We start from the raw sequence: 68,223 nt of genomic DNA on the forward strand, positions 1-68,223 counted from the left end.
AAGATCACAATGAGATATTACCTCATACCTGTTAGAACGGTTTTCATCAGAGATAAAAGTAACAAGTATTGATGGGGAAATGACAAAAAGGGAACTCCTGTGTACTATTGGTGGGAATGTAAATAAAATGTAAATAGTGGCTGCACGCCACTATGGAAGGCAGTATGGAGGTTCCTCAAAAATTTAAAAATACAACTACCATATGATCCAGCAATTCCACTTCTGAGTATTTACCTGAAGAAAATAAAACTAACTCAAAAAGATAAATACACTCCCATGTTCATTGCAGCATTACAACAGCCAAGACATGGAAGCAACTTACATGTCCATTGATGGATGAGTAGATACAGAAAATGTGATATATATACACACACACACATATACTATATATATATAATAGACTATTATTTAGCAATAAAAAAGAAAATCTTACCATCTGCAACAACATGGATGGACATTATGCAACATGAGGGCACTATGCTAAGTGAAGTCAGTTAGAGAAAGACAAACATCGTATTATCTCACTTATATGTGGACTCTAAAAAGCAAAAACAAAAATTCCTAACCTCACAGCTGCAGAGGACAGATTGGTGGTTGCTAGAGTTGGGGGTTGGGGAGTGAGAAAAATGGGTAAATGGGGTCACATGTACAAACTTCCAGTTCTAGAAAAGCCATGAGGATATAACGTACAACATGGCAACTATAGTTAACAATACTGTGCTATTTGCAAGCTGCTAAGAGAGTAGATCTTAAAAGTCCTTATCAGTTTTTTTAAACTATCTATGATGATGCAAGTTAACTAAACGTATTGCAGTGATCGTTTCACAATAAATCCAAATTTTGAATCATTACGTTGTACACCTGAAACTAATATGTCGTATGTCAACTACAACTCAGGAAAAAGACACCTCAATTCACACTGGCTGAAACGTTCCTTAAGCCCATGCTCCTAGGGGCCCCAGAAGTTCTCTCCAGGCCCAGGATGCACACGCAGTGGTATAAACTACAGAATGGGCCAGAGAACTGACGGTCCCTGGCTAGAATGAATCTCTCCACACTGTATTTCTGCTGGCTGGTGCCACTGCCTTGAATAACAATGACCTTCTAAATGTCAGATCTCTGTCTTGAGGACCAATGAGTTCCAACGTGCCTCAGCAGGCACCCCAGGTTCCGGACCCTCAGCTTCCTGCTGCCCATAGCTAGCTGTAAGCCCTGGCCAGTCTTCAGCCTCTCTGGCTCCCAAGTCCTGTCTTGAGTCTGGCAGCCACCGAGGCCCCTGTGTCTACCCCAGCTCTCAGGGCTCTCTGGCTCTCTTGGGCCACTTTCTGCTAGCCTGAATCATCTGCTGCCTCTACCCCAAAGTAAGGGGCAGCTTTTGAGAGGCGAACACACCATTTACACCTCTGGATTTCATAGGTGAAGCAAGGTAAACAGGAAATATCAAACCTGGGCTGGCCACGGTTGCCGGCTGAGTGCGAGTCTGCCATTTGCCCACTAGGTAGCGTCTACTGAGCTTGAGGCGAGGAGGAGAGCTTTTCTGTTAAACAGCACAAAGGAAGTGTTCTTTTGCTTTTCTTTTTTTCCACCACCACCATCGCCACCTCCAACCTAAAAATAACATTAACACAAGGCACCTTTCTACGTCTGCCTTCCGGGAGGACTCAGCTTCTCTGACTGCCCGGACTAGATTAACCCAAGAAGGCTGTTCTTTTATTAAGCCTGAAACGACTGCCCAATCAGTTTCGTTCTCTATTAGGTTATAATTGGAGCCAGCTGAGCACCCGTAACCCTCACTCCCTCCCATTCCTTCCTTTCACCTTATTTTCTCCAAGGCTCAGGACTAAGTTTAGCCACAGATGTTACTTTTTAAATCTCTTCTCTCCCTCCAACCTTTCTTCCCCCACCCACCCCTCCCCCTTCTTTCTTGTCCCTTCTCTCCAGATATTTTGTTGTTTTCCTTCCAGGAAAGGGCAGGGCAGCTCGCCTACTCTCAGGAGAAAATACGATTCTTGGTACTTATTCTGCCATTATTGTAAATTAGTGGTGAACATTTTTGACAATCTTAACTCTGGGGTAAAACACGAACCCGCTTTATTTATCTTCCAATCTCTAGCCCCACAAACTGAAACTTTCTCACTATGTAGGGGGTCCTTGGCAATAGTTTAGATTCTGTTACTTCCTTGTCATTCTTGATTATTAAGACAATCCAGCTTTTCAAAGCTGTCCTCTCCCACTTTGGTGGCCTACCTGGAGGCTCACCGATCTGAGTGGGAGGGACAGAGCAGAGAACCGCTGGTTCCTCTTCCTTTTGGCCTCTCCTCGGGTTCCATCCCTGGGTCTGGAAGATCTCCTGGAGGAGGAAATGGCAACCCACTCCAGTATTCTTGCCTGGGAACTCCCATGGACAGAGAACCCTGGCGGGTTACAGTCCATAGCGTCTCAAGAGTCAGACACGACTGAGTGACCAAACAGCAGCAGCAGTGTGGAGGAGCTTGCATCTCCTCTGGAAGGCCTCTTCCCTGTCAACCTCCAGGCTCCTACTGCTCCGGGGTGTTGGGTCTCAGCTCACAACCCTGCATCCCTTCCTCTCTGGAAAGGTGGTGGGCTTGGATGAACATAGTCTAAGCTTTCACATGGGGCCTCTGTTCCCTCTGTTGTGCCAAGGCCAAGATTGCTTAGACTTCTCACATGTTACTTTGCTGGTAGAGTTCTTGTTGACTAGAGCTTCATCACCTCACCTGTCAGCCTGTCCCGGGTCAAAAGGCCATCCTTGTAGCCAGGAGTGTACACTGATTGGCCACACTTAACTCAGAAGACCAGCTCTGGAATCAGAGGGTGGGCTTATTTCTCCAATTACCTGGGGCAAGAATGAAGAAAGGATATTCTCTCAAAGCAAAATTGGAATGTTATGATCAGAAGAAGCAAGATTAGATGTCCGACAGGTAAAAACACAGATGTCCACTATGGACACTGAGGGAATCAGAAGGAGTTTTGAAGTGGTTTTATTGGAATAGTAAAGCAAACTTTGTATTATAAGAAATTCTAACCTTCAACCAAAAATAAAGTGAAATTCCCTTTGTTAAATTGCTTTGCGTCATTTGGTCAGATTAAAGGATTCTAAGATTCTTGCAGGTAAATTTGATGCATGTATCTAGTTTCTTTTATCTGTGAGACAACAGAATCCCCATCATGCCTAGAAGAAGGGTCCCTTGATGTGACGGGAACATTTCCTGTTTAACAAAGTCTGCCTTATCTAAGAGTTACCTTTTTCAGCTTCAAGGCAGCAAATAGCTTAAATAACTATGCTTTCAAACCAGCCTCACAAATGATGTCCAGGAACCAAAGTTAGAGAGTCTATTCTCAGAGAGGGGTTATTAATAAGCTTCAATAAACAAAAGTTCAAACACATGCAGATCAAGGAGAAAGAAAATGCCACAAATGGAAGGTCTGGGATGTGAAAGGAATCATGCCTAGGGGGCTGGTAAACACGCAGGTGTATCTAAGCAAACATCGATTGAATACAACTATTAATAATGTATAAATTATAAAGTTAAAAAAGAGATCTAAAATACTGGATAACAATGGTATATGTATCAGGAAGAGGATGATCAGAGCAAAAGTATCTAAGGTTCTTTTGTAATTTATGAGAAGGGTAAAATTATTAACTTTTGAAGTGACATGCATGCCAATATCTTTAGGGTAGACATAGGGAGTATAATTTATGAGCAGTTATACTCTCATAAGTTAAAACTGAAAAATAACAGAAACAAAAAACAAACCTCAATCCAAATCTTTTACAAAAAAAGAGAAAAAAGAACAGAAAAGGTGAAACAAATGGATAGCACAAAATAAGGTGGTAGAATTAAATCTAAATATTCACTAATCACAATCAATAAAATCTTTCAGTTAAAAGACAAAGCTGCTCAGATGGAAAAGGTGTTGAAACCTAGCTGTTTATATGAGACACATCTAAAACATAAGGACACAGAAATTTTATAGTTCAAAGAAGAGAAAATATATATTAGGCAAAGACTAAAGAGTGCGGTGTATCTGTATTAATATCAGACAAATAGATGAAAAGGAAAAAAAAAAAGTGTGTCACTGCATAATAATAAAAGTTTTAGACCACCAGAAAAATATGCCAATTAGAAATTTGTTTATATCCAATAACAGAGCATAAGTGAAACTACAAGGAAAAATAGACAAATACAATATATTTAGAATTGGATGATAACATTATTGTGTGCCAAAGCTTATAGTATATAGATGAGAGAGGATGCTTGTGGGAAAATATATATCCTTAGATGCTTCCATTAGAAAAGAACAAAAGCACAGAATTTGAGAAGTTAGAAAAACAAACAGCAGATAAACCTTAAAAAAGTAGAAGAAAGGAAGTAATAAACACAGAAGCAGAAATTAATGATGTAAAAAGCAGTTAAATGATTGAGAGTATTGACCAAAACAAATATTTTTCTGAACAGCTTAATGAAACTGACAAACTTCTGCTAAGATTAATCAATTAAAAACAAAGAAGATACAAATTACTCCTCTGGGGAAAAATGGAGACTATAAGTATAGATGCAACATATTTTTTAAAAAGGAAAATATCGTGGACAACTTTATAATAACTTGAAAACTTCAAAATATGTATAAATTCCTGAAAAAAATGCAACTTGCAAAAATAGACACAAGAAGATATGGAAAACTTTAGTATTTTATGAATAATAACACAAACTGAATATTCATTTATTATAGAAACTCTTAGCAAACTAGGAATAAAAGGAAACTTCTTTAACCCAATAAAGTGTATCTTAAACTTCTTTAACCCAATAAACAAAGCTATCATTATCCATAGATGGTATATTTCTGTATTTGGAAAACACTGAAGAACCAAAATTATGTTTCAATAAAGAAACATAAAACTTCATGGTGTCTGCTGAAAACATTCCCTCCGACATCTGGAATAAGGCAAGATGCCTGCTACCAACCCTTCATTTCCTCATTGTACTAGATATTCTGGCAGTGTAGTATACCAAAGGAAAGGGGGGAAAGGTATGAGGGTCAAAAGGATCAAAAGTATAAGGATCAAAAAGGAATAAACAGTCAGGAAGAGGAAGATAATATTATATATTAACATGTGTGTACGGAATCTAGAAAGATGGGTACTGATGAGCTTATTTCTGCAGGGCAACAATGGAGACATGAACAGAGAGAACAGACTGGGGACACAGTGGGGGAAGGACAGAGTGGGAGCAATTGAGAGAATAGCGCAAAAACATGTACATTGCCATATGTAAAAGAGATGGCAAGTGGGAATTTGCTGTGTGACAGAGGAAGCTCAACCCAGTGTTCTGTGACAATCTAGAGGGGTGGGATGGAGTGGGAGATGGGAGGGAGATTCAGGAGGAAGGGGACATGTGGAGACCCGTCGCTGATTCATGTTGATGTATGGCAGAGGCCAACACAATATTGTAAAGCAATTATCCTCCAATAAAAAAAAAAGAGAGAAGGAATAAAAGGAATAAACAAAGCTCTCATTATCCATAGACGGTATATTTCTGTATTTGGAAAACACTGAAGAACCAAAATTAATTGAGTTTTAGAAAGTTTTCTGGAGGCAAAATCATTACTGAGGAGTTACATTTCTATACATCAGCAACAATGAGTTAGAAAATGTAGTTTTAAAAAGATGCCATTAAAATAACTATAATATAAAGCACATAGGAATAAATCTATCAAAAGCTGTGCATGTCCATTATGAAACTTTACTGAAAGACATTAAAGCTGACCTAGTTAAATGGAGATATAAACTTTGTTTAAGGTTATTATATTCAATATTGAAAATATGTTAATATTCTTAAAATTGATTCACAGATTCAATGAAACTCCAATGAAAATCCCAACAAGACATTTTGGTGGAACTTGATGAATTAATTCTAAATTTATATGGAAGAGAAAAGGGCTAATAATAGCTCTTTCACTCTTGAGGAAGAGCTAAATACAAAAATCAATTCTAGGTGGATTGAAGACTTAAATGTGAAAGGTATAAAGCCATAAAACTTAGAAGTCAATATATACATGAGAATATCTTTATGACTTTGGTATAGGGAAGAATTTCTTAAAGAAGACAGACAAAAAAACAAAAACTGTAAAGAAATATGTTGCTAAATCCAACTACATTAAATGCATGTTTTCAAAAAAAGACCATTAGTTAAGTGAAAAGTCAAGCCCCAAATTAGGAGAAGATATTTATTAAACATACAATCAAAAGGAATTAGTGACTGGAATATATAGAAAGCTTCTAAAGACTATATGAGAAAGGCCAACATTTAAATTTAAAATTGGACAAAGAGTGTGATTTAGGCATTTCAAAGAAGAGAGAACACAAATGGTTCATAAAATGTGAAAAGATACCAACCTCATTGGTAATTAGGGAAGGACAAATTAAAACCACAAGGAGATACAATTTCATACCCACTAGACTGGGCGAAAAATGTAGGCAAGTGATGGTGAGGTATGGACAATGCGCGCTGCTGGTGCAAGTGCAACTTGGTTTGCCCACTCTGCTTTATTCAGTTAAGTTCAACAAGTATTCTATGATCCAGCAATTTCACCTCTAAGCATTAAGCCTTAGAAAAGATTTTGCACATGAACACCAGGAAACAAGTGCAAAGAATGCTCCTTGTGGAAAATAGTATGGCGGTTCCTCAAAAAACTAAAAGTAGAGTTGCCATATGATCCTTCGATCTTACTCTTGGGCTATATCCAGAGAAAACTATGATTCAAAAAGATACATGCTCCGCAATGTTCACAGCAGCCCTATTCACAATAGCCAAGACACAGAAACAACCTAAACATCCATCAACAGAGGAATGGATAAGCAAAATATATCAAAGTCTATATATAAACAAAGGATATACAATAAACAGAGTATATATATTTATATATATATATACACACCATATTTTGTTTATATATAAATATATCTATATATACACACACACAATAGAATACTACTCACCCATAAAAAGAATGAAAAAATACCATTTGCTAACATGGATGGACCTAGAGATAATCATGCGAAGTGAAGTAAGTCAGAAAGAGAAAGACAAATACATAAAATACCACTTATATGTGGAACCTTAAATATGACACAGATGAACTTATGTATAAAACAGAAACAGTCTCACAGACACAGAGAACAGATTTGTGTTGCCAAGGGGAAGGAGATTGAGGGGAGTGTGGAGTGGGAGGTTGGGGTTGACAGATACAAACTATTAGATATAGAATGGATAAATGACAAGGTCCTACTGTGTAGCATAGGGAACTATATTCAATATCCTGTGATAAGCCATAATGACAAAGAATATGCATATATGCATATATATATATATATATATGTATATACACATATATGTGTATCACTTTGCTGTACAGTAGAAATTAATACAACATTGTAAATCAACTATTCATCAATAATTTTTTTTTAAAACTGAAGAAAAACCAAAAACAAGACTACCCATAGCAACATTGTCCCTAAAGGCAAAAACTGGGGGAAAAATCATATACTACCCTCCTAGAAGAAATAAACCAACTTAAATATATTCATACCAGTGAAACAGCATTACAACCATAAAAATGAATGGATTATCACATCATCAAAAGTGAATCTCAAAAACATGAGGCTGCCACACAAGGCTGTGCTTGCAGGCTGTGGAGTAGGCTCAGTAGGTGCTAGAATCTATTATGTGCGCCACATGCCAAGCTGAACACAGTCGCACAGGGAAGTCTATCCCTGAAGGAAGGAGTGCCTTTAGGCTCTGTATGGGTGAGCACTGGCCCTACAAAATCATAATGTTGAACAGATGGATAAGTCATAAGTGTATATATTCTGTAATATTTCATTTATATATAGTGCAAAGACAAGTAAAACTAAACAATAATGATTTATATATATATATATTAAAACTATATAGAAAAACAAGAGAGTGATTAACACAGAGTTCAGAATAATGAATCTAGTTCTTGGGGAAAGGAGAGCATCTAGTTATGGAAGAGTTCATTATGGAGTTGAAGAGCTCTTAAGGTTCTGATGAAGTTCTGTTTCCTGGGCTGAGCAGGGAATACTCAAGTATTTTGTGATAGTCATTCTTTATCCTGTATGTGTATATTTTAAAAGCTCTCCTTATGTAACCCACATAATTGATTTTAAATAAAAGAGATTCCACCGAAGAGTACTATCTAGAGACGGGGTACCAATATAAGGTCTGGACAGGGTGGATGGCCAAGGACCCAGGGCTGAGAGGCTGAGTCCTAAGTGGTTACAGGAGGAGAGACTTTGATGCCTCATGTGCGATGAGGTGGAAGGACTCCAGTGGGATCTTTCAAAAGTGCCCCATAAAAAAGCAAATTAAAACCAAAGCAAGATACCACTATTAGTGTAAAAACAATACAAAACATAATGTCAGTACAAAAACCTGTACACAAATACTCATAGTGAAAGTGAAAGTGAAGTCGCTCAGTCGTGTCCGACTCTTTGCAACCCCATGGACTGTAGCCTGCCAGGCTCTTCCATCCATGGAATTTTCCAGGCAAGAGTACTAGAGTGGGTTGCCATTTCCTTCTCCAGGGGATCTTCCCAACCCAAGAATTGAACCCGGGTCTCCCGCATTGCAGGCAGATGCTTTACCATCTGAGCCAAACCGCAAAGCCTAGTATTATTTATAATAGTCAAAAAGTGGAAACAACCCTAATGTCTGTTAACTGATGAAGAGATAAAAAAAAAAAGTAGTGTATCTGTGTGATAGGATATTATTCAGCAATAAAAGGAAAGAAGTAATGATGAATGCTATATCATGGATAAACCTTGAAAACACCTGAAGTCACATTTGGTCACAAAAGACTACACATACTGTGTGATTTCACTTATATGTGATGTCTAGAATAGACAAAAAGCCAGGTAGTGGAGTCCAGTGGCTGGAGAGGATACGTATATAGGAATGAGGAATGTCTGCTGATGGGTATGAGGTTTCTTTGTGGGATGATTAAAATGTTCTAAATTTGACTGGAGTGATGGCTTTAGAGCTGTGTGAATAGTTTACAAGCCAGGGAATTATATACTTTGAAATGAGTGAATTACATGGCATATGAATTATATTTCAATAAAGCTGTAGCAACAACAAAAGAATGGTTAAAATTTTAAAAAATCAACACCACCAGATGTCAGCAAAATATAGAGCAACTAGAAAATTTCTACAATGCTAGTGAGAATACAAAATGGTACAGCCACTTTGGAACTAGTTACCTCATAAACATACTCTTGCCATAGGATTAAGCAATCCTACACCTATTTACCCAAGTTAAATGATAACCTATGTTCACACAAAAATCTGTACCCTACTGTTTATAGTGGCTTTATTTTAATTGCCCCAGGCTGCAAACAACCCAAATTTCCTTATATGAGAGAACAGATAAACTGTACATTCATACAAATGGAATACTACGCAGTACTAAAAGGAATGAACAAATGATACCGACAACAACATGGATGAATTCCAAATGCATGACGTTAAGAGAAAGAAGCCAGACCCAAAGGTTACATATTATATGATTCTATTTACAAAATGGGAGAAACAAAATTCTGCTGCTGCTGCTGCTGCTAAGTCACTTCAGTCGTGTCCGACTCTGTGAGACCCCATAGATGGCAGCCCACCAGGCTCCTCCGTCCCTGGGGTTCTCCAGGCAAGAACACTGGAGTGGGTTGCCATTTCCTTCTCCAATGCATGAAAATGAAGTGAAAGTGAAGTCACTCAGTCATGTCCGACTCTTAGCGACGCCATGGACTGCAGCCTACCAGGCTCCTCCGTCCATGGGATTTTCCAGGCAAGAGTGCTGGAGTGGGGTGCCATGGCCGTCTCTGAAACAAAACTCTAGACACAGACAAATCAGAGGTTGCCAAGAATTAGGGGTTGGAGAAGGTGCTGCTCACAAAAGGATGTGGGACAATGTATGGGTGTGATGGAACTGTTCTAGGTATTGTGATAGTTACATTATTGAATGGGTTTGTCAAAATTCATATTACACTATAAAGAGTGAATCTTACAGTATCTTAATTATATCTTAATTTAAACATTTCTTCTCAAAATATTGTCCCATGAGAAAAAAAATGTCATAGACCAGGGGCCTGGAGGCCAACTGACAATTTAACAATTATCTAAAATTGTGCCTTTGTTACTCTGACCCCTTCTCTCCCTAGATCTGACTGTAGATGGGAAAATACAGTAGCTGAAAAGAGTAAAAAAAGAAGTTGACTGTATCTTGACCATCAGCCTTGCCACCCTGGACACACAACGTACCCACCACCCCCAGTGGATTGCAGCCTGAAACAGTACCAGCAGGATCAAGGGAGGAACTCTATACTGGATACCAATTTGAGGTCCTGCTTATTACACAGAGTTGGACATTCAGTTTCTAAAATGAGGCTGTTCTGTGCCTGAGAGGCCAGGAAAGCTATGTGATTAGCCTGAACTCAAATAGAGGCATGGAAACAATCAACCCCTCCTTCAGAGGGGATCTGAAGGAACAGTTAGAGGAAAAAAGTGACTTTAAGATCACTTTCCTATGGAGTCTAGTTTGTTTAATACAATGGTTACTTGTGCAATTGATATGCTATTAAAAATGACATTTAATCCCTACAAGTGCCAGATAGGGAACTCCTTGTATTCCAAATGAATGAGATGGTATTATCATGGCTTAACAGAATATTCATAGAGAATGGTCTCTATTTCATAATGACCCAGCACCAAAATATATTTCTTGAGGAAGTGAACTGGGCCCACTGTACAAGCATAAGCAGCTGGAAGGCACAATTCTGTGCTCTTAGAGGTATTCAGATACTGTAGATACCAAGTGGTGGAAGATGCCCATGAGAAGCAAAATTTTTCAGCCATGCACACTTCTGCAATCCTAGTTCTAGAACAGTGCCTGTAACAGAAAAATAAAAATTTGAATGAATGAATGGAACTCCAAGATACAGATAGGAAAATGAAAAATAGGAATTTTTCTTTTTCCGAGTGTTAACCACAAATTTTATTTAATTAGAATCCCAATGATTTTTAGATAAGGGGCTTGGGAATTTAAGACTGTGGATTGAGTCCCAACCTAATTAAGGTATTGACCATCACCTGAAGTCAGCTGGTGAGCATTAATGGGCTATGGTGATCCCAGCAACCATAACTGGAAACCTCTCTTTTCTGCATGAAACACATACTGAAAGAAAAATTTGTTCAAATTCTCCACAGAGAATATTTTTATTTATTTATAGTCTTCTTGCATACTCTAAAATGCACAGTGTGAATTTCCTTTCTTCAAAAACAGTTGTGAGCCTGGTCAGATTGAGATCTTCAGAGTCTTCGGAAACATTGCCTTAGGTTTGCGCTAAGGGAGTCACAGAGATTGGTCATGAACTACTACAAAATTACAGAAGACCTAGTTATTATCCAACAGTTACTAGAAAAGCATAGAGAACACCCAACATACAGCCAGACAGAGTAATAGAAGAGCAGATGCTATGTAAGTCTCGGGATTTCCATATATAGGATGTTATGTACAGTATCAGAATTCTTTTATAGATGGTAAAGTTATGCTTAAATCATTATTTTAAGGGCACTCTAATATAATACAAGTCTTACTAATTTCAGTCTTTTCTCTTTGGCTCACAAGTGCACGAAAATACCATAAACAATTTTCAGAACTTACTGCATTAATATATAAATAAGATACATTACAAATGAGAAGAAAATACAAGACACCTCTTTAACATGGTAAATCTCTGAATATAAATAAGCAAATATTTCATTTACCTACAAACAGTCATTGAGATCATTACATATATTCTTCCCCTCCCCCTCCTAAGGACAAACAACAGAAATATGCACAACCTACACAAATTAAACTCGAAATATACAGCAATAGCACACCTGGAACAACGACTCTGCTACTGTTTCCCCCTAACAGGATCCTAACGGGGAGGGCGGGACGCTTGTCACCCAGTGGCTCTTTTTCTCATCCATCATGACTTCAGATGGGAGAAATACTGACGGTGAGGTCGCCCGCCAACAGCATTTTCCTTGGTCCCCAACACACAGCATTTTGAAAAAAACATCTTTTCTGGGGCGGCTGGGCAAGCTGGTTTGCGGCATGTTTGGCCCCTCAGTTACTGAGGAAGAAGGTAAAATGGATTCTCTTGGAGCGGGAGACATGCTGTGATCTATTACCACACTCACTAGACAGACGTGTATTTATAGAGAGAGGTATATATAACTGTACATATATACTGTGTTCCTAATGTGCAACTTTTGAAAAAGAACATTATTTCCGGCTAACTCTAATAAGCTTAAGGAAGGTTTTAACAGTATTCTTCAAGATATTCTGTTTTCCCTCAATGAAATGGCCTATGTGTTTCAGCAACGTATAGAGGTTTGTTCTAGAGTGCGGAGGGGAAAGGGAAGTCCCAGAAACTGATGTACTGTGGGTGGCAGTTACAGATCCTGGCCCAGCCTCTCTATCTCCTCAATGAGGAAGTCAATATCAGATTGGGTAGCGGCTGGGTTGGAGATGACCATCCGGAAGAAGTTGGCCTTGTCCCCCTGAGGCTGGTAGCCAACCATGGTTGTGCCAGATTCCATCATCAGGGCTTTGATCTTTGGGGCCACCTTGTAAGGGAAAACACAAGACAAAACTCAAGGTCGATACGAACACCATGCTCTTTTTCATAATACAACCCATTTCTTAGTTGCAAAAAAAGAGCAACCTGCTTTTCATCATGTATTTACACTCACACAAAGGCAAAGAAGTATTTTACACCCAAGTTTCTTCAATGGCTAGTATCTAATGACTAATTTTTAAATTGACATAAACAGTTGATTTATAAAACTGTGATAGTTTCAGGTGGACAGAAAAGTGATTCAGGTATACACACACACACGTTATTTTTCAGACTCTTCTTCATTATAGATTATTACAAGCTATTGAATATAGCTCCCTGTGCTATACAGCAGGATCTTGTGTTTATTTTATATATAGTAGTGTGTATCTGCTAATCCTAAACTCCTCGTTTGTCTTTTCCGCCTACCCTCTTTCCTCTCTGGTAACCATAAGTTTGTTTTTTATGCTTGTGAGTCTGCTTCTATTTTGTAAGTTCATTTATATAATTTTTTAGATTCCACATATAAGTGATATCATGGGATATTTGCCTTTCTCTGTTTGACTTACCTCACTTAGTATGATAATCTCTAGGTTCATCCATGCGGCTGCAAATGGCATTATTTTATTCTTTTCATAGCTAACTTTCATACTGTTCTCCATAGTGGCTGCACCAATTTACATTTCCACAAACAGTATAGGAAGATTCCCTTTTGTTCACACCCTCTCCAGCACTTATTATTTGTAGGTTTTTTGATGATGGCCACTAATGACTATTTAAGTCTACCCAATCATACATTCCTACAGAAAGCATTGTGCAACTGAATTTCAAAAGTCAGACACAGGACAATGATAATAAAGTCAAAAAAAACAAAATTGAAAAATTCACAGGGGCAACAATACAAATTAAGACTTCCATACAGTAATCCAGCACCTGGGATATTGTCTGGCACATGAACTCTGCTCACCAAATATCTGTTGAATGATTAGATGAGTGAAATAGTATATAAGTTAAATACAAACAACTATAAGTAACATATAAACTAGATATAGAAACCAGTAACTAGAATGAATCAGCATTAGAGTTGACTCAAACTTAGTAAAAGATATTTTAATAGACATGGTTTGGTATGGAAGTTTCAAGGAATATGTATATTATTCAACTGCACGGCACATAACCCCTCTGATGACAAACACCAACTTAATGCAGGGATGCATTCCCTAGAAATCCCCACTGCATCTGAACCACAGTGGGGACAATTCAGACCCAAGGAGAAGAATATAACAAGATGTCTCTGTATCACCCCAAACCTTTAGCTTTCATTTCTTTCTGTTCAGACAGACCCCTAGAATGAGGATGTTCTGACCAGCCAGAGAAACTGCAGAGGGTTAGAAGAGACAAGGAGAGATTCCATACCCTGTGTAGCTTTTCCCGTCGTTCGGGGCTATCTGGAACACCCCTGAGGCTTTGTGGAATATACCAGAAACAGACGTTCGTATGCTCAGGCTGTAGCGGTTTTCACAAACAAGCATGCAAAAAACAAAACAGAAAATTAAGAGAACTTGAGAGAAAGCTGTTCTAACTCCCCACCCCATCCCTCAAAAAGGCTTCATGTTACTTCTATACTTGGGAGAACAAAGCCCGGTTTATCCCATCATATCTGGGAAGAGAGCTATTTCCCATAACCAATTTTCTCGATGATTAAAGTTACCCACCTTTGAACACCGAAATATTAAAAAAAAACTACATTTGGATCATTTCAATAAAGGCTATTATCCATCTTGCCATCTTGTAGTGCCTCATATATAGAAGATGCTCAAAGCATTGTTAATTTTTTTGGTCCTGAATGTTTTGACTTTATTCTATCAATACTAAACCTTCTCCTGATTACTCAGGATTATCATAATGAACATTAATACTGGTTCTAAACTGTAAGACAGGGCTTACTGAGATGTACTGGATTGTTTAGTGGTCCTTCCCTAAGGACTCTCATGCTTTTTGAGTCCTTCTGCATTCTTGCTACAGTTTTCCAGTTTCCTTCCTAATTGCTGTCTGCCATCACTGTGCCTACCTTTCATGGGTTGGAGACATCACATTCATCTTAACCTGCTAGTGGAACATTTAAAATAGTGTAAGTGATGAGTGTGAGGCCCCAGAGGTGAAACGCACGAGCACTGTATGATGGATTTGAACAGCTTAGGGTTCTTTCTTGTTCACTTGGCGACTCTCCAGAGTGTTACAAGTAGTTTAGGTGCCTGATAAATAGACTGAGTTGAATGCAGGCAGTGTTTTATTACACTGGATTATGAGTGTAATTCCTTCTATTCAGCACTGGCTCCTATTCCAGCTTTCTTTATTCAGCTGTGAGCTCCAATAGGGGAGAGATGGTACCTGTTTTGGTCACTACTCTACAACCAAGCTCCCAGTCTGGGGCAAGACACACAACAGGCACTCAGCCAACAGCAGAATAACAAGCACCTGACTGCGTGCAGTGTGGATCTGAACTCAGGGCAGAGACCATTTTATCTTGCTCTCCTCATAACGAATCTATGTAAAGTACAACTTCATTTTAGGACCAGTCTTGGGAGACAAGGGTCTGGGATCGGTATACCCATCCCACAAGCTTCTTGGAACTGAAGAACACTTTCTCACGGAGGTACAACACCATGATAAGTTCCAAGAATGATACAGGATTCAGACCTGCCAAGGAAAGCCCTCTGGTCTATGAAGGACTGGCTGAGAACTACACCTTTCTGGAAGAGGCAAAGGGGAAAAGTTGTCCCAATGCTACTGGAAGAAACATTTGTGAACACAGAGGGAAGTAAACGAGAGTGCATAGAATGAAAATTCAGAAGCAGCTTCTGGTAATGTGGGACACTACAGCTTCAGAAGCTTCCCTCTGTAATCTTCCCTCAATAGATATTTGATATAGCTAGTCCAGACAGCTTACCTCACCATCAAAAACCATCTCAAATTCTTCTCTGTTTTTAATCTTGGCATAGAGGTATTCAGCCAGTTCCAAGCATTTGTTGATCTGATTTTCAAAGCCCACTGTACCCTGTTTTTAAAAAAAAAAAAAAGAAAAAAAGAAAGAAAGTCATATTTGTTGGTGAGAATTTGCATTTCCCTGTGATGGCATTGAGAGGGCTTTGCTGTCTCTATCTATCAGAAATATACAGAAGAGTATTCTTGGAGATGGTTAGCAAGAACCATCTCATTGAATGTGTGTGGCTTTCTCACAGCTCTGTATGTGATAACATGTGCCAAATCTCTTTTGAAGGCATTCTAGTCTCTGGGCAGTTATCCTCAACAGGGCTTTTAGATTCTTGCTAGTAATTCACAGCCTGAGCCTGAAGCCCATTTTTGGTTTGCCTTAGGCTGCTGCCACCCAAACTGTCGTCTACGGACATACACTGTAACCAGTCCACGATGAGATGAGTTGAGAAACTGAGATTAAGCAATAAGAAACTTCTATGGCCGTTTGACAGAGTAATTTTACGTCTACTGAATCTCATTTTTAAAATTGATGTTTACATGTGTTCCCCCTCCTGAACCCTCCTCCCTGCTCCCTCACCAGGATCCCACCTTGGTAACCAATTCACTGTGAGCCAAACTTCCGGGAACACATGTATACCTGTGGCGGATTCATTTTGATATATGGCAAAACCAATACAATATTGTAAAGTTAAAAAATAAAATAAAATAAAAATTACTTCATGAAAACATAGACACTAAAAGGTTAAAAACTGATCAACACACCACTCAATAAAATTTTCATAACTTGTTTATAAAAAAAAATAAAATAAAACTGATGTTTATATTTCATATGGCTTTCTATTTCATTTTTCTAGCAATTCATCTTTATTGTATTGATCTATGACAGGTTAAAGAAAAACCCAACTGGTTCTTCAGAGAGTTGGAGAAATAGTACTTTGGAACCTACCTTCCCCAGAAGGAAGTCCCGACCAAACACATCCCCCTCACTCCCAGACAGGCTCCCCTCCACATAACGTCGTATTACCCCTTCGTGGTGACAGGCAGGCAGGCAGAAGGGGAAGCAGTGGTCTTAGGACATGCCCTGAGACGGCAGTAGCTCCAAGTATTGACAGACTGACTGAGCTTGAGTTTCCAGAGCTAGCGTGGCTGATTAGTGACAGCAGCGCGGGGGGTGTTGAGTGGGTCGGCGTCAACAAGGAGAGCAGATGCACAAGGCTTGTGGGTTGCTAATGCACCTGGGCCAAGCCAACACTGGCAAAGCAGCAGTCATCGCGGAGCACGTGCCTGGGCCAGTCTGCCTTCCTCTTGGGAATGAAGCCCACACCAGGATCCCACCTTGGTAACCGAGTCACTGTGAGCCAAACTTCCGGCAGATGGTTCAAGGGGTTATTGTTAGGCAAAACCAAGGCACAAATTACTGAGACAGGCCATGTGGTTATTATATTTCTGAATCACAGGGCTCTTTCTTTTCCTACAATTCATGGCTATTTATATGCTTAAAATACCTGTGATTACTTTGTGGTAGAAATCAAATTCAGACTATTTCTATATCAAGACAAAATGACTTGGTGAGGAAAAACACTAATAATCCATCAAATTCTTCCTACAGAAGAACATTTAACTAGATGTTTGGCTGGAAAACTTTGTTGTTTTGGTATCAGTAGACCTAATCTTGAAACTTACTAAAATTAATTTACAGTAGATAAAGAAAAATGATGGTGGTGATCTAAAGCTGTGAAATCAAAATTGCCTTTACTTGACTACATAAAAATACTTTTGAAACAAATAGTCACATAGTATTCCTTTTCCTCATCCAAAATTTGAGGGAAATTCCAAATGCTTGCTTTTTTTCTTCTAGACATAGAAAAGCAGCCGTAAAGACTGATGAATACAGACACAGCATGCTTCGGTTTAGGATTTCTTAGAATCAAGTATGCATTTTCTAGAAGAGGGTATGAAATAGGTTGTTATTTATATAGAACTTAAAACTGGCATATACATCCCATCATTTGAGACCTCATAAAACAACTCAGGGTTCTGCACAGAAAAATGTAATAATTTTATCTTTATCTCTTTCTCAACATCTGCACTAAATAATTTCAGTATCCCTAAGAACTGCTGTGGAAGCCCTTGGCAAAATTTTTAGTGCTTATAAGAGAAAGTTAAAGAAAATGTCATGCTAATTCAAATTGAGACTGAATGGAAAGAGAGAGAATTTGACATAAGGGATAAAGTTATTTCATTCACCAGCAAAGAAAATACAGTTAACTCAATTATCTAGATATTGATTACACACATAATGAATTATCTGTGATACAGCTTTGCCTCTCTTTTGCCAGCCAGCCTGTGCACATTACACTTCTGCTCTATTTGCTGAAGGCCACTCTTCGTACCTTTGCTTTCCACATCAGCCAGAACTTGAAGATGTCTACGTGGCGGCCGCACTGAATGGCCTTGTCCCCAGTGTCATAGGAGACATCATACTGCTTGTCCGGCTGGAAGAGGTATCCCGCACACATCTGGTTGCATCCTTGGAGGATACCCTGCCATGAAAATCAACACATGGAAATCTGTATTCTCAGGACAGAAGCGTGGATGGCTTGGAAACAAGGCATGCTGGACTTGGGGTCACATACGACCTTTCTTCTAATATCTCATGAGGACTTGCACTTGTCCTGATGTCCTTCTCTAAAACCACCATTGGAAGAACCTTTGCCCCTTCTCCTCTGTCACTCTATTTGGAAAACTATCTTTTGTCTCAGATGCCAACCATGAGGGCCCACCCTATTGTCCCTCTAAGGGGCATTTGGAAATGTGTGTGACTGTTTCGGGTTATTTCACAGACTGGGAAGTGCTATGGCATTCAGTTGGCAGGAGTTGGGGATATAAACTTCCTATAGAGGGTGGGACGGTCTCATGTGTAGAAGAATCTTCCTTCCCAAAGTGCCCCCTAAAAGGTGTTCCAGTCCATTCCCAGATCATCTATGAAGTTAACAGGCACTCTACTTAGGAGTGGAGTAAGGAGCATCTGCATTTGTGGCTGCCACAGGACAGAGACAGGCTTTGTGAATGCTTCAGTGTGCAAAAGTTTTCCTGAAGGAACAAAACTCTCCAGGGCAGGGTTCCATTATTAGATTCTTAAAGAAGAGAACAGGCTACTAACTCACAGCTTTTTGGTCAATGTTCCTTGTTGCCCTGAGTTGACATTTGTAGTTGTGGTTCTGAGTAATTTGTTTCAGCTCTTGGGGCCACAGACTCACGCTCAGAACCTGAAGTATGTCCCCACCACCTCTTTTCATCCTAAGGTGAGAGGCAGCAGCTCAGCCAATCACTCTCACTTTTGAGAGAAGGAATGTGGGATGAAATAATGTCCTTGTGGTTTCCTCCACTGGCAGGGCCTTGAGCACTGAACAAGGAAGAAGGAATAGTGCAGAGCAAGAGCCAAGGGAAGGTGCTGGGTTAGCTGAAGCCTAACAGACACAGGAGGGAAACAATAGCTGTGGCAGGCCTAGCCAGGCTGTCAGCCTTGTGAGTTCCTCAACAGGTACTGTAAGAAGACCTCCAAGCGTTCCCCTTCTCATGCCTTCTAAAAGGTGTGCAGGCCACTAGCTCATCTCTAGGGGAAGGACAGACCTTTTCTTTTACAAGAATGGCAGAGCACTGCAGCAGCACACCCATCATCTTGTGAGGGTTCCAGGTGACAGAGTTGGCCCTGAAAGAAGCATATGACACTCTGAGGAGAAGGTGCAGGGGTCAACAAGCGGCAACTGTCCGCTTGAGGAAACCATCACCCCCCACAACTCAAGTCAATGCACATTTTCAATGCCCAGTCCCTAAACTGACCTCATACTGGAGTGCATAGCCTTTCCCTTCTCTAAGGGATCTTCCCAACCCAGGGATCAAACCCAGGTCTTCTGCATTGCAGGCAGATTCTTTACCAGCTGAGCCACAAGGGAAGCCCCCTAAACTGATCAATAAGTGGTAAATAAATACTTTGTGGGCAGACTCAGAGTACTAAGTAGCAGACTGCCTCTTCTAAAAAACTGCTATTAATACTAGCTAACATTTATGAAGAGCATTTATTATGTTTCCTAGTATACCAAGAGCATTACAGGCATTTTAACAGTGTGGTGTCATGGTTATGAACTCAAGCTTTGAAGCCAGATTACCCAGGTCTGAAACCTGGCTCTGACATTTGCTGGTTTGGGGAAGTTACACAACTCCTTTGTGCCTCAGTTTTCCTGACTGTAAAGTGGGGAGAATAACATCTACCACAACGAATTGAATAAAGTTAGTAAAATGAGTTAGTAGATACAGTGCTAATAACCATGCCTGAAATACTTAATTCTTACAACAACCCTATCATATAACGACTACTGCCACCTCTATTTTAGATGCAGAGAGTGAGGCACAAGAGGGTTCAATATATCACCCAAAGTCACACAGCTGGGAAGTGTTGGAGTCAAGATTCAAATTCAGGGAGTCTAACTGTCAGTCTACTGTTCATAACCTCTCTACTAGACTGCCTGCCTCTAGGCAACAGATTCAGGTTCTTTCTGCCTTCCTTTTCTTATAAATCGGACTGGTGATGCTGACCTACTTGCTTATAAGGTAGTATGAAGGCTGACACACAAAAGCAAGGATCAGCTGGACAATTCTGGACTTGGACTACTTAGTAGCATTGTTTAAATGCTAAATAAACATAATCTTGCCTGTTTAGTCTGCAGTGGTAGTTTAACAAGCATGGTCTCCTAGCAACCGCATCCCTCCGTCAGACACAATTAAATGGTTAAGGAGCGCACTAGCTAGGACATTATAGAAACAAACAAGTGTAATGTATGACGATTAAAACTTGGGTAACTCCTTCCCAATGGCCTAGCCCACAGCTGGGCTCTGTGCTTTAGTACCTGTGAAGAATGTTTTCCCCAGACATAGCAATTGGCTTGGAATTACACTGCCTCTGCTCTCCCTGGAGCTAAATTCCTGCTGAGAATTTTTAACCTCTTCATCTTGCTTAGGTCCAATAGAGGGAAAACAATTTAGTGTGTACTTGACTATGGAGTCGATACTGTTGTTCAAAGAGAGGAAAGGCTTGAAGTACCTTCCACCACATGAATAAAGAAAATCTTTATGAAAGAGACTTATGAAAAGTTGTAAGTTGACTCAATGTTATCGCATTAAAAAGCATCAGCATCAAGCCATATTTTACAAGGTAGTGAATTTAATCCAGTTTCTCACAGTTATCATGCACTGAACCATTAAACAATTATACACAGATCTCACAAAATATCTGACATTTTTTTTGAATGTCCTAAGGGACTGACGTAAATCATTCTTCGGTGCTACAAGTGGAAAGTAGTAACATATGATGTAGATTCAGTTTCTTTCAGAAGACATACGTGCTTTAAAATGTTAGAAAAGGAAAAGTCTAGTGCAAAATGTTTCAAGTTTTCGCTTGACTCACAGATGGAAATTGCCTGAGAAATTTAAAGTACAGTTGGACCGGCCCATCTACATATAAGATCTTGTCCTCCAAGTTAAGGCTCATATAACTATGCTTCAGCAAGTTACGCTTCATCCACTCACTCAGATATTGGCCCCTCCAAGCTGAAAGGCAGGGGGTGAGGCACAGGAGAGGTAAGAACACTTGGCCCCCTGGAGCGCCTCCCTGACGTCTGCTGCCGGTCCGCCTCTCCACCCTCATCTGCTCTTGCTGCTCTCTCATTGCTCCAGCCACAGTGGCCTCGATGATGGTCCTTCCTCCAGCTTGCCATGAACATCCTTCTTCAGGGCCTTTGTATTTGCCCTTCCCACCACCTGGAACATTCTTCCTGTATTGTCTTTCTATCTCCATTTATCCCAGAATCTGCTGAAACGCTACCACCCTAGAAGGGCCTCTGACTATCCTGTATAAAATACCACACCTTGGCAGATGAAATATCTCCTTGTTTATGTCCAGTCCACTGGACAGTAAGATTCAGGAGGGGAAACCTTTTCATTGACACCACCTTCCATATATTGCCTTATTTTTTTTTAATGTGCCAGGTACACATTTTTAGAAGAGTGCCTGGTGGTTGGGCTGAAGACAGGTACCTGGTTCATGACAGGTGCTCGGTAAATAGTTGCTGAACGAATCATTGAATCTATGTGAGTTCATTTCAGATCAATATTTAGGAGTTAGGTCAAAATCATATTTGGCTTAGAACACCCACTGAATGTGAATGGTAAACAAGAAAATAAGTAAGTAAGGCATGCTGAGTGTCCTGCCCTATCCTCAGTTTAGTGGGAAATGTAAGCTTAGTGAGAAAGAAGAATGAACTAAATCAGCACCTCTTCATGTGCCCTCAACGAACTCTCATTTAGCCTCCAAATGCCCACCATGGTAAGTCTCTCTTCTCTCCTGCTCAGGCACCTTGCAATCAGTCTGCTGTTGAGCTTATCACAGGGTGTGGTAACTCTTTGTTTGTCTTTCTCTTTTACTAAACTGTGAGCTCACTGAGGCGAAAACTCATTTGACTAGGAAATCCATCATCTTTGATTCCCCAGTGCCTGGCATACAGTAAGTGCTCAATCAGTGCCTGCTGAACAAAAGTGAGCTTCAATAGAATAAGATGTTGGGAATCAGGGCAGACACATCAGTGGACCCAGCACACCATGTGCTGCATGGCCTGGATGGAGGAGGCCCTGTGCTCAGCCCTTACCTCTCGATGCCACTGAGCTTATGGCGGTGCTTCTGGGACATGAGCAGCCCGCCACCCCAGGCAGCCTGTGAGGACAGAGAAAAGAGAGGGAAAGGGACCCTGAGCAACACTGATGAGTCTGAGCCCGGTCACACCACACCTCTAGCAAAACATGATGAGAATGTAAATGGTGAAAAACATGAGCTCCTCTGACAAACAGAACCCACACAGACTGTTCCACCAAGGGCAATTGTACTTATTCATCATTTATCACATCTTCTTCAAAAGTTCCTCCAGATTAATGTCAGGGTCGCCATGCAAGTAATACAGATAAATGGGGCTGAGCCTGTGGAGCTGAGATCCAAGGCCTAAAGTGCTCTAGAAAGCCAGGGACACTTGAGATGACCCCCTGGGGGGCTCTGGGAGCAGGAACACACAGGACTAGAGGTTGCCATCTGAGTCTACCCAGAGTAGAACTCTAAGGGCTTCTGAAAACCTTGGAAGGCAGCAGCCCTGGTGGGCTTGGATTTTCCGCAACTGCTCCTTCAAGAGCAGGACATTTTTGCGGGTTCCCTGATGCATGTTGATCAAATAGCCTGGGACACCATGTGACATAAGAACAGACTTTGTAATCACTTGTCCAATATCAGGGCAGATAATCCCATTGTCCACTTGTAAGAAGTTAAACCCATGAGAGAATGGAGAGAGAGAGAGAAAAAAAAAACACAGTCACACATGTGAAAATCTACCTCTTATGCTCCTAGGAAATGGAACAAAATCTCTTAATTGATACCACCTTCCATATACAGCCTTATTTTTCCTACATGTACCAGATATGCCTGTCTTTTCTTTTCGTTCCTTCCTTTCTTTTTAAGAAAAGTGTCATAGATGGTTGGACTGAAGGCAGACAGCTGAGTGTCCATATTCAGATTCATGGCCAATTTCTACACATTGTATCTTACATTTTTTTCCCCTTTGAAATCAGTTGTATTTTACTCTACAGCCATTTGTTCAGAAGCTTTCTAGGAAAGTGATAGAGTTGAACTTGTAGGTTGAACCATAGAAGACAGAAATTGGCCAGGAAGGACTGAATAAGCCCAGGGCACAGACAGGCCTGGGTGTACGCCTGTCATGAACAGCCTGCTGGGGACAAAAGAAATGTGGTGGGGAGAGAGGCTATGGGAGAAGCTGGAGGAAAATCATAAAGCAGAGCTGCTTCCACCCCTCGAAGGGCCCAGGCCACTCTGAGTTACAGCACTTACATCGACATGCAGCCAAAGGTTGTATTTCTCACATATATCTGCAATCTCCTGTATTGGATCAAAAGCGCCATAAACAGTGGTGCCAGCAGTTGCATTGACGTAGAGAGGGACGTAACCCTATAAGAAGGACAGGCTGATTAGTCTTTCTAACCTCCCTCCTTTCCACACAACGAACTGCAGTAGCATTCATTTCCAACAGAGATCAGCTAAGCTGGTGTGTATCTGATACTATATGTGGGACTACTCTCCGTTGGTGCATTCACTCATTCCTTCATTTATTCAACCAATATTTTTAGTGACATTCATGTGCCAGGCCCTGCTGAGGATGCTGGGAACACAGCAGTGAGCACAAAAGACAAAGACTTCTGTCTTCGTGGAGTCTGCACTTTAATGGTGAGTGACTGACAATCAACAAATTTAAATAAGAAAAATAAATAGTATGTTTAAGAGTGACAAGTTCTATGGCAAACAATAAAGCAAGAAAAAGTCACAATAAATGTCTGGAGTGATGGCGGGTATCTGAATGCCATCTGGACAATACTACATTTTAGAACCTGTGCTGTTCTAAGTGTATTGATGTAATAACAGTATGGAAGCATTGTTTGGTTATTGAAAACAGATCTATGCACTATTTCCTGAAGGACAGATACAGTAAAATTTTGGTGTGAACAAGAAATAAATGAGAAAGCAGAGTAATAGAGCTCAGACAGGCTTGGGAAAGTCTGTGAATCCTAGGAGATCCTCCTCTCCCTTTGCTCAGTCCTCGCGACATTTCTATTTCCTCTGCTGCTGCTGCTGCTGCTGCTAAGTCGCTTCAGTCGTGTCCGACTCTGTGTGACCCCATAGATGGCAGCCCACCAGGCTCCCCCGTCCCTGGGATTCTCCAGGCAAGAACACTGGAGTGGATTGCCATTTCCTTCTCTAGTGCATGAAAGTGAAAAGTGAAAGTGAAGTCGCTCAGTCGTGTCCGACTCTTCACGACCCCATGGACTGGAGCCTGCCAGGCTCCTCCATCCATGGGATTTTCCAGACAAGAGTACTGGAGTGGGGTGCCATCACCTTCTCCGAATGCCTCTGCTGAGACCCAGGCAAACAACCACAGTTAGAGAAAGAGGTACAAGAATGTAACCAAAACAACTAAGAGTTGGTAAATGGCCTGACAGCTGCCTGGCAGTGCCTTATGATATATCTGTTCTGTGTGATTTTTCTGTTTAATAGAACTTATCGAGGCTGAATTCACCAATTACCATGGGCCATCTGCCAGAGCATGGAAGCAATTTGCTAAATAGAATCCTAACCTTAAATAATATTTGTTAAAATGAGATTACACCTAACAAATAGCATGTAAAAAAACCTCAATTAGGCTGTATCTTTGTGAGACTTGGATAATGGATTTATTGAAGTACATCAAACTAATCATTTGCACAATGAATATAGAACCAGTGGATTAATGACTGAATTTCTCATTTTTCAAAATTAAAAAATTGATACTTTGTAGACACAGCTTTAAAGCCAAGTCATCACACAAGCTAAAAATAAGCAAACATCTGAGAAAAGAATTTTAGAAACACAATAAAATTATCTCATATCATCAAAGACTTTTATTGTCGGAGGCAGAAAGATTATTTTAAAAAATCTGTATTCACCAGTATTTAGATACATCATAGAGTACATACCTTTTGCTTGGCTTCAAGAATTTTTGTCTCTAAATCAGCTGGAATTATCTTCCCCCTGTAATTATAATAAAAGGAGAGAAATTAAAATGAAGAATCAATGAGATTGCACATGGAAAAAAACTTCAGCAGCAGCAAAAAGTAATTTAATCGGATATTTTCAACAGACCATTAGCAGCTTGGCACACTGTACTGAGTCAGTTCTTAAGCACAATAAAACAAATTTAACAGATGAGCACATTTAATACATCAAGAAGCTAATATTCACTCTCCCCTGCCTACCTTTCATTGCACTTTATCAAAATCACATTGTCGGTTCCAAAGCCAAGTGCAGCCCCAGCTTTCTTTATGGAATAGTGACTCTGCAACAAACAGAAGCCGGACATTAGATGTTAGAGAGTTCCTTGGAAAACACCACAGTCCATGAGCAAGTGCACCCAACTCACGTGTTCTGAGGTGAAGAGGACAAGCTTGGGCACAGCCGCCATACCCTTGGTCTTAACTTCCGGGAAGTACTTGAAGCGAGCAGCCATGATGCTGTACATGTTGGATATGGCTCCCCCTATCGTCAAGAAGACACAGTAGGAGCTGTTGGGACGCCCTCGTTACTGTTTTTAACAACAAAGGCTGATGTGGTATCTTAAGAGACAAGGGAAGTCAGAAAGGGGAAGGAAAATATCCTGATAGGTTTTGCTGGCTTCCCTATTGCCAGAGCTTCCCTCTGGTCCCTTTGCCTGGAAATACAAATAATCACACTCATTAACAAAGCCATGAAGGCAATTTGGCTGGAGATGATTCATTTACTCTGGTGCCCGTCCCACCTGAAGCCTAGACAGCAATGTAAGAGATGGCAGCAGCAGCGGCTGCAGAGATAGGTGAGTTACAACCTTCCTGCTCCTACATTCTGCTCAGACTATTTACTGGGCAAAGATGAATCTTTTCTCTGAGCCAGAAAGACAGAGAAAGAGAGAGTAACAGAGCCTATGGAAGCAGTGACACTGCCTGGGTACCGTCCTGAAAGAACAGCCCAACTGAGTTATTGAGTCATTTAGGAGAACTCCAAGTGTATTAAAATAAGACCAAACTCATATTTACTTAAGTCAAGATGCAAGGAGAACTGAGCTCATCAGGTATGTCTGGACAACAAACGATGAGCCATGTTTGCATTAGTTACCTATTATTAAATGGCAAATTCTGTGGATGAATTGCCTGGACAATTGCAATTTTTATTTCTCTTCTTTTCCTCATAGTGGCTCAGATGGTAGAGAATCTGCCTGCAATGCAGGAGACCCAGGTTCAGTTCCTGAGTCAGGAAGATTTCCCTGGAGAAGGGAATGGCAATCCACTCCAGTACTCTTGCCTGGAAAATTCCATGGACAGAGGAGCCTGGCAGGCTACAGTCCATGGGGTCGCAAACAGTCGGACACGACTGAGTGACTAAGCACAAGCACAGCATATACAATCACGCTGTCTCTGACACCACTCCAAACTCCCTCCTACTTATAAAATTATCTGTCCTTGTTTTAAAGATTCTTATTGTATCTATACTGAACTACAGATTTAAAGTAAATATACTATTTTGGCCAAAATTGATCAAGCCACTGATAATCTTGATTCCCTAATCCCCAGCTTAATCAAACTGCTGTCATCAGACCAGAGTTGTTTAGCACGGTTTAGACACAGCCTTTGTCAGTTTGTACAGGTTTAGAACAGCCTTTGGTTGGTTAGAACACAAAGAATGTAGTGTTCTTGCTAGCCTTTGCTCTGACAAAGAAGGCAGAACTATTGAAAAATCATATTTTTCAGGTCATTGTTCTCCTACCAACTCACTTTGTGTTTAGTGTTCTCAAAGATCCTAAGGATCCATACTGCAAACCTTGAGGAGAGTCTGGAAAAGAGAACAGAAACCTACCAGGAGAAAATATCCCATCACCATCTTTACTTGACCATCCAACTATCTCTCTCATCTTCTTAAGTGTAATTTGCTCCATGAGGACAAACACTGGTGCAATTTCATATGTAAACCTGGAAAGGTGGTGAAAAAAAAAATGAAAATAAAGAAGTCAAATCACTTATTTGGAGAACACAGATCACTGGTTTAGTTTTGTACTTGGGTTTGAAAAAAAGATGTTCAAAACCACTAAAACAATTCATTTCCTAGTAGGGTATTGAGTCACTAATCACAAAATATCAGAAACCAGCCTGGGTTACTGAGAGTGGTGGTGGAAATACCTGCTCTGTGATTCTTTAGCAACAAAATAGACTTTCATCTGAAAGGAATGTCTTAGGTGTGGTCCACCCAGAGAAATAGAAGGAAATAAAATGACTTTTCTGGGTTCCTTTCACTTCTAAGAGCATAGGATGATGGAAATGCTAATTGAAAAAATATTCTAAGTTCTGTATAAAATCTGTTTGCAACATTTTTTAAAAAGAGACTGCCAATTTCATACTTGTAGAATCTATAAAACCCAGAACCAAAGTTTATCTTTTAAGAACAATGTAAACATCCGAAAGCTAACCATGAAGCTAATTGGAAATATTGACCATATTTTAAAGATCTCAATATAATTATCTACATAGTTTTTTACTGATGATCCCTAAGGACAGTTAGGTTTCTATAACTCTCTGAAGTCAATACCTGTCAAGAATAATTACAAGTGATGATTTCTAATGACCAATTACCAAAACACCAAGAAGAATGTCAACTGGCACACAGCTGACTGAGGGCATCAGATATACTGGTAGGTTAGCTTTGACTTCTTATTTAAAGGTAGAAAGCCATGCTCTTCTCAAAGCAATTCAAACACAAGCACAGTGTAGTGAGTAGTCATTGAAACAAGATCATGGTACCAAGGCACAGGGCTTAAAAGAAATCAAAGAAGGTCAGTCTGTAGAAAATTAAGCCAGAAAAAAAAAAGATATTTACTGTGAGGCTTTTTGTCTTTCTTCTTTTTGCTTGGCCTTCTTAAGCATTGGAGTTTGTGGGCTCGGCTCAGGCCATGCTCCCTGAAGAGAGATTCCTAGATTGACTCAGCCAAATGATAAGGGGATATTTTATCCCTGGTTAGGGTATTCAGGCTGAATGCCAATGCTGAGGACTAATGAGAATTTTTGCTAGCTTAATGATTTAGAAAAGCTGTTTGCAAGAATGAGATAGCAATGGTTGTACAAAGACACAGGTGAAGATACTAAGTTTTAAACATGGAGAAAAATTAAACAATCCAATTAATCACATGGTGGTAAAAGAGGACAAAAAGATCCTGCAGGATTCTCAGGGTATATCTCTTGGAGGAAGAATTCTGTTTTCAAAAAGAATATGTCTGTTTTCCTTGGGAGGACCCTTGAAATTTAGGAGGAAGACCCTTGGAAATCATGTGTTCAGTTACCATCACCTCTGGAGGTCACAATCATGCTTTGGTTCTGCTCTGAGCCCCATCACCGTAGCAACCAACACTCCCTCATGTCTGATGGCCTGATAAAGGAAGAAGAAGAGAAGGATTCCTGATTTAGCCTGTGCTGCTGAGTGTACCAAGGGGCAAACTCATGATGTGGTTCTATCCATTCTTGAACAAATGCGTTATAAACAGTGCCACCAATTGTTGGCAAAAATGTATGCATGGTAAAGAGGTACTGGTGGCCAGCTGTGTGCTGGAGTCTCAGAGTACCAAATGAGAAGGCTCTCTAGGGTAAGGCAAGGAATCAGTGGAATCATATACCATAATATCAGAACCTTGTCAAGGACTGGATGTAAGCTGGACCAGAACCAAGTCAGTGCAGGAACCACAGGGGGAAGGGAGAAAGGATGGTGTGGAAGACCAGAGGGTTGGTCCACTTCATGATTTGAATCAATTTAGGCCCCAGATTTGCATGAACTAGTCTTACCAGGAATATGACCATTACTCTCAGGATCAGGAGGAAGAATCTAGAGAGTTCGATCATGAGACCATCTGATCTCATCAACCTCAGGTTCCTTATTTATGCCAGGTTCCTTTTTTATTCCAAAAGCCTTAGTTCTGTTCAATAACTAGTTAATGAATGAATGACTATTCTCTGCCAAGTGGCTTTTTATATACTGAGGAGACAAAGTTGTCACAAGACACCATTCCCAGTCTTGAGGAAGAAGTTTACTAGGATGAATCCAGCATCTTGGCCTTAGCTTCATCCTATTTGACAGCCCTTGCCTGGGTCTGAAGGACTAGTTTAACCCCACAGCTAACACCGAAACTTACTCTGATTCATGATCTTAGTCCTGACATCCCCTCCTGGAAGCTGGTAGCTTGCCCCATGGTTGTCGATCCTCAGCCAGGCCTGTCACATGGGCTGACATGGCGTCCCCATTCTTGACACTCCCTCTGAACTTGCTTTCTCATCCGGGCCATGTTTACAACTGGGAGTTTGCTTGCACCCAAAGCCTCAGAGAAGACTGTGAAGTTCAGCCTAGAGCAGTGGTTCTTAACTGAGATCATGGATACTCTTAGGACTTCCAGGAAAGCTACAGTCCCTCTCTCCAGGAAGGCAACGAGGATACACACATCACTGTGTATACACTTGGAAGAGACTCTGCTCTTGCAGCCAGGACTCCAGGTTTGGTAACCCTTTCCGTAAATGACAGATGAAAGTGGATAAAGTCAAGAGATCAAAGGTCAAATATGGATTCAGAAGAAGCTGGTTAGGTGCCAAAGTCATAGTACAGGATGATATTTCAGAATCAGGGGATAAGAAGCTAAACCTGCCAAAAGCTCTAGGTTGAAGCATAAGAACACAGGACACAGGATTCAAAGTAAGGATTTAAAAACAGTATGATTTTGACATTCAGGAGTGACACTAAAGGAGAGTTTCTATATTCTGAGTAGGGGAGTGAGTCAGCCTGTTTTAGTAGTTCAACTCACCTTCCCAGTGGGTTTAACTCTGAACCAAGGCAAACTGATTGTTAAGCTGATTTTCTCTGGTGGCAGAATCTGCCAGTTGCTAACCAATATAAAAATTTCCCTTACTTCATTCAATTTTATCTGGGGTTGCAATTCATTCAGATCAAAGACTATTTTCTATCTTCTCTAGGTGTGACCATGGGATTAAGTTCTGGCTAAAGAGATGCTATGAGAAATGTCATATGGAGCTTCTGAGAAGGTTCTTGGAAGGAAAGAGTGTGTTTCCCTTTTGCCCTTCCTCCCTCTTTTCTTTCTTTCCTTCCTTTGTCCTTCCTTCCTCTGCCTGCACTCCTTTATGAGATCTAGAGCATATAAGTGATGGCTAGAACTCCACTAGCTAGCTTGCACCATGAAGGTGCGGATACTGAAGATGAGAGCCACATGCCTCCGTATGGATCAGAAAGGCACAAGGACGCTGCATCTTGGTGACTGCTAAGACAGGAACTATTTTAATGAGAGGAAGAAATAATTTTCTATGTTGACTCACTAACTTGACACTCCTCTTAGATTTTATCCTCCTTTTGGATAGAGTGGTTACCTTAAAAGTGGTTACACACCTGAGGGGGAGCTTAGTGAGCTCCTCTGATGTCCAGAGATGATGAGAGACAGAAAGAAAAGAGCTGGAAGGTTGAAGGGAGGAGGGGTTGCAGATGTGGAACAGTGACCTGTGGGGTGGCTGCCTTTCCTGGGTGTGTGCATTGTAACTTGTATGCACTGGGCACTTAACCCTGGCATCCTGGTTAGTCTTCAGAACTACTCTGTAAGATGGATATAATTCTTCTTCATTTTTTTTTTCTGAAGAAGAAACTGAGGTTCAGAGAAATTCAGTGAGTTGTTCCAAGATCTCATGTTTAGGGTGTTTTCCAGCCTGAATTCCAAGTCCTTTACATCAGAGCTGCTTTTCTATGACAAACGAGGAACTACTCACTACAGGCTCCTTTGTAACAACCTGCCTACTATTATAAAGTGACGGATAACCCGCACAGAAAATTCCATCTGTGTAATTTTTATGAAAATAAAGTGCTAGAGACTTGAAATCATAACCTCATAACAAAGGGCTGTGATAGATCTTGCCACTGGGATTATGTATTGTCATCAGGTCCTTGAAGGTAGGCTGTTGTTTACACCCGGGCACTGCTCTACCTGCACAGTTGTGACCAGTGGCCATGTTTTGGAAGAAAAGAGCTGTATATGCTGTGGCCAGCTACACACTGGTGATGTTTTCTCTGAATCTTCACTGAGTCCTTTGCTTGGAAGAACATATCTCCAAGCTGAATGCACAGGAAGGTGTGAAAGCATAAACATGAATGTTCCTTCTGTTCTAACCATCAGGTGCCTTATACTTTGTCACCGGGATGGAAACATTGGATGGTTCTTTTAAAGAGACTATACTGAGGAATGTAGTTATCATTCTGTATTTCCAGTGCCACCCAAACTCAATGAATATTGCAGATCAAAAAATGAGTATATCCCTAATTAAATCCTACTCAGTCAGAAAAGACCTTTTTGCCATTCTTTCCTAAACTTATTTTGAACACTGTTCCCAGTTGGAGAAGGTACTGTCACAAGGGAGCCAATTTCTACACAAGCTCCTGACAGTGCTGCCACATTTCATGGTCTTCCAGGGGAACTGGCTTAGAACAATTTCTAGATAATAGTTATTACTTCTTCAGACAATGCCTTGTCTTGAGAACTGACAGAAACGATTTCACAATTGTAAATAACCTTTGCGATCGATCTGTTGGAATCGGATCATATTTTATAAATATCCACTGTTCAGTACAGCTGCAATTACTATGTGCCATTTAGTTGGACTGGCCTTGACCTCAGATGGCTGGGCAATATTTTAGCATTTCATGGCTGAGCTAAGGAAAGAGTAAGGGACTTTGATTTTATGAACACATACCAAAAAAAAAAAAAAGAATTTGTGAGATCGCCTTGGTTAAAGGAAAGCCTTTTAGGAGAATATGTGGTCCTAAATGGTTCAACAGGGTGAATTTCTTTTATTTACCTTGAGATTGAGCTATATATGTATATATTAGGAGATCACAGCCAAGAGGCCTACAGAACACACATTTAAAGACACTGAGAAAATTCGGTGCTTATATATAATTAAGGGTCCTTGGGCCTTAATGTGTATATACCTTTTACTCTATTTTTCTCATTTATTTTCTAAATACTTAAGTTTCTTTTAAAAAGCTAAACTTTCTAATTAAAATAATTCCTTACTGTGAGATGTTCAATTAAGCATTAGCATCTTTTTCAAGTTATAATTAATATATTATGATGTCTATGTTTGCTGATATGTTTTTTTATCTCACAAACCACAAAGATTATAAAGACTGGAAGAGGAGGTTTTGTTGAGGAGATCATACAGGTGATTGTATCTTTGACCCGAATTCCTCCCAGTTCTCCAGAGCCTCAGTGATCCAACACGGACAATCCATGAAGTTAAACTTGATTTACAAGCAGGGAGCAGGAAAACCATTTTGCTTTTCAATCAATTTAATCTTTTATGCCTTTTAGCACTAATGGCCTTGGTTATCACATTTGCTTTTTAAATTTTGTCATTGTTTTAAATGAATAAACAAAGAAGGAATCCTTAATTAATAGAAATTTTTCTGAATGTAGTTAAGTATTTTGAGTCACATCATTAAACAGCTTTGGAACACACACAAATCAATATAAGTTTAAAATGCCCTTTCAGGCTTTGTGGCTGGTAGTAGTTTATTTAAGAAAAATAGAATACCTAGAACTTTAATAACTTACATTCTATCTTGATGTCAAATGAAATTTATCTTTTTAAATAATACCACTCTTTAAGCTAAATTTAATTTTCAAGCCTACTTTACCACAAACTTAAAAAGTAGATAGTTATTTTCCAAATATTTCTAGTGACTAAAATCCATATAACTCTTATAAAGTCACTTAAAAATTGTTGCAATAACCATATTATTTCCCCCTGGATACTTTCATAGAATGTAGTACCATTGTCTGGATATACAGAGAGTGGTAAACATTATCATAAAGTTAAAGAAAAGACAGTACTCAGTAGGTTATGATGACTTTCCATCAACTAGTAATCTGTCCTTGTCTTCAGAGAGGGCATGTGCATGTAAGAATAAACTGTAGGGTGATTACCAGAAGAGTACCCAAATATTACTTGCACACACACCCCTCATACCCACCAGGACTTTAGATCAGTTTCAAATAAATTTACAAGAACTTAGAAGCAAAGGCTTTGGAAGACTTTGGCTTTGCCTACTTAAATAAATATGAAAAAAATTTCACATTCAGAAAAACAATCAATTATTTTGAAAGGAACATATAATTCCTTTCAAAGCAATATACAATTCCTTTCAAATGAATATATAATTCCTTTCAAAGGACTATCACTACATGAATTGTTTTAGAATTTCTGGTTCAGCATAGGCTGATCAAATTGGTTTGTGGCTTTACAGTCCCCTTTAATTTTGAAGAAAATATGACTTAAATGACAAGGAGCAATATCCTTGGGTGGGAAAATGGACCAAGATTGTACCCCAAAACATGACTTCTTTAAACATATCACTAAGAAATGCTAAGTCTTTTAACATGAAGTTTCACACTAAACTTTAAAAGTTAGAGTTATTACTTCTTATGACCATGTTCTTATTAAACTGCATTATTCAATTAAAATATAGTTTATCAACCATCCATCATTAATTCAGAACTGTGATAAACCTAAGATTTTAAGAGAAAAGACGACGAAGGCAAATGTCATAAAAATTTTTATAGAACCATTGGAATTGGACTTTTACCCCAACAAGCCATATTCAGACAACATGGTTGCTTACATGAAAATAATATGTGGGACTTACATATTGGTATTGGCAGTTGATGTCAGCCACTCGCCAGCTAAACCAATGATATCCAATCCTGTGGAGAGCTGGTTGAAAAATCGTGGATGACCTAAAGAGGTGAGTAACAGACAAGTATCAAGGCATACTCAGATTTTTCACTCTGTCTTCAATTCAAAAGTTCCACTCCACTATGCCACAGTGATGGGACCTCCATCCCAATGGCCTAATAGGGCTGCCCAAGAATACTGAAGGAAGGGGAGGTTGACCCACACTTTATCAACATTTAGCACTGAAGATGGCTCTCAAACTCACGTTTCTAAAGCATAATGCTTTTAAATTAAAAACCCAATGTCATAAAAAGAAAAATCTGTCCAGTATCTTATTTGTTGATTTCCAGATGAGCTCTGCTGCTGTGTTTTTTTTTAAAAAAAAATACAAATCTGGATGTGGTGGTCAAATTTTTCTCCATAAATATTTCAATTTTTAATTTAACATCTCAAGCTTTTAATCCCCAAGTCAAGGTATACTCATGGAGAAGAAGAGGCTGCAGGCCTCAGAGGGGGCCTGTGCCTGTGCAGAGCTGATGCCAGCTCTGCGGCTGGTGCCAAGGCATGCCATCACTCTCTGGGCCTCCGTGTCAGTCCAAAATGATGTCAGGCACTGGTGTATTTTGCCCACATATAGTTCGATGACTGTTAAACTACATATGTTGCTGAGGTGACCTGGCATCTGCTCTGTGAAACAGGGGCAGACACAGCCTCATTCATTCACTGACTTGTTGGTAGAATAATTTATATTATTATATAACTTAAAAGCCATTTTCAACCCACCACATGCTTTATCAGGCTTTGTTCTCGCCAACGGCAAACTCAGGATTATTGCCAAATTTTGGCCAATTTGGTGTTCATGGGAAAACTCAACCCCACACGGCAGGTTTGGCTGTCATGAAGGAGCCATTGCAATAGATTACCTAGGGGTGTCTGACAGAGAACTGGTGTTAGAAAGATGTGCTGACTGCTGTGTTTCCAGCGGAAATTGCTTGTGCTTCTGAAATAACTGTCAGAGAGCTAATGTTGGAATGTTCCTGATCTGAGTCCTTCTCTTTGAAAGTCTGCCCTTCCCTCCATGTGACGAGGACTCATTCAGAACATCTGGACTAGGACTTCTTATAGCAGAATATACCAATCTCTGCACTCCAAGAGTCCTTGAAAAATAATACTGATCTTTAGAGAAAATAAAAGAAGCATAAATAGTAAGCTTAGTGTAAGTTCAAGGCCAGATTCCAGACATTCATGTAGATTACTCTAAATAGCTTAAACTAGTTCATTTTGTTCTACTTATGTCAGTGCCAACAAAATCTGTATCTCCTACAACATAACTAATTTTGTTGAAGTCCATTTAAATAAGTGTGTGTGTGTACATATGTATATATTTAATACTCACTTGAAAATAAATATTTCATTTTAATACAGGTTTGAATCATAAATAAATGCAATCACACCAGTTGACAATATATCCAAATCATGTTGCATAGCAAAGACAAAAGATGGACACAGACTAACAAATGCCTTCAGACAAAAGAGAAACAATATCCAGGAACAGATTAGCCATCAGACCAAGGCGAGATATAACTGAACTGACAAACACACTTTTCTTTAAAAATCAAACGCAGACTTTGTAATATAATTGAGTCTTGGCCATTTTGCAGTTATTCAAGGAAGCTACCCTTATAACCAGTGGTGTTGGCAGACTTCAAAAGCTGTTTGGGAATTCTTTGGCAAGCCTCGTTATTTCATTATAACCCTTGTTTTTAACATCCAGTAGTCTTACTCAGCTCTATTACCACACCCTCCCCAGTCATATCTTCAAATGACTAGGAAGAGTGAGCAAGATAATAAAGGGGAGAGAGAGAGAGAACAAGATGCTATCAGTCATGGCCCCGGGGACTTCCCTGTGGTGACAACTATGCCACGGACTGCCAATTCCTGTCCATCTGTTTGCCCAAGAGCTCAGGAAAGCCAGGATGCAGTGGGGAAAGACGGTAGGAAGAAGAAACCACTGCTTGATTCCTAGGCTTAGAAAGAGCCAGACAGAGATCCTCAAAGTCTTTGAACTTGAGGTACTTTGGCCAGGATTACCAAGTAGAGAGAGCTCCTATAACACAGAAAGGAGGAAAGAGGGTATCCTCCAGGGCTCCCCACTGGAGACAGCATTTGGTGCCTCAGAACCTCTAAACTCCACAGGATGGAACAGAATGAGAAGAGTGTCTAAGTGTGTGACCATGGGGCCTGGAAAATAGAAGGTGCGGTGAGTTGAACTGTGTCCCGTAAAAGACACGTTCAAGTGTTAACCCCTGATTCCTGTGACTCCATTTGGAAATAGGGTCTTTGTGGATGTAAACAAGTTAAGATGGGGCCACACTGGATTGGGGAAGCCCCTAATCCAAAGAAGACAGAAATCTGGACACACACATGGAAAATGTCATGTGAAGGTGAAAGCAAAGACTGAGTGATGCATCTACAAGACAAGGAATGCCAGGGAATTCCCACAACAACTGGATGCTGGAAGAGGTAAGGATGGATCCCACTCAAGAGTCTTCAGGGATAGCATGGCCCTGCAGACACCTGGATCTTGAACTTCTAGCCTTCAGAATGTGAACCTTCAGAACTGTGAGAAAACATAAATTTCTGTTGTCTTAAGTTACCCAGTTTGTAGCAGCCATAGGAAACTAGTATAGAAAGAAAAGGAAGTGGGCCCAATACTCCCCAGTTTCAGGGACAGGCAAGCGTAAGATTCATCAGAAATGAGGCAGGGATGAAAACAGAAGAGAGAAAAGAAGTGAGGGATGGACCATTCTGCTCTCTTTAGGTTGTGAAGAACCTAAAATCAACAATGAAACTCTATATAGAACTTGACACAGCACCATGTATCTGTATCCTTTAAGTCTGTTTTTACAACAATAAATAATGATGGGCTTTTACAACAATAAATAATAATAAGGCCAGGGTTGGGCCTTCCCCCAACTGCTGGTGCCTCTGGAGGGTCTGTGGTCAGGGAGTACTTTGCTGCTTCCTTCACCAGGGTCTGTGTTTCTCTTTCAACATGACTTTGACATCCTGACCACTGGCAAAGGTCTGCCGCAGGGCAAAGGTGCTTCTGCAGGTCCACTTGGCCCCCAACATTACCTGTGCGGACCCCATATTTCAGGGTGTCTCTGCAGTCAACCAGGATCTGCTCCAGGGACTCGGGGTGGTCAGAGAGTTCCAAGTTGAAGCCCTCCATGCCTTCCAGCAGCTGGTGGGGGTGGTGGAAGTCCAGCACTTTGGTGGAGCGATCGAACGTCTTCCGGACATAGTTGAGGAGTATGTCCACCACCTCCAACAGGAATTGCACAGTTTGCTCCTCCCCGTTCTTAGCCGGAAGCAGATCTGAGGGGGAAAAGTCAATGAGGGGTTATTACCTGACTCCTATCTGGATTCCCTCAGCTTAGAAATCCCTAATATCCATGGTATCTTTATATAGGCCTAATTTCCTTCCAGGATACATATGTGCATTATCTGTTGTACCATCTTTGCAGAAAAATGTACATAATCGTATACACAGAAGTGTTGCTTATACTCCCTGGGAGTTCACAGACTTTCTGACAGTTAATATGCTCATAAATAGAAAGCTTTGAGAAGCCATGAGCAGCCTACCACTGCTCAATACCACTGTTATTCATTTGGGCACCTGTCAGGCATGTGATGTACAGGGCTTCTGTCTTGCTGCCCTAGAACCAGGTATGTCTCTGTACATCTGGCTCAGACACTGGGCTTTTGGTTTGGTGTTATTATGATGTGCTTGATCTATTGCTGATGGAAGGTGAGGCTTCTGTGGGTAGAGGCTGAGGACTCCCTGAAGACGGTGGTTCTTTATGTCCTTGGACTGAAAACTAGAACTGGAAGATGAAGCTTAGGAGGGTGGGAGAGGGAACTCCTGCCTGTCTCTTGACCTTATCCTTTGCAGCTCGGCCTTTGGGATGCCAGGACATGATTCTGTGTTCCAACTTTTGTTAGGCAGAGTCAGACAGGCAAGGCAGCCACGGAGAAAAGCTGAATTTGTCAGTCACAGCTCAAGAACAGACTGGCTATAATGATGTTCTTTGTCTGTTCTTCAGATTACCCCTCTCATATTTTGTTAGTCTTGTTTACTCTTCCTGTTTGGCCTCCATGGCTTGTGGGGAGCTCATGGAAGGGTGTGGTGATGGGTTTACCTTTGAGCTCATCGAGAAAGACGGAAAGAACCTGCTGAGACTGTTGTAGGGGCAGCAATAGTGACTGAAAGATCTTCAAAAGAAAAACAAGCTTTAGGACAGCAATTTGGTCATGAGGCCCAGTTACACAGCTCTCCACAGGGCGATTTTGTTGTTGTAGTGGCCACTACTCTTGGAGCATAAACGCTATTAAGAGAATCATTGGATTTTCTTATATGTAAGCTTGTTCTGGATTTTCAGATTCTATGAATCTACATTTGTCCCTGCAAGTATCTTTAGAGTTGATTGTTTTACTGATTATCCTCATCCAGCTTTCAAAGGATGGCGACCTGGACAGTATGGAAGGAGGGAGAATATTCTAATCAGATGTTGGGAAAGCAGTTTCATGATGCTTCAGAGGGAATAATAACTTCTTTTGGTAAGATCAGCAAAATTTCAGGAGAAAGTAAAGAAACTCCAATAAGGAGCCTACTGGCTAGCGCTGGGGCTGGGGTGGGGGTGGGGAGTACCTCGGGCGAACAGGTTGGAGAAGTCTGTCTCTGTGCGGCGGAAGCGGCCATCCTTGTCACTGTTTTCACAGGAAAGCAGGTTCTTGGAGGACTGCCTCTCCTTGAAGGCGCTCACAAGCCTGCTCTTCTCTTCCAGGCTGTTGGTCCTCTGCAAGAAGCCTGTAGCACAAGAAGCTGGGTCAGAGGAAGGGCAGCGAACTCCCAGCCTCACAGGATTAGCTGCCGGCCCAGGTTGACTCTTCAAGCAGGATCCTCGCATCCCCTGAGAAGAAGCCACGTGTCTGTGTTTTCAATGTAAGGGCCCTGGCACTGCTCGCCTTCAGGCGGGGAGGGGGCAGTGTCAAGTGTCATCAGTGGTACAGACCCAGTCATGCAAGAGAGAAAAACAGTAAGTGAAGCCCATTCTCCTCTCTGAACATGACAGTGAATGCAGAATTAAGTCAATTGGACAGCTTCCACTCCAGTAACCAGCCCCAGGATGGGGTTTTAAGGGAAGGGATGCAAACAGAGAGGATGCTGCCAGTACTGGGTTTATGGGCTGTGCAGCCAGAGGGAGGAGGAGGTGAGGACCAGCACTGAGCACTGGGGAAGGTGCTTTCCTTGGGTACACCAGGTAAATGCTACCAGGGTTGAATATAAGTTTAATTTTTTGACCCAAACCTGAAGTACAGCTTTCCCTGTTCCCTCCCCTCTTAAATAAAGGTATTGGATAAAGAGACAAGAAAGCCTAAAATTTTATGTCTGGTGACATTTAATTCTATAAATACGTATTGAGCACCTATTGTGGAAAAGGACTTAAGCTAAGCATTTAGGATGGTGGACAAATAAAGATAAATGAGAGAGATCCCCTCTTCTCCAGGAGCTTACAGTTTGGCAGCTGGTGACCAACAATGTAATACATTGAGAAGAACTCCATGGAGACGAACTCTGAGTCCAGGGGGGAGTCAAAGCCCTCCCCTCTGCTCTCACAAGGGGTGGAAATCTCTCCTGCTTGAGGAGAGCAGTGCAAACATTAGCAGCGGCAAACCCAGAAGCAGGCTGAACCGAAAGGGCTGGAGACTCTGCCAGCCAAGAGCACTATTTCCTCCCTCAGTACCTCCACCCATCCCTGCTTCTGTTCCTTCCCTCATCTCCTCCAACTTGGTCTCAATCTTAGTCAGAAATACAACACCCTGAAAAGAGGAAGAAAGTTCTAAGTTTCTTGGTGACCCCAAAGCTGTATTTGTAGATTCCAAGATCCTTGGGGAGTCACAAATGTCACAAGGCAGGCTTGGAGGAAAGTCCCAAGAGGTTGGAAGAGAGGCAAGTTATTCTGGGAAATTCAGCTTTACTTCCCCAGGACTGCAATTCAGTGGTGAGGGGTGGAGGAAGGAGGAATGCAGGGGGAAGGCCGGGGTGATTAGAATCCTCCCACATGCAGGAGCAGGGTCTATTTTTGGAGGGAAGACTAGAAAGGCAGAGGTACCAGGACTTCAACTGTTTCCAGCACTTTTTAAAAGTATCACTAAAGCTCCAAAGGACATCAGAAGGCTGGGGATACCCTATAATAGAGCTCCACACTTAGATATGAAGATGGGGGTTGCATCTTCTCCTTCACCTCTTCTCCTACTTTGAGTTCCTCCTTTGAACCCTTAGAGTCCTAAACCAGAAGCCCTCATTCACTTACCAGAGGGGTGCAGGATCACCTGGCTCCTGGGTAAGACTGCTCCCCTACGCCCAGAACTGGCAGCTGTGGAATCTCTCAGGCTGAAAAGACCATGTCCATGTGCCCTAATGGAGGTGAGGTCCTGCCTTGCTGAACTCCCGCTCTCCAGGTCTCTGACTTCTGGTTGGCTCTGACTCACTCCCTGGAAAAGTCTCTGCCTTGAAACCCCTGAGCATCTCCTTTCCTCTGGGAAAGGACCAAGACCTGCATTTGGGCTTTGGGGATTATCTCACAAGGATTTCTTGACACAGGCATTCCCAGAGGTGTCTTAATAGGAATGGAAGATGACAATTACAACGCAACTTTAAACCTGCATCCCATTTCTGAACCACACTTCCTGGAGTGCACTAGGAACTAGTGTGTTCTATACATCTTGTAATTATCTCATGCATAGCACAACTTATACTACATTATGAAGGTGAAAGTCACTCAGTCGTGTCCGGCTCTTTGCGACCCCATGGATTGTAGCCTGCCAGGCTCCTCTGTCCATGGAATGCTCCAGGCCAGAATACTGAAGTGGGTAGACATTCCCTTCTCCAGGGGATCCTCCCAACTCACGGACTGAACCCAGGTCTCCTGCATTGCAGGCGGATTCTTTACCATCTGAGCCAATACTACATTATAATCCATGATAAAAGCCATTAATTTGCTAATGTAAACATTTAATGGATATGATTTGCAGAATAACACTTCTTTGGGAAGGTATATGTTTTCTAAAGTATTGGGAGCCTCAAAAAAAGGTCAATAGCCCTAGCCTCTTTGGGTTCTGAGAGGTTCTGGAAGGAGCTGTATGCTTCTCCAAGGATGATGAGGTGGTGGACAATGTCCTCAAGGACACTTAGTGCTTTGACAACCTCCCTGGCTAGCAAGTGGTCTTAGAAGCAGAGGCCCCTGAGACTGATGCAGACTGTACTCCCTTTTGCTCTATATCTCAGCTATAAGGACCTGGTTTCCCTGGTGGCTCAGACTGTAGGTAAAGAATCTGCCTGCAATGCAGGAGACCTGGATTTGATCCCTGGGTTGGGAAGATCCCTGGAGAAAGGAATACCCACTCCAGTATTGTGGCCTGGAGAATTCCATGGACTGTATAGTCTACAGGGTTACAAAGAGTCAGACACAACTGAACGATTTTCACTCACTTTAAGCCTGTGAACAACTGGTCACTTAACAGTCTTAGGCGGCAAAGAGGTGCTACAAGCTGATCAAAGCTGACCGCAGCTTCGGCTCTCTTCCACTTGCCTCAGTGGGGCCTCTCTGGGCTCTGCTGCTGGTTCCTCACAGCCGACCCCACACTCAAAGGCCTAATCAGCCCCATGAGTTGGGGGAAGTGTGAGGAATTAGAAAGCACTGGGTTCAAGCTGGTTGTTTCCAAGTGGGGCTTTGAACTGAGCCTGGCATAAGACTTACCTGGCCAAGGGAGCAAGTGAGGCCTGAAGCCCAAGCCCATGCTGTCACCCATCAAGCTATAGCATGGAATTGCATCTCCCTAGAGGAAGGGGTCAGAGAAGGCAATGGCACCCCACTCCAGTACTCCTGCCTGGAAAATCCCATGGATGGAGGAGCCTGGTAGGCTGCGGTCCATGGGGTCGCTAAGAGTCGGACATGACTGAGCGACTTCACTTTCACTTTTCACTTTCATGCATTGGAGAAGGGAATGGCAACCCACTCCAGTGTTCTTGCCTGGAGAATCCCAGGGACGGGGGAGCCTGGTGGGCTGCCGTCTATGGGGTCACACAGAGTCGGACACGACTGAAGTGACTTAGCAGCAGTAAATCAGAGAACGGGGTTCTTTTCCTGACTTTTCTGGGATATGAGTACCCTGCCAGATCTCTCCCCCACCTCAAACACTTTTTTTTTAGTTTCAAGAAACGTAAGCATAGAGAATTCGAAATCTATGTTTAAAAGCTGGTGATTGACACAAAATAAGACACACACGTAAACACACTGCACGGGGCTAAATAAAACAGCTCAGGGGCTGTAACTGGGAGCCAGTTTGGGAGCTCTGCATAAAGAAGTGGTTGAGCCCCAAGGACTCACCAGTAAGTCAGCAGAGCACAGTAACAGAACTCAGGGCTCCCTGTATCTCCTTCTATTTAGGTCACACCATCATACCTATAACCACCCTGCTCTCCACCTCTTGGCAAGTCCTGGGGTTTCTCCTGGCTGACTGCTCTCCCAGGTGATTCTGCCTCCAGAACTAAGGGTCCCACCAGTGAGACCAAGGGCCTTCCTAGCAGCTTTGTTTTTCTGGTTGGGGATGGGGATAGGAGAGTGAAAGAGGCAAGGCACTGAAACGTTTAATAGGGGTTACCCAGGGCAATGGATTTGGAAATGAGAAAATGACCATTAGTCCCCTCAACCATCTTAAGGTGAAAGGTCAAACCAACCTGGATAGTGTCAGGCCAAGAGGGCACCTTACAAGCCCACAAAGGCCTGGGATGAAAGCGGGGTGGGTATCTGTGTGTGGAGGAGGGGACCGGCTGTGGATTCAGGTCAAAACCAAAGACTGCACTTTGCCTCCGGGAGCTAGACTGAAATGGAAAGCCCAAGCTGGCTCAAAGTACGGAAAAACAAATCCTCTCGGTGTTGCCTTTCAGAATCCAACTTATTGTAAAGCCTTCTAGCCTGTGGCCCCCAAAGCTTGCATACTAGCAGAAGCCAGTTTCCCGTGGGCAAACTGCCAGCCCTCTCCTGTTACAGGGGTTGCAACTTTCTTGAAATTAGTGTTGGGGAGGAGGGTAAAAACAGAAGAAACTCCCCGAGGATGCTAGCCCCCAAATTCCGCCAGAGCTCCTCTTCCGAGGAAGTTAATGCAAGCCTCTACTTCCCAGTTCGCGGACCCCAGTTCCGGGACACCTAATCCCGGATCCAGGGATGCTCCTGCCCCTCTACCCTTTCGGGGCACTTCGGGTGTGTCTCCCGAAGCGGCGTTTAGATTTTTTTTTCTCCCAGACTCCGAAGGGCTGTAGTCGGGGCAACAGGGGGCACCGCCCGGGACCGAGGCCAGGAAGCTAGGACCAGGATGGACGAGGGCCGCCCTCCAGGCAAAGCTTGCATCGCGGGGAAAGCAGCTCTCGGCCCCAGCCGCCCGCACCCCGCCCTCGACCGTGGCGGGCGCCCAGGGCCCGCTCAGTTCTGCTTGCCCAGCTGCATGACAATGACGGCTGACGAAGCCAAGCGCCGCGGCCGCCGAAGGGACCTGGCGCGAAACGGGCTATTAAGTCGGGAATGGCGGCGGGGGGAGGGGGTTATTTATAGAACAAAGCTCGGCCGCCGCCTGGTGCCCCCGCGCGGGGACGCGGCCCCAGGACTCGCGTGCAGGGGAGAGGGCCAAAGCCAAGGCTGGGCTTTCCCCGCAGAACGCCTAGGTCCTGGAGTTGAGCAACCCTTCCTCGCCGTAATTGCTGCTCCTAGGATCAAGGGGACGAAGCCCCAGAATCGCAGGGAGGGCGCCGCGCGGTCAGGCAGGGGAAAGTGGGTTTCTCCCAGAAACTGCTAAATAAGTCTTCTTGCTCAGGCCACCAACTGCCGCCGCCCTGGGGCCCCAGGATGCAGGGCCCCAGGAAGATCTGTCCCAGAGGCCACGGGCTCGCCGGCTTGCTCGCGGGGCTGGGTGGGCGCACGCGCCCACGCCTGCGCCGCTGCTATCTCCCGAGCGCAGCAGCTGAGCGACTGCCTTTTAATAAGCCCCTCGTTAATCTTCCCCCGCCTCTCCAGCCCCTGCCCGGGGACGTCCGTATTTTCTGGGCCCGATAAGGCTAGAGATTTTAGACGGTGAAATGTAGCAAGGAAAGCAAGTCCTCATTGTTCAGCCGGAGCCACTCAGCTGTGTCCCTTCGAACAAATCTTTTTTTCCTTAAAAAAAAAAAAAAAAAAAAAAAATCACACCCCATTGGGCGTTTTCATTTCGGATCCTCACGTCTCTGGAGAGCTGTTCTTTCCTCCCCTCCAGCTCCCAGATCTATTGTTCCTTCCTTTCTGACGAATCGTGCCCGACACCCCCTCTTTCCCTCTTGTGGCCCCACGCCCCCTTGGCCCCCTTTCCCTTCCCTCTCCCTTCAAGGGCAAGCTCCGCAAAACCTCTAGCTTGCACTGCCCGCACTTCCTCCAGGCAGGCCACCTAGGGCTGCTGGCAATCCTTTCTTTTGGTCTCCAAGGCCTCAAAGAACGCAATCTGAATCCGTTTTGACATCTCGGGGCAAAAATGTCCAGCCGAGAAGCCCACTTTCAACCCGCAATGGTGGAGGCGGAACAGGTACGACGCGTTAGCCACCGTCTTAGCCGTGTATCTCGTCTTAGGCCTGCTCTCCAGGAAAGCCAGACCTTTTTACTCCACCTTCGCGACACACAGGCCGAGCGCTCCGGTCAGAACTGCCCCAGCGCGGGGCATGAAGAGCGAGCGAGGCTGTAGTGCTGGGGCGCTGTGCTCGTCCCCAGCCAGGGGAGCCCCGACCCCTGGACCCTATCGGAAAAGATCCCTTGGGAACAGGTCAGAAGAGGGCAGATGAAGGTCAAGAGCCGCAGAGGAGCGTCTCCGCCTGGCGTCGGGGCTGTAGACACTTCCGAAAACATTCAGAAGCCAGGATTCCCTTCCGCTTACATCCCACTCTCCCAAACCCGCCAAGCCAGCTCGCCTCGAAGCCCTTTGGGGCCCAGCGGGCCCTTTCACTCACCGCAGATCTTCAGCCCCAGTTTTCTGGTGCATCCATGGGCCACGCCGCACCAGGTGTCATACGCTAGAAAGCAAGAGACGTGCGTTCAGTGAGGCTCGGACAGTCTGGGACCCGGTCGAAGGCAAAGGTGTTCTGGGGAGGGTGGGGGCAAGTCTTTGCCAGTGCGCCTCATTAAATAGCTCTTTCCCCAACGAGCTGAGTCTGACCTTTGGGCTGACAGGGAGACTCGTGCCCTCAGAGAACCCACCACAGTCCCTTTCCGATTCTACTTCAGATAGGGAACAGTGTCTCTGAGAGGCCGCGCGCCCCGCGCTCTGCTGGGCCTCCAAGCGACCCCAGCCATTCAAGTCGGGTGGCCGCCGAGGGGTCGCGGAGTGGGACAGGGCTGGCTCCTCAGTTGGCCAGCACCCACCCGCAGGCCCTGTCCCTTGGTCTCTGCCCGAAGGGCGACCACAGCAGCCAGGAAAGGGAACACAAGAGACATCTGGGACCAACGCGTCTCATAATTTCTTGGCGGGTCTCCAGCCGAGTGGCAGCTTAAAATAAACTGGCATGAAATGGGGTCGCGGAAGAGTTCAGGAATTAATTGGGTGAAAAATAGTATTTGACTAGATGATCGGGCTCGCTTGGCTGCTCTTCAGCAGGACTGGGGAGTCAGTAAGACAATAGTGCGCCTGGGGTCTTCATCCCTGCCCCCTCTTCCTAACCTGCCCCTCATTAACCCTTCCCTCCGGCATCTCTAGAAGTAAAGGGAATCAGACCCTTTTTCTCGAGGTCTAAATCGGGGACTCAGTAGCTGCCGTATTCTCAGACTCCTCAGTGTCTAACCTGCCTTCAGGATTCAACTTCCATCTAGGAGTGCAGGGGTGCCTGAGGAGCCCGCGTGCGACCTGGTGTGGTGGGCCTAGCGAGAAATTCTCAGATTCCTCATAGCAAGGCGTCTCTAGTCCCTCCCATCCCCCACCCCATCCTGGCCGGTGCCTTCAGCCCCGCACGAATGTTGGCTGCGATAAGGAGAGTGACATCCATTAAACCCGAGGCACAACAGAGCCTCAGCGGGGAGAGGAACTAGCCCAACGTCAGAGAGACAGCGTGTCAGAGAGACAGCGTGTCACAGACGGAGTTCCTGCAACAGACAGTAAATCAGTGCGAAAGCTAAACCCCAGTAACAGCACCTTTAAGGTAAAGTGCTATTTCCACCCGGTGCAGTGCTTTCACTGTAAACGTCATCCCATCTAATCCTCATAATCTTATGAAGCAAGAGGAGTGTTAATCTAAGACTCATTTTCACAAATAATAACAGTGAGGCTCAGAGAGGTGAGGAGAGTTTTCCAAGGTCACTCAGCTATGGCTTGGAGTTCAGACCCATTGCACTGCCTTTTAGAGTTGGGGATTACAGTGAAAGAAAGGGAGTGAGATGGGAAGAGGAAGTGAGAGAGCCCCTTTGATGTAGGGAAGACTGAGTGATCTAGGGCAAAGAGGCGGGGTCGCTGCAGTAAGAGGTTGTGTAAAATTGTGTGAATTAAGCAAAGCCACTTCCCAGGAGACCTTGGAGGGGCAGAGAAGCGGAGCCAGCTGGGCAGGCAAGAGTGGGTAGAGAGCCAGGTGAGTGAGTGCAGCCTGGGATGCTCACCGCAGCTGGGCTGTTGGGGCGGGAAACAAGACAGGTGCATCTCAGAACCTGTGTTTCAGGATCTTCCCTCTGCCTTGGCGAATTCCGGGCGCGACCTCCAGGCCACAAATGAATTCAGGTCAGTGCCTCTACTGGGTCTGGACCTAGGTTTGGGCACATGGGCTCCACTGGGGGCTGCCTCTGGGAAGTAGGGGCGTGATGGGGGTGCAGGACTCGAGGGTGGATGAACACTATGGATACCCACCCTTGCCAAGGCAGCAGAAAAGGGGCGGGAAATGTGGAGAGAACTGGAAAAGAAATCCATCTGTGCCTCAGCAACAGACAAAGGCACTCAGGCCTCCGAGCAGCTCTGGTGGCCAGTGTGCAGCTCATGAGCCACCAAGGCTGGCGGCTCTCTTGAGTCCCTCTTTATTGTGTGGGTAATTGTAGCTTCCCTGGGGGTGGGGCATCGGAGCTGCAAAGGGAACTGGAAAGCAGTCTAAAAATTTAAGAGGAGGTCTTCTGCCAAGAAGCCAAGGGCAGCACCTATGGGTAGGATAAAGGGCTTACCTGACCACTCCCTCCTCCGCCCCCTGCCAACCTTCCTTGTTGAGAACAATTGATGTTTTCTCAAGCTTATAGAAAGTGCCATAAAAGCAAAGCAATGAGCCCTCTTTCCAATCACAGTACCACCCTTAAGCCCCCTTTTTATACAAAAATTTTGGGGCCCTTACTCTCTGGAGCTGATAGATTTGGAGGGAGACCATTTCAATCTAAAGTGGAAAACGGAAAACAATTTCTCCATCTTCCCACCTCTACAAAGAGGTAGGAAATCAATCCGAATTATGCCCAGATTCTACAAATGGGTTGAAGAGCCACGCCGAGCTAGGGATGGGGAAACATAAATCTTCCCACCACCTTTTATCTCGTTCCCCCTTTCACTCTTTGGGAGGTGTCCACTGCTGACAGGTCTCCTGGCCCGGAAAAAAGAGACGGCTGCTCTCTCCTTCTTCCCTGGCAAACCTTCTGGGCTCCTCCTTGTTCCCCACTTCTTGCCACTCAAAATGTGGCCCACTTTTTTTTTTTTTTTTTGGTCTTTGAAATGTAATTAATTGTCTAAAATGTAGAGGCTTAATCTCAGAACGTTTTATGCTCCTTTTTCGCCACTGGCTTCTCCCTCACTCGTCAATAGCTCGACGCAAATTTGGAGCAATTAGGGACCCCGAGTTTTCTAAAAGCTGCAATTAACGTCGAAATTTCCGCTGATTATAGACTTCCAGGGGGAAAGACGGAGGGGGAGGGGTCAGATCTCGGCTCAACGAAATCTGGAGATAGAAAACTCTATTCCCGCTGAGTCTCCCAGCTCCTCACATCTCCCCGTGCACCGACCCCGGTCGTCTCACCTAGCAAAGAAACCACACACAACACAACACAACACAACACAACACAACACAACACAAACAACACTCTCACCGCGCGTCCTTCACCCGTAGCGAAAGATCGCCGCCGCTCCGACCCTGTGTGGTTCCCACTCTCTTAGCGCCCTGGAATCACCTAGCATCCCTGGCAGTCGAACGACCTCTGGTTGAGACCTGGGTCAGGGCCCCATTTCTTTCTAGCCTCCATCATCTCCGCGCTCCCCCTTCCCTTTACGCCAGCGCAGACTCCTCAGGTCCAGCGCCCCCATCATTTGATAGGAAACTAGAGCAGGACCTACTTGTGGGGCGCAGGTTGGTAGTATTGGGGTCCGCTCCCGCGTTCGAGGAGGTTGCGGACGAAGAAGGGGTCGAAGACGCCATCAGCTCGGTCGTCCCGAGGCCTCTGCTGTCCGGGGTCCTCGGCCGGTCGGGCACTAGAAAAGGCTGCAAAGAGATTCGAGAGCTGTATGGGGAGGGCTTCCGGGGTCCAGGAGCGCCAGAGGCGATTGAGCGGGCGGGGGCGCGGACGCTCCCGCTTAAGTCTGGGCTAGGGAGAGGCGAAAGGAAGGGCAGCTGGCGGGCTGGGTTGGGGGAGCGCCAGGCTGGGGACTGGGGGAGGAGGAGACGTGCACGCGAGCTCTGGGATTCGGGCGCTCGCAACGTAGCCCCGGGCTCCTCTCCAGTCTGGCGGCGCGGTGGCGCGACCTGGAGCGCAGCGCTGAGACTAGGGGAACCCAAGGCCAGTGCAGGTCGCGCGGGTTCGGGCGGCTGGGCTAGGAGGGCTAGGGAGACTCAGTGCGCGATTTTCCAGCCCAGCCGTGACAAGCTCTATTGGGTCTCAGCAGCCGGCTGGCGGGCAGGCGGGAGGGGCGCGGGGCGGGTGGGGGGGCTGGTGAGCAGGAGGAGGGCGCACAGGGCGGGCACGTCTGGTTCGGTGTCTGGTTCCCGTTGTTGTGTCTGGCTAATTCCCTAAAAAGAAGGAGGCTAACTGCTCCAGGGAACCGGGACTTCGGTGAGACAAGGTGAGAGGAGAAAAAGGGGTTTGTGTTTTCACGGTCTCCCTCGGATTTGGCTGGGGAAGATATACAGTCACCTTGTACTCCAGACAGCCAGAAAGCAGCGAGTCGGAACCTCGCTCGTCTCCCTCTTGCCCCACCCGCTTTAAGCCATTTCGAAGCCAAGAACCGGGCTCCGTTCTTGTTTCTGTATTTCCCCTCCACCCCGGATTTCTCGCTGTACAGACCTGGGGAGGGTGAGGGAGGCAAGAAAGGGGAATATCACCGGGGAAACCAACTTGTGCCCAACGGGCGGGAGGCGGCAGATAAGGATAGGTGCGCGGCGTCCCTTCTCCGCGCTCAGCATTGGTGCGATGGCTTCCGAAGGCCAGGGAACAGAGAGAGTGCGGGCAAAGCTGGGTAGATACAAGAGCCTGCAGAGTAGCGCCCGCAGGCCACCGCCTCCACACTCTCCGTAGGACCCCCACACCTAGCCCCGCGCGCGCACTCGCACAGCAACGTAGGCAGCTGGGAGACAGCGGTTTCTGGGGAAGTAACAGGTTACCGCTCTGAGTCGCGCCTTCGGCTGCTGCTGGCCAGGAGCCCGTTGGTGAGACCGGTGCTCGCAGCCGGGAAGCGGAGGAGAAAATCGCTCTCTCTCCACTTCTGCGTGAGCCTCAGCCTCTGTGCGTCCTCGGGGCATGAATCTCGCTGATGGGGATAGGATGATTGTGAAGGCTGAGGTCTCTGCATCGCGCAGGAACCGGGAGCTAAGACTGGGGCGGGCGGGAAGCTCTCGGTTCAGGAGGGTATAGACGACAGACTCTGGGGGTGGGGGTTGGCCATGAAACCGCGGCTGAACAGGACCCAGCTGAACAATCACAACTGGGCACTGGGAAGGTCCCGGCGGTTGCGCGCTTACCCACCTAGGCTGGGAGACAGCAAGCCGCGCGCTCCTGCCGGTCTTCTGCGTAGCGCCCAGCGATCTGCCCGGCTCGGCCCGGCTCTGCCTCAGGCGTAATCTGCCCGGAGTCACCTCCAGATGCAGCCTCTCTTTTGCTAGCACCGTCCCGCACGCGAGCTCCTGGAAGAGAGGAGAGCGATCCGAAGAGACGGCTGCTTGGCTTTGGGGGAGGCGGAGGCGGAGTGGGGAGGCGGGGACCGGCTCAGCAGGGGAATCACGAGGCCGCTGCTCGCGGGGGCAGCTCGTGGGCAGAGCGGCGGGGCTCCTTGCAGGTGCCTTACCGCCTCTGGAGCTTTATAGGGCGATTATAAACCCAGATCACGGGTTTGCACCCGGAAAAAAAGAAAAGAAAAAGCCCTATGAGTAATCCAGAACGTACTCAACACGCTCTGTTTTTTGAGCTAGGCAGAGGGTCGGGTAAGGAGAAGGAAAAGAGAAATTGTGAAGAATTCTGCCTCGCTGAGTGCTTCTCCCTCCCTTTCCTCTCCCCCATTACCATATCCTCGAGAAGACAAGAGCTGTAGCTTTGCGTCTGTTACTTGCCCCGCGGCTCCCCCAGCTTTCTGATGCCTCCACGAGCGGAAACCTCTCCCTGGGTCATGTCCTTGCTGGCTCTCTACTGAGCCAGGTTCGTTGTAAAAGCAAAGGACGCAGAGATGAGGAGAGAACTCGCAGACCCGTAGAGGACTCCATCTCTTTTTCACTTCAGTTTTCTCATCCTGCTCGGAGCTTCCCCAAGTACTCCACCGGCGCACACTACCGAGTGCCTCCGTAGAGAAAAGGGTCCGATTTCCAACCCACTATACGCTCCCCCCTAGCTTCTGTTCCCTTGGTGATGGGGAAAGGAGTCCTCCTGATTGATCACATCTGAAGGTTAATAACACGCACGAGCGCCGCTCCACACACAAGGGGAACCCGAGCATAGAGGTGGCCCGGGGCTGGGCTGGGGGAAGCGGACCGGCCATCTCTGCCCAGGCCCGCACCCCTCCACTCTCCCTTCGTCTCACGCTGTTTAAGGATTCTCTTTTTGCAATATTTAGACGGATTGAACAAACTGCCGCGTTCCGAAAGCCCCTCGCGGTATAAGGCGTTCACGGAAAAATTTCCACCAGATGGCGCCAGGCGGCCAGAGACCGAGAGGCCCTGTGCTGGCCGGGTCTTTCCTTGCGCCCCAGGGTCAACACCTGGAGGGGCTGGCGTGGCTGTTTTTCTCCCGCCTTTTCAAGCCAACCCTCAGGCACCCTCCTCTCTAATTTATGGTGTCCTCTTTCCTCCACCCCAGTTTCTTTTTCTTTAGGGCAAAACTGAGTTGATCATTGTGTCTGGGTGACACAGTGTAACCAGTGATTTCTTTCCTCGTTTTCACAGTGATTTTGTTGTTGCGATGCTGCAGGCAGGGGTTATTTATGGACACTTCTTCGACCTTGCTAGTCCACCGGAATCCTGATTCTTCTCTCTGAATGTCTTATTGCCTTTCACCATTACACAGTGGGAATGCTGAAAATCTTACAAAGCACTGAAAATTCCATAAGGGAGACGGAAGATTCCGCCCTTCCGCCTGGGAAGATACAGTCCGATTTAGTAAGAGGGTTCTCGTTGTGAGGTTTGAAATAACCGCGTTGCCCTTGATACTAAAGAAAATACTGTCGCCCTCTCTCAATCTTACAGTAAGACCTCGGGCACTTTTTAAAAACGGAAGAGCATGCAGAAAGGCAGGCGTAGGTCACTGCAACTCTGGGTCCCAGAGCTCAGGACTGGGCAGGTGGGCGTGCCCACTCCGCGCAGAAAAAAACCCTCCAAACCATGTACCGCGCAGCATCTCTGCCACGCTTGAAAAACGCAGTTTACTAAGAAAAAAGGCTCGGAATTCCACCCATGCCCGCTCCTCAGCTCTCCCTAAGAGAAATGGTTGTGCCAATCAAGGACCCAGGTGCTAGTGATAAATCATTCGAGATGGGCTGGGGCTAGGAGGCCAGCAGGAGGAGGCTCCTCTCAGGGTGTGCTGTACCAGGAAGATGCCTGCTCACCTTCTGTCCCTTCCACCTTCTCCCAAGACCCGAGATTCCCCAGAAAGGAAGATTTGTTTACCTTCACCTGTGGCATCAGACACTTCCAACCACTCCCTCTTCTGATTTCTGTGTTCAAAACTCTCACCTCTAAGGTTTTAGCCAATATTCTCGCCAGAGAAAGAAATCTACAGGACTGTGTATAGCAAATTAAAGCTGAGTCCGTCCAGCTGCACGGATATCCCTCCCTTTCTCCTTTATATAGAGGGAAGGGAGGAATGAAGGGTCCTGCTTGTCCTTAATTTTAAAATGTTTAATATGATATTAGTAAGTAATATGTTAAATGTTTATTAATCACATGCTTGGTGTCAGGCTCTGTTTTCAGGGAACTTACACTGTCTTGGCAACTTATATTATCCCTGCCTTCATGAACATTCCAGTTAGGAGGGGAGAGAAACAGTCTTGGGGACTTCATGGGTTTAGTTTGGTTTCCAATTATCTTCCATTCCAACCCAGGCTCTTGGGCTCAGCGGAGATGGTAAAGAACTGAGGGTCCAGAATCCCACAGTTTCAGCACAGCGAGTTCGGACGTAGGGCACGGCTCTTTCAGCACCAAGGACAGAGCCCACGGTTTGGAAGCTGACGCCTCCAGTTCGTCGGCTTAGGTCGCCAGTATCTAGCAAACCCGCCTCCCTCGCACCATCCGCCTCCAGGCAGTAAATGCAGGGTTTGTTTTCCCCTTTTGGGGCGGGGTGGTGGTGGTGGTGGTGGAGTACCTCGCCCCCTACTTGCCTCCCCAGTAAGAATATGCAAGGAGGGTGATTGTGGTTGTCTTTTGGCTCTTCAGAATATTTGGGATCTATATTTTTGTTTATATTTTTCCACTCTTCTTTTTATCTTTTATTACTCCCGGGGGAAGATGCTTTGGATGATGGGGGTGGTAAAAAGATATCCTCTCTAGGGACTCGAACCGGTGGTGAGGGGTGGCCGGGAAGGGAGTGGTATCCGCCCAGCTGTTTCGTTTGCTTTTGATCTAAGGTTTAGCACTTTGAAGAAATGGGAACAAGATGCCCAGAAGCAGAAAAAAAGAGGCGGCGAGTGCGACCCCTCTGTTCTCTCTCTTCCGGGCGTGGAGGAGTAGCCGGGCTGCAGCTCCGGCTACTCGATTGTGTCTTCAGAAGTCAACTTTCCTTTGGGTCAAGGATGCCTGGGGCTTGGGAACATGACCCTCCGCCCACAGTGCCCCTTCTCTGGGAGGTTTAAAGATACTCCAAGTGGATTTGGAGCCAAACCTTTGGGCAAAGGAAAAAAAGGAGTGGGTGAAGTAAGGAGTGGAAGGGGCACCCGAATGGGCTGCGGGGGAGATTTTTATGCGTAAAATATGGTCCACGTCAAGGTGAGTAAATATGAAACGTCAATCTCTTTTTTTGACGCATTTAGCTTTTTTAGCCTTCAGAAAAGGTAATTTTGGAGCCCCATTGTGAATTCATTTTTGCTCGTTAAGGTCTATTTTAAGCATCTAATTTATGACCAAAAAAGAGGGGGGGAAATAGCAGTGCTCACCGTTTAAACGTCTGTCTCCCGAGACGAGGGCTGTGGAAGGCGTTGTTAACCGTACACTCAGCTTTTCTTAAGTGGGAGCGAATTCGGTGTGATTGTGTTCTTTAAAGATAGTTCATTCTGGACTTTCCTTGGGAACCATAGCTAAATCGACACCCCTACCCACAACAGGCACCCCTGGAAGACACTCACACTCACCCCTGAAAGACAGGAAGGGGTTAAAAATTGTGGCAAGCGAGAGAGAATTCCAGCCGGAATTGAACGCAGCCAAGAGGACTCCGGAAATTACAACCTTTTCTTCTGAAGAACAGTGGTGAGTTCCTCAAATAATGGTCACATGGTCCCTTCTCTTTCGATCACATGGTCCCTTTCTGAAGGTGAAAATATTCTAATAATAAAGAAATTAATCAAAGAGGATAGAGTAATTTGTATTTGGGCAAATCTTGTGCACATTTTAAGACGCCCTATTCTCGCTATTTCCAACACGACGACGACGGAGGGACCACCAGATGGCGACAGACTACTATTTCTGACAGGGGACAACGGATTCCACAAGAGAGCAGTACTTGAGGGAAAACTGCTGCTGGCAGGCCTTTTCCAGTTCACACTCACACTCTGCCATATTTCACAAAGCAGGGTCTTTTTTTTCTTTTTCTTTTTAATGCTTAGAGAGGCTGCCGGAAGTGGCCAGAAACATTCAGAATCTTTGTCCCTTTGGTGAAAGAGAGTCCCTTTGGTGAAAGAGAAGGGGATGTAAAGTATCTGATTCTTTCCCACAAAACTGCTCTGTAAAGGTAGCCTCAGGACAGAAACTCTGGTATTAGGCAAGGTGTTTCACTGTGAAACAGGACACCAAGGAAGTAACAGTCCTCAACTGCAATTCTGACAGAGCTTTGAAAATGTATCTGTTTTCAATTCTCTTAACAGAAACTTGGAGAAGGCAATGGCAACCCACTCCAGTACTCTTGCTTGGAAAATCCCATGGATGGAGGAGCCTAGTGGGCTGCCGTCTATGGGGTCGCACAGAGTCTGACACGACTGAAGTGACTTAGCAGCAGCAGCAGCAAATGAATGGGATGCAAGGAAGATGATTTCCTGTATGTTTTTTTTAGTGAAACAGTATGTAATAGCAATACAGCTGAGGCTTGAATGACCACTGGGGGCTGGGGTGGCCCTCCTCACAGTGGAAATCCACATGTAACTTACAGTCCCCATATACAGAATTTCTCAACATCCATGGTTCCTTTGTATCCTAGATTGCATTCACACTTTCAACCAACCTGGAATTGTGTAGTACTATAGTATTTATTAGGAGAAGGCAATGGCACCCCACTCCACTACTCTTGCCTGGAAAAGCCCATGGGCGGAGGAGCCTGGTAGGCTGCAGTCCATGGGGTTGTGAAGAGTCAGACAGGACTGAGCGACTTGACTTTCACTTTTCACTTTCACGCATTGGAGAAGGAAATGGCAACCCACTCCAGTGTTCTTGCCTGGAGAATCCCAGGGACAGGGGAGCCTGGTGGGCTGCCGTCTCTGGGGTTGCACAGAGTCGGACACGACTGAAGCGACTTAGCAGCAGCATAGTATTTATTATTGAAAAAATTCTCATCTAAGTGGACACTCACAGTTCAAATCTGTGTCATACGACTAGGTCAACCATATATATATATTTTTTTTTTTTCAATGTAAAACCTCTTGAACTATTTAGAATAACAGGTATTTAGCCCTTGTTTTCAGAATTAGGTGCCTAGGACCACTGCTTCTGAGAGGTTCTTTCCAGAAGGTTCTGACTTACTTGTGGAGAATCTGATAACTTAAAGCTCTATTCTTGATCAGATTCCTTCCCTATCTGGCCTAATCCTGAGTCAGTTACTCAGGGAAGAAAACAGAACCTTAACAGATGGGGTTCATCATTGCTGTTCTAGCTCAGTTTCTTTCTTGTTAACAAGAGCTCACACCTAAGGTTCTCAGCTGTGTCAGCTGCAAATCAATGCCTTGGGAGCTCCTTCTTTCTATCTTTCTCTTGGGTGCACAGCTGATGTCTTGTTTTCTCTGCCTCTGGGTAAGTCAGGGATCCTTTAGATCTACAAGAAGGTAAAATCTCAAGAAGCCCCTAAATATGCAGATTAAATGATAATCAGTATCTTTTCACTGGGGCTATAAGCACATTGTCTCAACTACATAGCTAGGGATAAACCACATACATGCATTGGAGCATGGGAAGACTTTAACTGGTAAAACGTTTCTTCTTCTCTAAATTTGAACTGTATACTCTTCACCCCCACTCCTTCCTGCCCATCCCCACCAACTTTGATAAGGACTTGGCCATGTAAGTTGCTTTGGACACAGGAATGGAGCTGAACTGCAGATCCATGAGTTAATGTGTGATGCATCATTTCTGTGGAAGTAACTGACAAATACAGCATTGACCAGGGAGAACCAAGGTTGGACACAGAGAATGGCCTTGGTATTGGCTGCCTAGGCTTACTTATTGTGTGTGGGCCCTGTGCATGTGCATGTTCAGTCGTGTTGAACTCTTTGAGACTCTATGGACTGTAACCCAACAGGCTTCTCTGTCCATGGAATTTTCCAGGCAAGAATACCAGAGTGGATTGCCAATTCCTATTCCAGGGGATCTCCCTGACCCAGGGATCGAACCTACAATTCTTACATCTCCTGCACTGATGAATTCTTTACTAGTGGAAAGCCCAGGCTGGGTCCAGTGTGGCCTACTTAGTGGTGGTGCTGGAAGGGGGTGGGGTCCCAGTCTGACCTACTTCTAGTGGTGGTGGTGGAAGAGGGTAGGGGCATGTTAGAGACCTCTATCTGTCTCCCTCTCAGTGTCTTTCTCTCACTTTAGAATCATGACTATAGAAATAGTTAGAGATGAAAAATCTATCTCATGGCAATTATGTGATATGTTCATTGTCTGAACTCTCATTTAATCATCACCCAAGATCCTCTTACTTTGTAGACGAGGAAACTGAAGTCCAGATAAGTTTCAGGGTTTCCCAGAGCACACACTTAACTGAGAACCAGACTGGAAACTGTTCTTTCTTCAGTCTCAGTTCCCTGCACACGGCTCAGCAAGACCTTCTGGCTCTCCCACCTAACAACCGTTTGACCTTGGAAAATCACTTAATCTCTTTGGATTCCCATAATGGGATGGGTGGGGTATCAGATGAGACCAGATAAGACTTCATTCATCTGAAATAATTAATTAGTAGTGTTTGTTTCATGATTCCTCTCATGGGGGAATTTTCTGTTGTGAATGCTATGAACTCGAGGAACTTTTGAGCCAAGGCAGTGTTACAGGAAGAAAAGCAAAAACTTTAAAGATATTCAGACTTGAATTCAAATCTGAATTCTATTAGCTATTATTTAAATGCTCTCAGTCTAAATTTTCTCATCAGTAAAATGGGAGCTAATCTTAGCTTTTGGGCTGTCCTGTTTGATGTCCATAAAACCCATGTTCACAAGTTCAGTGGTGCCCAAGTTTATGGCTTTCAGTGTATGTCAATTCTTGCTCCTATTCCTTCCCCTTAGTTCAGCAGTGATTTTGATCCATTTAAATATTTTCTCCTTGGAGGCTAAGCCTAGTATGTGTTTTATTTTGTTGCCCAGTTCAGTAGAGCTTCACCATCCCTTAACACGGACTTGAGGCCTTCCTCTTTAGTAGTTTAGATAATCTACACAGTTTTGATTCTTAGAGGAGAAAACTTTCTGATGGAACATTCAGACTCAGCAGAGAAGGGGTGAAAGGGAGCCAGTTTTGTGCTGAAGTCTTCACTCTGCCCTGGGGATTCTGGCTTTCTTGTTATTTCTTGAACACTTCCGGCATGTTCCCGCCTCAGGGACTTTGCAATGAATATTCCTCTGCTTGGAAAACTCTTTCCCCATGTTCCATAGGATTTTTCCTTCTCATTCTGGTCTTTGCTCAAATGTTCAAAAATTTTCTTGATGCCCTTCCTTTATCCTTCTATTTTAAAATTACAGATCTCCCCTAGTCTTGGCACTCCCTATTCTTATTTTTTTCCTATAGCACTTTTTTTTTTTAAACTACTTCACATAGTGTATATTTTACTTATGTATTGCTTCTTTCTTCTCACTAAAACAAAAGCTTTGTGAGAGCAGGGACTTCTTTTTACACCAATGTATCCCCAGAACAGAATGGTTCCTGGACACTATAACCACCCCATGCATATTTGGCTGGTTTTTATATTTTGTGCAGCTGAATAGACAATATATTCCTACGATCTTCAGGTGGCCATCTGGAAGGCAGCTAGCGCCTACAGAATGAATATAGGCAGTTGTTTTGCATCATTTTCTTCATCTGGATTTACATAAGGAGGTGAGAAGAAAAAGTAGACAAGGATGAAAATAAGTCCCTCAAAGTCAGAACCACTTAGGAGACTTCATCTAGCCTATGAAGGAGCAGCCAGTATACGAACCACTGTTTTAACAGGTGACAAAAGATGACTCAATTTAGCAAGTTTCAGTTTTGAGTCAAGTTTCTCAAAAGTATAATTGTAAGTTCGTTTAGTACATAGGATTTTTAACATTTTTCCTTTTATTTTCTTGCACTGGTGGGATGTGAGCTAAGGGAAGGTGGCTATAGGCTGATGATGTCGTCTGCTGATTTAAGTATTCTGCTCTACGTTTGGCTCAGTTCTTCAATTGCCATCAGGAATAAACTGAATTTGGTGCCTGTTATGATGGGGAAGAATCTTTTCTCCTATCACACTGTCCAGTGGTAGACAGGGAACTGTGAAATTTATCTTCTTTACAGAATGATTGTTTTCAAGTAATCCTTTTCATGGCAAGACATTCAGAATAATTTTTCTTTGAGGGGAAGATACATTTAGGGACCTAGGGGCATGAAATACCAAAAGCCTTGTTACAGAGTAGAAGGCAAGCCAAGTGTTCAAAAAAGGCAGGAAAGGGCTCAGGAAAGTTAACCAACTATTAAAACTTTTTTTTTTTTGTAGTTACACAACAATAGGAACTACACAATCAATTCAAAGAAAACAAGGGCTTTTTTAGGCTCAGTTCAGTTCAGTCGCTCAGTTGTGTCTGACTCTTTGTGACCCCGTGGACTGCAGCATGCCAAGCCTCCCTGTCCATCACCAACTCCTGGAGTCCACCCAAACTCATGTCCATTGAGTCAGTGATGCCATCCAACCATCTCATCCTCTGTCATCCCCTTCTCCTCCCACCTTCAATCCTTCCAAGCATCAGGGTCTTTTCAAATGAGTCAGCTCTTCACATCAGGTGGCCAAAGTATTGGAGTTTCAGCTTCAACATCAGTCCTTCCAATGAATATTCAGGTCTGTTTTCCTTTAGGATGGACTGGTTGGATCTCCTTGCAGTCCAAGGGACTCTCAGGAGTCTTCTCCCATACCACAGTTCAAAAGCATCAATTCTTCAGCGCTCAGCTTTCTTTATAGTCCAACTCTCACATCCATACATGACCACTGGAAAAACCATAGCCTTGACTAGATGGACCTTTGTTGGCAAAGTGATGTCTCTGCATTTTAATATGCTGTCTAGGTTGGTCATAGCTTTTCTTCCAAGGAGCAAGCGTCTTTTAATTTCATGGCTGCAGTCACCATCTTTTGGTGATTTTGGAGCCCCCCCAAAATAAAGTCTCTCACTGTTTCCCCATCTATTTGCAATGAAGTGATGGGACCGGATGCCATGATCTTAGTTTTCTGAATGTTGAGTTTTAAGCCAACTTTTTCACTCTCCACTTTCATCAAGAGGCTCTTTAGTTCTTCTTCATTTTCTGCCATAAGAGTGGTATCATCTGCATATCTGAGGTTATTGATATTTCTCCTGGCAGTTTTGATTCCAGCCTATGCTTCATCCAGCCTGGCATTTCTCATGATGTACTCTGCACATAAGTTAAATAATCAGGGTGACAATATACAGCCTTGACGTACTCCTTTCCCAATTTGGAACCAGTCTGTTGTTCCATGTCCAGTTCTAACTGTTGCTTCCTGACCTGCATACAGATTTCTCAGGAGGCAGGTCAGGTGGCCTGGTATTCCCATGTCTTGAAGAATTTTCCAGAGTTTGTTGTGGTCCACACAGTCAAAGGCTTTGGCATAGTCAATAAAGCAGATGTTTTTCTGAAACACTCTCGCTTTTTCAATGATCCCACGGATCATTTCGATGATCTAATGGATGTTGGAGGCTCAGTTAAGTTCAGTCACTCAGTTGTGTCCGACTCCTTGTGACCCCATAAACCACAGCACGCCAGGCCTCCCTGTCCATCACCAACTCCCAGAGTCTACCCAAACCCATGTCCATCGAGTCGGTGATGCCATCCAACCATCTCATCCTCTGTCGTCCCCTTCTCCTCCTGCCCTCAATCTTCCCCAGCATCACAGTCTTTTCCAATGAGTCAGCTCTTTGCATCAGGTGGCCAAAATATTGGAGTTTCAGCTCTTCAGTTCTTCCAATGAACACCCAGGACTGATCTCCTTTAGGATGGACTGGTTGGATCTCCTTGCAGTCCAAGGGACTCTCAGGAGTCTTCTCCAACACCACAGTTCAGAAGCATCAATTCTTCAGCGCTCAGCTTTCTTTATAGTCCAACTCTCACATCCATACATGACCACTGGAAAAACCATAGCCTTGACTAGATGGACCTTTGTTGGCAAAGTAATGTCTCTGCTTTTAAATATACTGTCTAGGCTGGTCATAACTTTCCTTCTAAGGAGTAAGCATCTTTTAATTTCATGGCTGCAGTCACCATCTGCAGCAATCTTGGAGCCCAGAAAAATAAAGTCTGCCACGGTTTCCCCATCTATTTGCCATGAAGTGATGGGACCAGATGCCATGATCTTAGTTTTCTGAATGTTGAGCTTTAAGCCAACTTTTTCACTCTCTTCTTTCACTTTCATCAAGAGGCTCTTTAGTTCTCCTTCACTTTCTGCCATAAGGGTGATGTCATCTGCATATCTACTGATGATTATTTGCAATGATCTCTTTAAATTATCCAACAGCATAAGAATAAGCCAGTTTGTGAGTGTTCTAAGTGGTTAATGTTCTATGAAGATCAGCATTTCTGTCTCAGTTGACATCTTTTCTGAACTTAAAGACCTACTGATTTACTTGTTAGTGTTGATCCTTATTGGGCTTCCCAGGTGATGCAGTGATAAAGAATCTACCTATCAATGGAGATGTGGGTTTGACCCCTGGGTCAGGGAGATCCCCTGGAGGGAAAAAATATAGTTCATTTACAATGTTTTGCTAGTCTCTGCTGTATAGCGCAGTGACTGTTATACATATATATTCATTCTTTCCTTAATATTCCTCTCCATTATGGTTTATCCCAAGAGATTGGATATAGTTTGGTATGCTATATAGTGGCAACTTGTTGTTTATTCTAACTTCCTTTTTAAGTTTCTTTTTAAAGAAAAGCAAAACGTTGTAAATAAGCTATATTTTTTCCCTTAAAGTAATATATGCTTGTTAAAAAAAAGTATATGACTTTATAGCAGACAAAAATGAAAAAAATCTCATGACACAAATGCAATCATGGTTAACATTTTCATTAACTTTTTCCCCCCAGGTTTTGTCCTACCTCATGTATAGGCTTAATTTAAAAGTTTTTTTTTTAACTTTTAATTTTATATTGGGGTGTGTGTGTGTGTGTGTGTGTGTGTGTTAGTCGCTCAGTCGTGTCTAACTCTTTGCGACCCCACGGACTGTAGCCCACCAGGCTTCTCTGTCCATGGAATTCTCCAGGCAAGAACACTGGAGTGGATTGCCATTCCCTTCTCCAGAGGAACTTCGAAACCCAGGGATTAAACCCTGGTGTCCTGAATCACAGGCAGGTTATTTACCATTTGAGCTACAGGGAAGTCCTAATTTTATAATGGAGTATAGCCAATTAACAATGTTGTGATAGTTTCAGGTGGACAGCAAAGGAACTCAGCCATACATATATATGTATCCATTCTCCCCCAAACTCCCCTTCCATCCGGGCTGCCACATGACATTGAGCCGAGTTCCCTATGCTATACAGTAGGACCTTGGTGGCTATCCATTTTAAATACAACAGTGTGTAATGTAGGTCCCAAACTTCCTAGCTATCCCTTCCTCTCTTCCTTTCCCCTGGCAACCATAAGTTTGTTCTCTAAGTCTGTGAGTCTGTTTGTTTTACGAATAAGTCCATTTGCATCATCTTTTTAGATTCTGCACATATAAAAAAACTTTTAGTATAGAATATTTATTTGTACATACACGTTCACAGCAACATTATTCACAATAGCCAAAAGGTGGAAGCAATCTAACTGTCCATCAATGGATGAGTGAATAAATGAAATGTGATATGTACACACAATGGAATAGTATTTAGCCATAAGGAGGGATCAGGTATTGAAAGATGCTAGGGCATGGAAGAACCTTGAAGACATTATGCTCAGTGAGACAAGTCAGTCACAAAGGGACAGATACTGTAGGATTCCACTTACTTGTGGTACCTGCTGCTAAGTAGAGTAGTCAAATTAATAGAAAGGAGAACAGTGGTTGCCAGGGGCTGAGGGTAGAGGGGGATGGGGAGTTACTGTCTAGTGGGTACAAAGTTTCATTCTGAGAAGATGTAAAAGTCCTTGAGATGGATGCTGGTAATGATTTTACAGTATCAAAATACTAATGTTACTGAATTATATACTTTAAAATGGTTAAACTGGTAAGTTGTATATTTTACCAATAAGAAAGACTTCAGTTATAAGTGACACATGCCCATGAAAAAAAATTAAAATGCATACATTGAAAAGTAAAATTCTTCTTACTTACCTCCCCTCCTCACTTACACAACGCAGAGATAACCATTCTAGCTGCTTTCATATTTCTGCTTTTCACTTACCTGCACCTGTAACTGGAACAAGGATCTGCCAGTTCCTCTTCCTGCTTTGGGTGGCCATGACCCACTGGGGACCTGATGGTAACCTAGAGAGTCCAGTTAGGCTTACAATCCTAGAGGATGTCATTGTTGTCATTATACTTGCTATGCATCGCAGATACATACAGTAGGGTGCTCTTGGCTGCAAAGTAATAGAAAGTAAGAAACAAACTACAGTAAGACAATTTATTGTTTTACACAGGATATTCAGAGGTAGGGAAAGGACTAAACCAGAGTTGACTGTCACTAAAAATGTCATCAAGGACTAGTTTCTTCTTTTCTCTCCTCCACTATCCTTAGCATTGGCTTCAGCATAAAGCCTCCCATGGTTCTAAGTTGCTGCAAGTATCTGTGAAGGCTCTATGCTTTCTTGTCTCATGTTATTAGCAGAGACTGGCTGAGTTCTGTCCATGTCTAGTAATAACCAGCAGTAAAGGGATATTGGTCAAAGGGTACAAAGTTTCAATTATGCAAGATGAATAAGTTCTAGACATCTAAAGTACATCATGGTGACAATAGTTAACGTTACTTATTATACACAGGCCTACCTTATTTTATTGTGCTTCACAGATATTGCATTTTTTACAAACTGAAGCTCTGTGGCAATCCTGTAGCAAGTAAGTCTTTTGGGGCCATCTTTCCAACAGCATTTACTCACTTTGTGTCTCTGTGTCACAGTTTGATAATTTTTGCAATATTTCAAACTCCACCAGCAAGAAGGATTATGACTTGCTGAAGGCTCAGATGATGGTTAGCATTTTTTAGCAATATTTTAAATTAAGGTATGCATATTATTTTTTATACATAGTGTTACTGCACACTTGATAGACTACAGTATAGTGGTAAATATAACTTTTATACGCACTGGGAATAAAAAACTTCACATGCCTCAATCACATTAATGTGATATTAGCTTTATTGCGGATGTCTGGAACTGAACTCAAAATATCTCTGAGGTATGCCCATACTCGAAATTTGCTAAGAGGATAGATCTTGAATCTCCTCAACACACACACACACACACACACACAAAGTAACTACGTAGAGGTGATAGATATGTTAATTCACTTGATTGTGGTGGTCATTTCACAATGTATATCAAGTTGTACCTGTTAAATACATATAAAATATAATTTTTATGTGACCTTTCAAAGCTGTTGCAAACAAACTAGTAGCAAGTGGGATGGAAGTACCATAATTAGCTTAGATGTATCACCTAGGTTGAAAAGGATGGAGGGGAAATCAACCAGTGCCTGCTCTAGGCTGTCTCCTGGTGCAAAAGGGTACATTTGAACAAGGCTACTGTTAGGGAAATTAAATAGTCTTGTTTAGGCTTCAGAGACAATGTAGGACAGGCCTCTGACCGTGCTTCTAACCTGCCTGGACACTGCCCTGAGTGACCTGCCTGCCTGCTGTGAGTATAAGATTTACAGCACCATATATAAGATAGGGGACAATCTTGAGATTGTGGAGCCCTTGCAGGAGCTCTGGCCAACCAAGCCCCAGGCTTAACATTCCAAGTTTTATAAGACAAACGGCATTAATATGAAAAGAGCTGAAATTTGCTCACAGACTGATGATGGTATCAGTTTGCCTCCTGAAATTATAAGTGGGAACCCTGAACTGCAATCTTTGAAGTCTTACCCACAGAGCAGATGCACTGCCTGGGAACTTCTGCCAACTGGGACTCTGGATGTGCTGTGACACGGGACTTCCCAGCACTGTTTGAGTCTGGATGTTGGTCAAAACCCAGTTTGGTGATATATCCTCTGCTGTTTCTAGTTCTCTTTTCTTTTAATGTTAGTATATTGAAAGTAAGCTAGATAATTCTCTAATAAATATTGGCATTATTCATTTGTATAGAACAAGTGGCTTATTCTTTTAACAAATCCTTTGAACCTGAGATGAAAGTGAAAACTTTTGGCACAACAGCTACCCAAGCCCATCTCATGTCCCAGTGTTTCACTTCACAAGCCTCTCCAACTTTGGCACACCCACCCCACCCCCGCCCAGCATTATAACTTACATCCCATGTTAGCTGGGTAGTTTATTAGGAAACCCAATCAGAGAGACCTCTGTCCTCCTCAGACTGGTCTTGGAGGCCACGTCTCACCTGCCTCTTATGAGTTCTCAATACCTCCCAATATAGGACATTTGCCCAGAGCCCCAAAACATTTCAAGTGGATCCAGGCTTTCCTTCACATCTGGCATCATGAGCCCTGTCACATGCTCCCCACTGCCCACCCCCACCTGTCCAAGATCAATATTCCAGGCAAATAATCAAAATCACATATACCTTACATTAACCAAGGGAAAAAACACACTTCAGTTAAAGGGAATGTAGGTTATCACCTTGTATAATATATAGTTGATCCTTGAACATCATGGGGGAATAGGGTGCTGACTGACTATGCAGTCAAAAATCCGAGTATAACTAATAATTGGCCCTCTGGATCTGTGGTTTGGCATCCACAAATTCAACCAACTGCAGATCGTGTAGTACTGTAGTATTTATTACTGAAAAAGTTCACATATAGTAGACCCCACACAGTCCCAATCCATGTTGTTCGAGGGTCAGTTGTATAAGGAGATGCAGGAGAATTGAAGGCTATATGAAGAAAGGAGAGGCCATTCTGACTCCACATTTGGATGCTGGGGCAGTTGTCCAGATGGAAGCTACTGCCACACACTAACGTTATGTCATATGCATTCTCCACAGCATTAGATGGTCTTTACTTCATTAGTTATTCCCCTTTCTTCAATCTGTCCCTCTCTACTGGAATCTTAGGGAGCAAAGTACAGTGGAGGGTAGGGCATTAGAGTAAAATGGTCGGGATTTGGAATACTTGATGCCCTTCCTTTCCAACCCACTCCAGTCTGTTCTCTATGCTTCATAATTCTTTTCTTTTTTTAAAATGGAGATCCTTAGGAAGAAGAAACACATTTCACCTCAAGATTGAGGACATATACACAAAAACTCTGAATGAAAAATTTCACAAAACTGTAATTCCCATATACTCTTTTGCAATGTGTGCTATTTTATGTATTTAAGAAACCCAGCTATTTTTTACTCATTATGGTGATTTCATAACTGACCGATGAATCATCACCTGTAGTTTGAGAACATGTTTTTCTATCTGGCTACTAGAATGCTCTTTCCAAAATACAGTCATTATTTTCTTTAAAATCCCTCAATGGCCTCCCACTACTTTAACGATAAAGTTCAAACTTTAACATGGCTTGGAAGATCCTCCATTCCCCAGCCCCTTTATTACTATAGCTTCATCTGTCTTGGCTCTAACTGGTCCATTTTCCTTCTGCAATCCAACCATGCCTACTTGCTCTCCGGACTCAGATGTGTCTACTAATAGAACGCTCTTCCCCACATCCTCTCCTTATAGCTAATTTCTCCTCATTCTATCTTCTTAGCTTAGACTCCACATCCCTATGAATGCTTTCCCTGGACACCTGGCCCGGTTTAGGTGCCCCTCCTGTGTTCTCCCTTAGCACCCTGGCCTTCCTCAATGGCAGTGTCTGTCACCCTGCCAGTACTGTTTAAAAGCAGGGACCAGGTTTTGTTCTCCATAGGCTTTCAGTAAATATTGATTGAATAAATAAATGAAATTATCTTATTGGGTTCCCATCTTAAGTCCATTGAGTGGATATTCTCATACATTTGCAGGCTGTTGAATGTTTGGGTTCCTTCCCACCACTGTAATGTTCTGAAGAAGGCACAGGTCTGGACCTGAACTGTCTTCACAGACACCGCTTGTGTGCTGATTCACCTACAGTTTAGCTGTGTGTGAAGCAACAGGAAACACTGGGTTCAAGATTCACTAGATCTCTCATACTGAAACACAACCTGCATCTCATAGTCTTGATTTCCTCATCTGAATTCCAGTACCCCAGTTAACATTTACCCTTGGATACACCCAGCATCCCAAATTCAATTTGTATAACCAAAAGGGAAAATATAGTAACATGCTCTTAGGACTGAGAAGCCAGTAAATTAAATATATAAAATGCTTATATAAAATAATACAAAAAATACTTTGCAGATTATGTTTAGCTATTATATTATTTAGCTACCACGTTCAGATGTGCATGCCTGTGTCAGGTTATGCCAACACCCTGAATTACACTGGGTAAGGAGTGCAAGTAGGATGAAGACTATGGATAAAGGGTACATATCCATAAATACAGATTATTCTGCATGATCCAACTTCGAAAATTCTTAGATTTAAGCTATAATATGACCTATGGTATCATGGCTTTTTATTCAGAGAGCTTCTTCCTCAGAACCTTCCTGGCCTTTAAAAAGAAAACTAAAATTTTACCAGTGTAATTCATTTCATCTGCAATATCAGTTTTAGGATATTTAAAAAACTTCTTATGGGGGGGACTCCAAAGTCAGGTAAGTGGCATTAGATTGACATATGCTTAGTTGGTCAGTCATGTCCGACTCTTTGCGACCCCTGGGACTGTAGCCTGTCAGGCTCCTCTGTCCATGGAATTCTCCAGGCAAGAATACTGGAGTGGGTTGCCACGCCCTCCTCCAGGGGATTCGAACCCAGGTCTCCTGCATTGCAGGCGGATTCTTTACTGTCTGAGCCACCAGGGAAGCCCTGATCGACATATGGTGGTGGTTATAGGAGGAATAACAAACAACTTACAAATGAAAAGAATAAGCAGCTCTTGCGGTCTCTGTCAGCCAGCCCTGCAGTGCTATCCAACTAGTTACGCAACTAGATGATTATACATACCTGTCTTTACTTCTTTCAGACAGTTCTATAAAAATGGTGCAGCAGGATTTCTTCCTCTGAATGTTAGCATGCTACAAAATGCCCAAAGAATGAATTATGTTTCAAGCATTTTGGATATGACATGATATTGTGCTGATATAAGAATAAAAACTCAAACTGCCTAACCCCAAATCAGATTGGCACACTCAAAACAAATTATTTAGGAATATTTTTCTCATTTTTACCTCAGTTACCTTATAACCTAGTTTGAAGGTGGCAGAAATTCATCAAGGAATACAGAATCAGAAAAATAATGTAACAGATACAGAAAAGTGTAATAAAGTCTTACAAATGTTTTAAGAAAGAATATAAACATTGTCCTTAACTTTCAGTTCATTCATTCCCTTGGTATACACATCGCATTATTTTCCAGGCACCTGTCCAGTTGCTAGTGATATAATGGTAAAAAAGACAAAGTCCTGCTTATGTGGAGGTTACATTTTCTGACAAGCAGGGAAAAGATAAAAAGAACAAGTTGGGGGAGGGATAAATTGGAAGTTTGGGATTGACATATATACACACTACTATATTTAAAATTGATAACCAACAAAAACCTACTGTATAAGCACAGGGAACTCCGCTCAATACTCTGTAATAACCTAAATGGGAAAAGAATTAAAAAATAAATAGGTATATGAATCTGAATAACTGAATCACTTTGCTGTACACCTAAAACAACATTGCAAATCAAATATACTCTAGTATAAAATAAAATAAAAACTTTAAAA

At 43.5% G+C, this 68,223-nt stretch overlaps 1 protein-coding gene across 2 annotated transcripts; it reads right to left on the reverse strand.

Annotated features, from left to right (window-relative positions):
- Positions 1-11,282: 11,282 nt before the first annotated feature.
- Positions 11,283-51,022, reverse strand: GAD1 (glutamate decarboxylase 1). Of its 2 annotated transcripts, XM_061435544.1 has the most exons (18): positions 50,710-51,022; positions 50,176-50,333; positions 48,554-48,698; positions 45,225-45,287; positions 38,847-39,005; positions 37,271-37,513; positions 34,104-34,194; positions 27,228-27,340; positions 25,762-25,877; positions 25,598-25,677; positions 25,319-25,373; positions 23,643-23,759; positions 22,402-22,466; positions 19,334-19,412; positions 18,094-18,243; positions 15,654-15,761; positions 14,120-14,209; positions 11,283-12,713 (listed from the first exon to the last, which is right to left on the reverse strand). In XM_061435544.1, the coding sequence occupies exons 3-18, from the start codon at positions 48,633-48,635 to the stop codon at positions 12,540-12,542; spliced, it is 1,785 nt and encodes a 594-aa protein (XP_061291528.1). In that variant the 5' UTR covers positions 48,636-48,698; positions 50,176-50,333; positions 50,710-51,022; the 3' UTR covers positions 11,283-12,539. The 2 variants fall into 2 exon arrangements, with proteins under 2 accessions (XP_061291528.1, XP_061291526.1); XM_061435542.1 differs by having other exon boundaries at positions 50,176-50,715.
- Positions 51,023-68,223: the final 17,201 nt, after the last annotated feature.

Source organism: Bos javanicus, chromosome 2, assembly GCF_032452875.1.
Source record: "Bos javanicus breed banteng chromosome 2, ARS-OSU_banteng_1.0, whole genome shotgun sequence".
NCBI lineage: Eukaryota > Metazoa > Chordata > Mammalia > Artiodactyla > Bovidae > Bos > Bos javanicus.

What these genes read in the sequence shown, in the direction of transcription:
- GAD1 (XM_061435544.1), bottom strand. Translation starts at nt 48,635, where the DNA reads ATGGCGTCTTCGACCCCTTCTTCGTCCGCAACCTCCTCGAACGCGGGA. An exon ending in CTCCAACCTGTTCGCCCGAG is followed by an intron (nt 37,514 to 38,846) that starts GTACTCCCCACC and finishes TTTCCCCCTCAG; the next exon opens with ATCTGCTTCCGGCTAAGAAC. An exon ending in ACCTTTGGCTGCATGTCGAT is followed by an intron (nt 22,467 to 23,642) that starts GTAAGTGCTGTA and finishes CTGTCCTCACAG; the next exon opens with GCTGCCTGGGGTGGCGGGCT.